The sequence below is a fragment of the Dermacentor silvarum genome, chromosome 3 (genome assembly GCF_013339745.2).
Source record: "Dermacentor silvarum isolate Dsil-2018 chromosome 3, BIME_Dsil_1.4, whole genome shotgun sequence".
Classification (NCBI taxonomy): domain Eukaryota; kingdom Metazoa; phylum Arthropoda; class Arachnida; order Ixodida; family Ixodidae; genus Dermacentor; species Dermacentor silvarum.
The window spans coordinates 79,058,073-79,130,161 of record NC_051156.1 but is presented as its reverse complement, the minus strand read 5'-3'; the positions used below and the strand labels follow the sequence as shown (position 1 = coordinate 79,130,161).

Sequence of the window (72,089 nt, the reverse complement as noted above, 5' to 3'; positions counted from 1 at the left end):
CAGCGAAGGCATGATCACAATTGCATGAAGGTGATCAAATGGCGAAGACGGCGGGTTGGCGTTAAAGCTCACATCCATGGTCGCGTGCATCGCTCGCTGCCGCCGGCCACCTTAATACTTGCTATATCCGGTGCTTGTCTGTACTACATCCGGTACCGGGCAATCGGGCCGCCCTAATTCTCACTATATCCTGTGTGTTGGTTTTTTTATGTTTTTTTTTTTTTATTGTGTCAGGTACCGTGCGGCCACCTGAAACGGCACTATATCCTTCGTTTGTCTACTGTTTGTCTGGTACAAGCTTTAATTTGTAGTATATTTGTTGTTTGTGTGCACTATACGTGGTAAAGAAATATCGTGCCACCTTAATTCCCACTATATCTCGTGTTTGCTTGCATTATGTCGGGTGCCGTGGGCCGCCTTAATTCGCATTATATCCGGTGTTCGTAGGCACTATGTCCGGTACCGGTTAACCGTGCCGCTCTAATGCGCACTATATGCGGTGTTTCTTTGCTCTATGTCCGCCACCGGCCAATCGTCAATGCATGGGGCCAGCAACCAACACAGATGACAATACGACGACGACTGCATCGCGACATTACTTTCAGTATGATCCACGTATTCGACAAGAGCTACTAGGCACGAAAGCGGCAGCAGCGGCGCGCAAGTCTACGGAAGAGGCCAAGGAAGCTTCAGTTTTAAAAAAACACGCAAACGATCCAGGATAGATGTATCGTCTGCGCGATCCAAGTCAGAGAATGTCGTAAGATGAAATTGTTGTCATATGGGCTGCGGTGAATCAAATAGATACATTTTAAGCACGTACCCGCAAATGACATACCTAAGCGGATGGGGAATAGAACGTGCTGAATCGGTTCACGGTGCGAACTCGCGTTTTAACAACGCTGGCGTGCACCCTGCACAGACTGTAAATGGAAATAGTCACAGCTTTTCCAGAAACACCACGGGTGTCGAATTCACTTTTCTTGAAACTAGGCGGGTTGGGTGAAATATGTGATTTTATCAGAAAATTGGGGTGAAGTCTCTGCTAGACTAGACGGTATCTGTTCCGTTTCGATTAAACACATGTTGCACCATATAAGTCTAGTGCTTGTACATATTATAAAATTGTCTCTTAGTACCGGTGTTTTTCTAGATGAGGTAAAAATAGTGCGCGTCACACCAATTCATAAACGGGGAAGTGTATACCTACTGTTGAATTACCGGCCTATTTCAGTTCGGTCTTTTCGAAATATTTGAAGCTGTTACCCATGAAAGACTTTCGTCTTTTATCGCAATACACGTCATTTCGCAATACCAATACGACTTTAAAAAATTTCAGGCAACTTGCGCGAGCTTTGCTGGATGATCAGGATCAATAATTGCAAACATCGAACAGAAAAATTTCACACTTTGCTTGTTTTAGCAAATGAGAAACGCGTTTGATCCCATTGACTATTATATATTAAAATAAAAGTTAGGAAGGTACGGTGCGCGTGGGGTTGCTGCCAATTTCTTGAAAAATTAATAATGTAATAGAAAACAGTTTGTTCAGGTACGAACTGTTGCATCTGACGTGCTAATTCTGCAGCGAGGTTTCCCGCAAGGTTCAAAGTTAGTTCCTTTAATATTTCTAATTTATGTAAACGATATTCCAGATTTTTCAGGTTCGCAAAATATTACAGCAAGAAAAGATTACAAAGGATTACAGCAACAAAAGTTTCTGGAAATACATTTTCATAGAGAGAGAGAAATGAATGTGATGCGAAAGGCAGGCAGGTTAACCGGGAGGTAGATATCCAGTTTGCTACCCTGCGCTGGGGAAGGGGAAAGGAGAGACCAAAAAACGAAGAAAAAAAATTACACCATCTTCCCGAGGGGAACCATGGGCTGATGCGGAGCATCGCGGTCGTTATAACGGCGTTAATTACGTTGCATCGGGAGCAGCCTCTCGTTGTTGACGTTTACACGCGGCTTAGCGTTCTCGAACTTCGGGTTCCGCCGCTCGCTTCGTACGTTTACGTTGAACTTCACGGTCCCGAACCTCAGGTTCTGCTGTTCGACGTTCTCGAACCGACGCTGCTTCATGTTGCCGAAGCTCAGGATCCGCTGCTCGACGTTCACGAACCAGCGCGGCTTCCCGTTCTCGAAGGTCGGTTTCCACCGCTCGCTTCGTACGTTTACGTTGAACTTCACGGTCCCGAACCTCAGGTTCTGCTGCTCGACGTTCACGAACCAACGCGGCTTCCCGTTCTCGAAGCTCAGGATCCGCTGCTCGACGTTGACGTTTCGAAGTGGCTTCGCGTTCTCGAAGTGTGGAATCCGCTGCTCGACGCTGACGTTTCGAAGCGGCTTCGCTTTGATGAACTGAATCTGGATCCGCTGCTCGTCGCCGACGTTTACGTTCTGCGTCGCGAGCTCTTCTCTGCGCAGCCTTGTCTTCAGAGGTGCTCGCGGTTCTGTTAATGAACTGACTGCTGATGTTTGAAGATGTGCCAGACAGTTTGTTGATAGATTCGTTGGCGTCCATTCAACGCATCGGACGGTGAAGCGTGACTAAACCGAAGCAGCAACTGAGGCAGCGGCGCATGCACCGGGTTTATATAAGCAGCTGGCGCGGAGAGGACGAGGAGAGAGAGAGGTGCGCATGCGCGCTATCGCACAGGTGGCGGATGAAGACACGGAGGCAGAAGCGCGTTATCGAACAGATGGCGTGGAGAGGAGGAGAGAGGCGTTATCGCACAGCTGGCGTGGAGAGAATGAGGAGAGGTGCGGACGGACGCCGACGCCGCGGGACAGGCCGCCGCTATAAGATGGGAGAGGGGGAGAGGAGGAGAGAGGCGTTATCGCACAGCTGGCGTGGAGAGAATGAGGAGAGGTGCGGACGGACGCCGACGCCAACGACGCCGCGGGACAGGCCGCCGCTATAAGATGCTCCGCATCTAAAATACACACATAGATAAAGCAAACAAAAAGCAAGAAGGGGGCCGACAGATGGAGGTTACATCGAAAACCATCGGTGTTATCGATATAATGGCACACCTGATCTCGTTCTACGTGAAACACCAACTGTAATGCGCGTGCACCCCCCCCCCCCCCCCAGATTTCTGTATTAGTATGTTAGCCGCCTCCGGTAAAGTCCACGCCTCCTCGCTCCTCCCCCCCCGCTGCCCTGGAAAAAAAGTATTCTGGCCACGCCACTGGCGCTTTATATGCGTGCAGGAGTAGCAGAATCGGTGTGCGACAGCGTGCGTTATTGTTGGAGATCGGAACAACAAACACAGCGTGTATTTAAAATCGCGTAATTTGCCTCTGCCTCCCGCGGTGCCATCCTTACTACTGCCGGTAGAAGATGGGCCATAAAACGAGTAATTAAAATGTATTGACCAGAGCGGACTACACCGCCGAGTAGCCCATTTAGTTTCAAAGGCGCTGGAAGGACGAATAATCAAGCAAGCATCCTTGCATCTCCTAAATCCTTGCTTTGAAAAAAATCTGTTAGCAACGTACCCTGTATATGTCTGGCAGTAAAATTCTGATCATTCCATTTTTGCTACTCGTATTGGTTTTCAGCATACACACTAAACAGAAAAACGACACCCAGATGGGTGTTTTTCGCTTGTCCTCTAGCGCATTCCCATTTGTACATGTTTTTGCTCCCATGGAATGGGCGTACGATAAAACTCCCATTTAGGTGGGCATTCCTTCGGCATACTACGGGCGTACCGTAATATGCCCAGTTGACCCCCCATTTGACTGGGAGGTTTTGCAGGCCACAATGGGAGTTTTATCATTTCCAAATGGGAGCATTTGCACTGAAATTAAGGCGGCATTTAGGGTGTTTTTGGTATTAATTATAGAGTTTATGGATGGAATTAAAGGCGTTTTAGTTAGCGTGGGGCGAGCACGAAGCGAAATGCTTGGTGGCGATGGATCACGCGCTTACACAGCACCCAACGGATCACCATAGGCCGAAATGTTGGACGCTGTCCACCAAGGCTCAAGGGAACGGGCCGTCCGAGGAGCTGCCGTCCGAGCATGCGTTTGGCCAGCACGAATACCGCCGCTTGTAGCTATCGCCGGCGTCCGACACTTTAGCCTGCTGTATTCCGTCTGCCACTGCATAAGCGCGGCGGCGTCCCGCCATGAAACATTTCGCCGCGTGCTCGCCACAAATGACACAATCGACGGCCCTGGGAATTGACGAAGTCACGCGCACACGTGGTTCAATGGCGAATGAACCCGTAGCTACACTTCGTCGACATCTTTTCCTTTCACTCATCGCAGAGCCCCTCTTTGCAAACGTTGTGCTGTCCTGCAGTCATCCTCGCGAAAATGCGAGTAATCGGCAGTGCCTCCGAGGTCAGCAGGGGCCTTCGAGAGCAGTTGCTACTCGCTGAAAGGAAAAATACACGACACACACACACTAAAGAGAACCAAATTAATTAGACACCAAATTAACAAATATAATAAAATATGTTCACTGTCTGCCAAAATGAAAGCATTTCTTGCACCATTAAAACTGTCTGGATTAAAAATAACTACATTGCAAACATGCCAGTCAATACTATTCTACATGTCCTAACAGGCGCTCCACATGGGCTCCTGCTTTCACGCTATTTTCCATGGTCCAAGGCTAGCAAAGTGCTTGGTTTTTGTGCTCGCCGATTCCGCAAGTCACAAGGAACGGACTGACACCTGCCACTAAGCAGTGAGTGGACATCTCCTACCGCAATCGAACTGTTGACTACTCGAGGCTGCAACCCTCCGTGCTAACCCTAACGCCGCGGTAGCCTGCCGAGTGCGTGGACACGCTCGGCTCGTGCCCGCGTGGCATGCGCACGGCGCCTGATTGAAAGCGTCGCGTGCCGCCTGCATCGACGAAGAAAGCGTCGAGGAAATCACCACCTGGTCTCCGCCGCCTACACTTTCGAGGAAAACAGATGGCTACCCAGCTAGAAGAGGAACCGACAAGAATGCAAATCGATGGGACGGACGCGAATTCCGCAACGACATCGGCACGGCCCTACGATGCTAACAGCGCGAAAACAGTCGAAAACCAACACATTGAATGGCTGCAAGTCGGACGCAAGAGAAAACAAGCATCGGAACCCATAAAACGCAAAACGAAATGCCGAAACAAGACCCTAAGCCCACACCGCAATCGTCAAAACAACGCAACCAGAAGATGCCACCTTTCCCAACCGACGACCTCAAGATTGTCTACAGGCCACAAGTGGGACTCGACTTATCGAAATGGAACCTAACCGCAGTTACCCACGCCATCGGAAGATCCAGTGGCCTCACGCAACAGGATTTCCACGATAACGTTCGAGTTCAGACGCAGAGGGTAGAAAACGTCATCATTGCGAGTACCGCCGACACTGAACGTGCAACCATGCTCAAAAGCATAACGACCATCCAGTTAGGCGGCACCTTCTTCAAAGTGAACCCCCACGTGAGACATCCCGACGACGTAAGCAGAGGCGTCATCTACGGTCTCCTGCCAGGTACCAGTAGTGCTGAAATCGTAGCTGGCCTCAGAGTCGATTCGAGATACACAGTTCTCGGTGCACGGATGCTCGGTCGATCTTCCACGGCCGTCATCACTTTCGATGGGCCACACGTCCCGTACTACATCACGTACCAAAGTGGGGACTATCGCTGTAAGCCCTATCGAAAGTCCGTGCAGTACTGCCGGACGTGTGGTGCCATTGGACATAGGCAGGACATCTGCCCCAGTCCCAGAAAACACTTCTGCTACAAGTGCGGACAAGACGCAGTACTCGAGGATCACGAATGCCTACCCAAGTGCAAAATATGCGAAGAAGCACACGAGACCGCTGGAAAGGAGTGCAAGAAGAAGATAAGACCCAACCCACCACCTTACCAAGTGAGACAACAACAACTTAACAAGGCAAAAGTCCGAGACAGCCATTGGAATTTAAGCAGCGATGCAGAATTTCCCAAGCTAGAGAACCCGTCCACAAGCTCGGGCAGTGCACCGCGACGCCATGCCGGCCGAAGCAAGTCTAGGTCTAGGTCTGTCGTACCATCGAGGTCCAAGTCTGGCACGAGATCCCGAACGCGCTCCGTTCAACGAGTCAACTATGCTGCTGCAGCACGGGGTTACTCTCACAACACGAGCACTTCGGTTTTCTCGACTGCAGACACCGCGGCGCTCAGGGCTCTGGAGAACATTGTTCGAAATCAGCAGAAGGCACTGCAAAGCCTTCGCGACCAGATCCAAAGCCAAGGCGCTATCATTGACAAGCTCACACAGCTATGCCAAGAACGAGAAGAAATTATACACAAGCAGAATCACAACATCGAGAAGCTCACTCAATTATGCCAAGAACAGCAACTAACTAAACAACAAGCCAAGATTCTCACGAAACAAGAAGTTGAAGCTGTCGTGGAGGAGAAGATTGTACACGTCATCGAAACGAAACTCGAGGCTCTAATTGAATCGAAGCTCACAGTGATAGTTGAGTCCAAGCTCGAAGCAATCTTACAACCGAAATTGCAGCCAATTCATACTCAAATCGGCAACAAGTTCACGACACTCAGCCACACCATGGACACACATACAGCCCAAATCAATGAGATGAAATCCCAGCTCACTAACTTCATAGCCCATGTCAAGAACAACTACATGAGCCACGTGGAACTTGAGGAAGGGCACGGAAGGAAGAAACGACGGCCACACAGCAAGACGCCTTTCCGTCCGTTCGAACTCTCTTGAACGGGAGCACGTTAACGCACCTGGGGCTCCTGTGGATGGCAAACTCTAACTGCAAAACTCCCATTTCGCAATCGACTTTCCGCATCTGGCACTGGAACTGTAGATCCTACAGACCACGCTTAGCAAATCTACAATGATATCTAAAGACAAATCAACCAGACATCATCGCCCTCCAAGAGACCAACACCAAAAAAGTTAGGCTTCCAGGATACAACACCCTTACCATAACCACAAGAACGGCCATACTTCTCAAGAAGACAATTACGGCCCAAGAACACAGGATAGAAGACACCACGATTGAGAACAACACTATAGTGGAAATCATACCCGAGCGCAAGTCGCACCAAAGCCTCTACGTGGCTAACGTATACAGCCCACCATGAGACCAGCTCGCGGACTACGATCACTTCATCCGCGAACTCCGAAAACGCACAAGAGGACACCGGCTCGTAGTCGTAGGGGACTTTAACGCCCCGCACACGGCCTGGGGCTATGCCACCACTACGAAGAAAGGCGCGAGAGTCCACGACGCCGCTCAGGAACACGGCCTCACGTTGTGGAACGATTCGCTCCAGCCTATGAGAGTCGGAAACAGCGTCTCAAGAGACACCAACCCCGACCTTACCTTTACGCGGGATGTGAAGAACGCGATCTGGACCTGTCTCCCAGACAGTCTTGGTAGTGACCACCACATCGTTCAACTGGACATCGAGCACGCACGTCGACCGGCCAGGACTGGCACGGCAAGAATAACGGAATGGAATGCCTTCAGAACCGAGCTCGACGATCAAACTACCATATCGGACATCGACGCCTGGCTCAAACAGATCTTGGATACCGCCGAACGGTTCACAAAAATCATCCAACTTGATGACGATCACCCCGCCATAGACACTCACCTACTCCACCTCTGGGAGGCCAGAAGGGCCCTACTCAAGAGATGGAAGAGGCAGAAACTCAACACGCAACTCAGGAAAAGAATCGGCCTATTGACAGAACAGTCGCAGGAATATGCTGAACAGCTAGCGAGACACAACTGGCGCGCCTTCTGCGATAAGCTTCAGGGCACGCTCAGTACCAAGAAAACGTGGCACCTGCTGCGCGCTCTCCTCGACGAAGGTCCCACTAAGACGCAGCAACGGCAACACATCCGTCGATTAGCACACAACTACGCCGGCTCGGAGGAAGACCTACTCCGCGAACTATGCAACAAGCTCCGCGGTCCCTCCCAACCAGCGACAACACCGCCACTCAAAGAATATGAAGGCAGACCCAACGCTGACTTGGACCGGCCCTTCACACCAGCAGAGCTCCAAGCAGCCATCTCCAAGCTCACGAGAAACACGAGTCCAGGCAAGGACAGAATAGTAAACAAGCACCTACGGCAGCTGCCCCAACAGGCCTTGACGGCTCTCCTCCGGTATTACAACGAGTGCTGGGACAAAGGAGAGCTGCCGGCCGCGTGGAAGCACTCGGAAGTGCTCATGATACCAAAGCCCAACAAGCCCACAGCTCTCGAGAACCTGAGACCAGTCTCTCTCACTTCGTGCGTTGGTAAGCTGTTTGAGCATATGGTCCACGACCGGCTCACATCGCACCTCGAAGACAATGGGCACTATCCAGACACTATGTTCGGCTTCCGCCCGCTTCTTTCTACGAAAGACGTCTTTCTTCTCATAAAGGATGACCTCATTGACCACCTCGGCAAGAATAACAAGTCGTGCGTCCTTGCCATCGACGTGAAGGGCGCATTTGACAATGTCAGCCACAAAGCGATACTACAAAACGTCGAGGAGACCGCCTGCGGTTCAAAGACCTACGGCTATGTCCGTAACTTCCTCACCGGCCGGACGGCCACGGTGGGGATATCCAACTTACGCAGTAAGGAAATCAAGCTGCCGAACAGGGGAACGCCGCAAGGCTCCATCGTGTCGCCCCTCCTATTCAACGTGGCACTCCTCAAGCTCCCCCGGCTTCTCGAAAACATCCCAGGCCTGCGTCACGCCTTCTACGCGGACGACATCACGCTCTGGACGCGAGGAACGAGCACCGGAGAGCAAGAACGTTGCCTTCAAGAAGCGGTTGATGTTATCGAGCACTACCTTGATAGCTGCGGCCTCCAATGCGCACCTGAGAAATCGGAGCTACTCGTACTCAAGGCACGCACGAGGGGTAGACCTCCCACCTACGAAGCTCCAGACCCATGCGTCACGCTCAACGGGATCCAAATACCGAAGGTCGCCTCGCTTCGAGTACTCGGCTTGCACCTGCACCGAGATGGATCAGGAGTCGCCACGCCCCCACGGCTCCAACGCACAATTTTCCAACTCACACACCTCGTAAGGAGAGTAGCTAATCGACGCAGTGGTCTCAAGGAGCAAGACACCCTGAGAGTCGTTCAAGCTCTACTAACCAGCAGAATAACGTACGCAACCCCGTACCTGGCTCTCAAGAATTGCGAAGTCGACAAGCTCAATGTCATCATCCGCAAAGCTACGAAGCTCGCCATGGGTCTACCACCTGTGGCATCTACCACCCGACTTCTCAAAATGGGTGCTCATAACACCTGGCAAGAGCTGGTGGAAGCCCAGAAAACCAACCAACTCGAGAGGCTGAAGCTCACGCGGACGGGCAGATCGGTCCTTGCGCGCCTCGGCTACGGAGAACGCTACATCTCCGACGCGGACCGCAAGGTCAAGATACCGCCATGCTTAAGAGAATCCCTGAGCATCGGCAAACTACCGCGCAACATGCATCCCGAGCATCATCGGGGACGCCGGCTCGCTCGAGTCGACGCCATCCGAAGACGCCACAAGCACGATCCAGATGTTCCCTACGTAGATGCGTCCAAATACCCGGGAAAAACCGCTTACGCCTTGAGCGTGGTTGACTCGAGAGGCAAAGAACTGGCATCCGCCACAGTCAGGGTGCGGAACTCGGAGACAGCGGAAGAAGCGGCGATCGCCCTCGCCACCACCACGAGCACGAACGCGGTCGCAGTCTTCACGGACTCCCAATCCGCAGTACGCAATTACACGAGAAGCCGAATATCGGTGGAAGCAGTCAAAATTCTGCAGAAAAGAAGCACTCCGCTCCCTTACACCTGCGTCACGTGGGTACCAGGGCACGAGGGGCTCGAGGGAAACGAAGCGGCACACGCCGCGGCCCGCGACCACGTCAACCGGGCCTCTTTCGACGCCTCGCGAGACCCCCGACCGCCTGGTGACGCAACGGAAACGGAGACAATAGCCCCCCCCCCCCCCCCCACGTATAACGCCATCCTCCAACACTACCTATTGGGACGCAGGGTGTACCCGCCACCTCATCTAAAACTGACGAAAGAGGAAAGCACCGCATTCCGAAGACTGCAGAGCAATACGTACACCCATGGGATCCTCATGCATCGCATCCACCCGACACTACACACATACAACTGCCCGATCTGCGCCGTGCCAGACACTCTGGCGCATTTGCTACTAGAGTGCCCGTGGCGCCCCGAAGACGCCGTTACCAAACATACAACGTCCGAAGACGTGAACCTCCTCGCCGAGACGTGGGAGGCCAAGATCTCCACCCCGGCCCTGGACGAACAACGACGTCTTGTCGCCAGAGCCCGGGATGCTATCGCGGCCAGAGGATTCCTGGAATGAGGGACCCTCCCACCTAGAGTGATCCACAGCTCAAACGCTCGGGAACACCGTCTCGAAAATTAAAGTTTATCATCATCATCATCATCATCATCATGTCCTAACACAATAAAATTAGTAAACGAAAGAAATGATAACTTAAAAAATCTTATCTCGTCCCATATTGAACTATAAATACAGAACCATGTGTTTGAACTGTTGCTTTGGGCAGACATTCCACAATTTTGCAGCCTATATGTTGAGCTTCCAAGACAAAGCCACCTAAAATTAACAGTGGACTGTAGAATGTGCCCGCCAATGGTATTTTGCATGGACTAGCAGAAAACCTACGATGATAAATACCGATGTACTAAATTAAGAAATTGGGACTCATCACGCAAACTAGCTAAATAATTTGGTCTAGTGATTGCGTTGCATTTTCGAGCAGGCTACTAAAGATTAAAAATTTTATTATAGTGCTTTATGAGCCAAAACCATCATCTGATTCTGAGACACGCCGTAGTGTGGGACTCTGGATTAAGTTGGACCACTTGGGATTCTTTAATGTACATCTAAATCTAAGTACACAGGTGTTCTTGTATTTCGCTCCCATCGAAATGCGGCCGCCGTGACCAGGATTTGATCCTTGGTCTTTTTGTTTATGGCTAGATTTGTGAAAGTTCCAAACAGGGTCCCCTATATGCAGGGTGATCATTTTTAAGTTTTAAAGAATTCTTAAAAATTGCCTTGCAGATATCATAATTCTAGATCATAGCTGTATTAGTCAGAGATGCGGACATTACTTTCACGACAAATCGTAGCACATATTCAGCTAATTAACAAAAATCCACGAACAACTTTCCATGTTTTACTTTACGGCCCATATTGCAATTTATGAATTGTAGCCGGTGAGTTTGCAAGGCATATCCACTTGGAATGAATTTCCAGAATGACGCCAGATGGGAGATATACGCCATCAAACTTTCCCTAAAAATGCACTCTTGTTCAAGTTACATTTTTAACAAAATGCTATCTCCTGCATTGAAGCACAAAAGTAACTGGAACACCCATGTATTTCGTCCCACACTTTGGGAAATATTATCTCGAAACTGGTGTCATCCTGGAAATCCATTTCAAGTGAATACGTCTTGCAAGCTCTCCGGCTACCATTCGTTAATTGCAATATGTGCTGTAAGCTAATCAGTTAAGAAGCTAATTACTGAAATTTTCGGTAACTAATTGAATATGTGTTCCGACTTCTTGTGCTAGTAATTCGCCTCTTCAAATAGTCCAGCTCAAGGACAAGAAGTATGCTGTCTACCACAGGCAATTTTTAAAAATTCCATAAAACTTAGAAACGATCATCCTGTGTATTTATTTTATAATAGTGCATGAGCTGTGTTCTGCATGGGCACTTTAGCATGGCTACCTTGTTTAGTTGAATATTCTGCAAGCAGTGGTTTTTTCATTCTACCCAGTGCAAAATATTAAGCCAGCATTCTAACATGTTGCAAATGGAGCCACGAACAAGTACCTTCCCTGATCATATCCAACAGTAGAAACTTTACATGAAATAAGTCATGCTTTCTCATGTTCAAGTGCCTTGTTCTCAGAAATCAAATCCTCCTCACATTGGCCTCCTATCGTGTGATCCCCCAAGCTGAGGTCTTTGAAATTGCACTTGAAACAGCATATCGTTCTTATTTAAAAAGCACATCCTATTGCATTCACCATCCAGATATAAAATACTTGTCTGCATCAAGCTGTGAAGCAACATCACATTTTCTGAGGAAAAAGCCTACTTTTTCTATTGAATTGGGCTGCGTACGTGGAACACCACTATGCAGTTGCAGACAGGACTGGTAGTGTAGCAACCGTAACAGTGTGAACTGACATAACGGAGCTAACTTCAAATCATTATTCTCTCTTAGGAACCATGCTTTCCAATTATAACATGGGGATAAAATAACTGGCAAGCAAGTCTGCATGCATTTCATTAAAGTAAATAACATACTATTCATGCTACCTTGCAGGGTGCACACTACATTCCTTTCGAACGTGAATTTACGACCTTGCCACGAGTTGCTAATTGTATTGGTGTATTGTTGATCGAGAGTGGTAGAACGGGATATGTACGCCTCAGGCTAGAGCACATGCTTTGACAAGGAGACTTGTCTGGTCGAACAAGGAATGTCTCTGGCTAAATCCATTTGTTCCGTTGTAAAGATGTTGGCTTCAGCTTGAGACCTTTGTTGGACCACTCTTGATCAGTAATGTCGCAACCTTCCTGTTTGCCCCGTCTTGTTCAGCCTATTGCTGCACACAGAAGCTGCATTTTCTTTTAAAAACGTTGATGAGGTCAAGGGCTTTGTGCGTGGCAGTGTCTGGAAGTACAAATTTTTTTCATTGAAAGATAGTTTTGGTGCCTTTCTTGAGCATTCAATAGGGAAGAACCAAAAATTAAGCTAACAGACTGGCTATGCCAACAAGTGGGCATGAAAAAGGGGAAATCAAGCTCTCTATGAATGCAGAGTGCCATTTCTTCATTTCACACCATGCTTGGGGTCAGCAGGACTTCTTCCTAAAATTGAGAAAGTTTTTGTAATGAAATACGCATTAAAAGTCTTCTGTTCATAATCTAAAAAAAGGCTATTTGGAAATTCCTATTTAGGTGGGACCTGCGCCAAGGACAGACAAAGTAAGGGCTTATAAAAAATGACCCGCCGTGCTGAATGACAACTGATTTAATTTTACAACAGACAAACAGCCAAGTACTCGGGAACGCTTGATAAAAGCCATAAAAAACCTAAGAAGGAGGGAGCAGTTACACACAATAATGAATGTGCATGAAAAATGCACCTGGTCATTGGTTTGCAAAAAAGTATGCCATTTCCTTATCAGTTCATAAACCAGGTCTTACACTGAAACATTTCTCCAAGTTGGGAATTCTGTGGGCCTTGTTTATTGCTCAGGTGAGTTGGTTGCTCTTCTTACTGCTATTAGAGTATGGTGAAGTGCAATAGATGGGACAAGGTGAGCCGAGACAGACGGGACAAGCGCAACTGACAGCTGAACGTTTATAGGAAAATTTTGCTGCAGCAGCACATGCACCCAAGACACCCGGAAACCAGCAACAAACAGAGCAGGTGCAAGAAAACAAAGAAATATGGCACATATTACTAGCAGTGCATGCGCAATCTCTTATGAATGTGGTGGTAGTTGGGAAGCATGTGTACGCTGTCAACTGCGCACAACTGGCCCAAGAGGAATAAACAAGAAAACAGAAATAGAAGAACTAGCTGAGCTGTAGCTACCTATGGATCGCACTTCTTTGGTTAAAGTGCCCCCAAAGCCACAATACCACACTTTTGCACTGCAAGGCAAGATCCCACATTTCTCCTTATTTCAAACACCCAAAGTACAGTCGCAGCCTGTCGCTCAGGCACTGGTCAGTCTGTCCCAAGTAAACACGACCACAGTTTAACAAATCCTGTACACGACAGAATTAGCGCATGGGGCACACTGATACTCACGTTTCGTCATTTGACTACCTGCGACACATTTGCACAGTTGTGCGAACTTTCACGGCGCAGAAAATACAAGATCCGACCATACTTCCCGCTCCTTTCCTTAAGTTGTGCGAAACCTCAGCAACACATCCACCCCCACAAGGTGGCAACGCTTATGTGCATAAGGTTTCACACAACTTGATGAAAGTCACAGGGAAGTATCGGGTGGTTCCTCTGTTTCCTGCGCCATGAAAGTTGGCACAACTGTGCAAAACCGTTACGGGTAGTCAAGTAAGGAAATACTTTACGACGAAACATGAGTATCAATATGTCCCATGCGCTACTTCTGTCACGTGCAGAATTCCTTTAAGCAGCGGTGTCGTGTTTACTCGGGGCAGACTGGCCAGTACCTGAATGACAGGCTGTGACAGCACTTCAGGTGTTTGAAATAAGGAGAAGGGTTCGGATCTTGCACTGGATTGCAAGAGTTGCGGTTGCTATATGTAGTTGAAGAATATGGAAGTTGTAGGCCGCGGCAAAACACAATTAGAATGCGAGATTTTCGAAGCAGTGTTAATTGAAAATTATTTTAAACTCTGGGTCTGATACGTATGTTAGCGTGGCTTTGGTGGCATTTTAAATAAAGATGCGCGATTCACAGGTAGCCACAGCTAAGCTAGTTCTTCTACTTCTGTTTCGTTTTTGATGTCTCTTGTGCCAGTTGTGCGCAGTTGACAGTGTACACATGCTTCCCAATTATCACGTTTGAAGAAGAGATCGTGCACACGTTAGCAATTTTTGCCGTATTTCCTTGTTTTTTTGTGCCTGCTCTGTTTGTTGCTGGTTTCGGGTGTCTCGGGCGCATGCACGCATTGTCCTGGTGCAGCAAAATTTTCCAATAAACGTTCACAGTTGTCAGTAGCGCTTGGCCCGTCAGTCTCACCTCACATTGTCCCATCTATTGCACTTCACCGTACTCTAATATGCATCACCAACTGGCCCAAAGCTCTACTCTTCTGAAGTATTTGCTGCTAGTTCGCACTTGTCACAGTCAGGCCAGCAGCCATACTGCATACAATCTATAGCTATATGGACTGGCAGGAAATGTCATGGATTTATTCTGGCTTAATGGCATCACAGAAAATAAATGAAGACAACGACAAGCAGGACACAAGCGCTTAATCTTAACTCAAGCTTTAATAAGAAAACAGAAATCGCACATAACACGCGGTGATATGAAGTGACGTCATTCATTTAAAAACAATTTCTTCATCCAATGTAAGTGAGAATGAGCGATGCATTTGTCCTTTGCGTTGTGAATCTGCCAAAGCTTAATTATCTTATGTACTCTCTGTTCATAATTTCTCTTCAACGCAGAAGTTTGTGCTAGTTCGTGATAACAGAACTTGGACATCATAACAAGTGCGAAGGAACGTGAACACGAAGAAGAGACAGATAGACTAGCGCCAGTCCAGTCTGTGTGTCTCTTTGGGTCCGCGTTCCTTTGTGCTTGTTATGATGTCCAAGTTCCATAATTTTGGGCTATAACGAGTTTTGTGACACACAGGAATGAACCCACATTTTTCACAGTATGTTGCAATGTGCGGATGACATTTGTTAGGCACAAAAAGCTCGATTCACCCCAATCTTAAATGATACAATGTCTGTCTACACAATGTAGGCATAACAAGTTGGCCATGGCCAACTGTACAAAACTTCCGTTGCACAGTGCACCACTTCCTTCAAATTGTGCCATACGTAACAACCAAATTGTTTTCCTGGCTGCAGTATTCTTTCTCACATCAGAGCAAATCTCTGTTCACAATCTTCCTACAGAAAAAAAACTTTTAGCCCATAGGGACCAATTGCGCTTTTGCCCATGAAAAAGCACAAAAGCATACGAAACAACTGCGACCATTTTTGACTTGGCTTATCTCATTCATTATATTCCATCGTCATGCCTAATTCAGTTGTGCAAATCATTTTTTCACAGGCCCTTGTCAGGACGGTTTTGAGCTGTGACAAAAAAAGGCAGAATTAAAAAAATGAAGAAGGTTGGTTGTGGCTTGCGGCATATTATGCATCTGGCAAACTAGGCCACAAGTGTTGTGTACAGTCTGGAGTCCTCAAAAGGTTGTGCCTACATTGGACAGATGGAATGTTGTAAAAATGCGTGATTGGGGGAGCATGACTCATCTGTGTGAAACAACCTGCTCTCATGCATTGTGAAACACTAACAAATGTGGCGGCAGTACTGTGTTCAACAAAACTCACACTGTATCCACGCATCATGACCAGACAACATGCGAGGCAATCGTAGCTTCTGAATTTTAAAAAGAATGACAAATGCATCAGTCATCTATCAGTTGCACTGCATGAAAAATTTGAATAGATAACATCGCATCTTGTCACCACTTGTTATTATATATTGTCTGTTTCTTGATTATAAAGCTTGATGTGAGAGCAGAGGACTTGTGTCATCTATACATATCTTCGTTCGTTCACTTTTTGTGGTGCCATTACACCAGAATAGGGATAACCAAATGGCCACACGCTGCTTTTGTCACGTTATAGTGGTGCTCGCAAAGCGGAAAGACAATGCACATAATGCCACGCTATGTCATCATGCCCACTCTTTGCACAAGCAGCAGATTACTTCTAGAACAAGGTGCGCAGGCTGCATATGTGCTCAGCTGCACCGACAGCCATGTGCCACGATGGCTGCACTAAAAAAAGAGGACGCGCACACCAACTGCCCCCACTGAGCCCCTTTTCAGGGCCCTCTTAAAAGCTAAGTTTGTCATTTCTTGTTTCTGTTATAGGCCAGTGAAAACAAATGAATTTGTCTCATTCCCATTAAGAAATTTTGTAGATTAGGTAGAAAATTTATGAAAGCATAGATTTATTACTTTTCACCTTTCTGTCCGAATATCGTACAAATGCATTAACAGTACTTATCACCTTGTTTCATGTAAGATTTTTTTCCATGCTGAAATAAAGCCATACATTTAAAAAATAAGCTTGGTTGCAACGTGTGAAGGAATTGTGTCATGTCACATAAAGAGTTGCCGAAATCAAAATATAGTCGCGAATTTCCTATGACTGACTTTAACTAACACACTGAAAATGAAAGCGACCTTTTAAACAACAGACTCAAAAAACAAGAAAAAACCACAGCACATTATTACGAGAACTGCAGCGCAATAAAACACAAGGACGATACAAAGGTTGTGCATCGACCAAAACGGTAGATTGACCAAGATAGTCCTGGTCGTTGCACAAAGGTGGTGCAATGATCAGGACGAGCGCTCAACTTACAACAGGTTTTATTGTAGCCAATTTCACATATAATTCACTCTACAAACGTCATTAGCTGCACATGCGTAGAAACACCATCTCTTTATCTGAGAGTTGTATCGATGGCACGCTAACACACTTTTACCCTAGCCGGGAAATAAATTCTGCTTTAACAGTTTCTCAAGTGAAGCGCGATTTGCTTTTCATAATGACAGACATGTTATGCGGGTTAGGTGCACAATCCTTAGATATTAAACAATGACAAGCCAGTAAACCTTGAAAGTCTTTCCCTTCATGCGCGTATTTTCACATAGTTTGCATGCCCCCTAACGCTTAACCTAACATTGACGCATCTCCCAGTTTGGCCAACATACACCTTTCCGCATCTTAGAGAGATTTCGTAGACTACACCTTCTGCACAATCAACAAAGGAGGGAGGGTGCCTATGTGTTATGGCGCAGGCTTGCTCCTTTCTTACCTCTGGGTCGGTCATTGTGCATAGCTTGGACAGCCTGTTAGGTGTGGGGAATACGACTTTTACGTCGTATCGCTGGGCCACCTTTTTCAGGTTGTGTGAAAGCTTGTGAACATACAGTATCCCTGCGCAGGCAGGATGTAGCTGCGATACCGTATATTCCGTGTGCTGTAAAGTCATCCAAATGTGCTTAAGGTTCTTAAAGGCACACTAAAGAGAAACCGGAAGTTGAGCTTAAATGGTAGATTATCCTTTCACGATCACAATCATATCAATCTTACTGCAAACAGGTGTTTAATAAGCAAGAAAATAGCGAAAAACTGAAGGATAGATGCTGACGCCCTTTCGAATTTCCCGCACGACACGTTCGTGACGTCGGACATTACAAACGCAGGCCGGTCGCGATTGGTCGAGAGCGATTTATCGCTGTTAATAAAAAGCAAAATGAAATACACCTTATACGTACATAAACAGCATTTGCCAACTTTTTAAACCGTTTCAAGCGAGGAAGTACAAGTTTCGCGCAAAATTAAATAAATAAAAAAAATGGCATGGCGCTACATCCGGTCGTGATAGTTTCGTAGTTTCGTTTTTGCTGCATGGATCATCGCGCGCGTCTGTTCCGCTCTAGTGTTTGGTTGCGTGTTGCGTGGCTCTTGATATATAATGTCTATTGGTGTTTTGTGGCTAAAGCGCCCTTAGGCGTTGATGCACCCACGCTGACGCCTGGTGGCACGTCTCCTCCATCACGACTACCAACGTCGATGACCATGAGCAACCGTCGTGCATATGGAAGCTGCACTACGCTGCACACGCTAGCACAACGCGAAAGACGAAGCACGTAACTGACACACTAATACAACGCGCAAGACAAAGCACGTAACTGAATCGTCACCGAGTCAAATCAGCGTGTACAGCGCGTCGTAATTGCAGCCTCCGCGATCAACTTCAGAAACATTTTCAGAGCTAATTGCGGAGGCCACGCTCCGCTGTGCTGAGTACGGTGAACGCCACCTAGGTGGCTTTGGTAGTGCTTCTTGATGCCAGCGTCCCTTCGAATGCTGGCATCGAGGCGTCGTAGTGCTGAGACCACCAAAGCGTTCACTGTCGGTGCGCGTTAGTGTCATAATGCAGTACTTCTCTTTTCTGCTCGTAGGCGGCGGCACCGGGCTCGAAAAACGTTGACTTCGTGGGAAACAGCCAGAAAATTCCTCGTGTGTGTAGTGTTGAGGGCTGTATAAATGGCCCAAGGCACATCTTGCTCAGGGGCAGCGGCAGTGTTGACCCGATTGTGTCCTTTCATGTGGTGCCGCGCGATGGGCCCCGGCTCCTAGGCGTTCGCAATGGCTCAGTGCTCTGCCGATGATAAAACGTCAGAAGAGCCAGAGAAACCATTGGTGTGCTCTCTGCATTTCTCGCCCTCGGATTATGTACATAATCCTGCCCTCAGAAAGTATCTTGGCGTGCCCCAGAGGCCAGTCCTTACTCGAGCAGCTGTTCCCTCAATGCGGCCTTCATCAAACCCCCTACCGGTGCCCCTGCAGCAGCAAACTGGCGGCTTGGTTAGTGCTGAATGTCATAAATAAAGCCACGAAATAACCATACCGAGTACGTGCGCAACTTTCTATGCTTGTTCTGTCGGGAACATCGTCGCCTGGCGGACCGGACGCTTCGCTTCCGTCGACGAAAACAAAGCTCTGCTTTCCGCCGGCGCGGCCGGCAGCTCACTGCCATCGCACGCGGAAACACCTACCGCTCGAGCACGGAGGATCATTTCGCGCTCCGTTTCACTGAATATCGCTGAAATGCAGTCCTGCTTCCCTGGCGAGCTCTTCGTTGCAAGGTTCAGCGGCAGCAACGCTATCCATCGCGGCGAACGCAAACGCAGCGGCCATGATGCAGCCAGCGCCTCGGCCGTTTGCGCAAGCGGTGACGTATCGTGGCGCATTCTGATTCGCTGAGAGCAATGAAATCTGTAATATGTGACGACACTGCTTCAGCACCAAATCTGGGGTGAGAGAAATTGAGGAAGAGATATTTGGTCTTTGTTTACGAATTTATCCGCTAATAACTCATATTTTTGCACCCAACAAAAACTACAAGCATTCCTGAAGGTTCCTCTTTTATTACAGCTGAACTTCCTGTTTCTCTATAGCGTCCCTTTAAGAGTAAACTTTAACCATTTTGTTTGAACAATATTTTTCTCTTTGTTTCAAACCTTAATGTACTGCTAAGAAATTCTAGACCACATCCACACAATCACACATCTGAAAAAACTTCACTGTCTACGACTTCAAGATGTGTACATACACACTTTATGCATGCCTACAATGAAAATATAAGTGACTGTTCTAATATGCACACTTAGCATACTGCATAACAGTCAACTGATTCCAAAATGTTTTTTGTTATCACACATACGACGGCTCCAATTACAAATTTAATTCTGGCAGTGACTCAAGACATTCCCAAAACCTTCCTAATGCAATCAACGAGAATTTTCAAATTTAGAGGAGTTGCACACGAATAAGGCAAATAGTTTTATAATGCTGGATAACGAGCTGTTATTGTATATGATGGTAAAAGGCCATGCTCCTGAAACATCGGCACTGTTTATCATATAAGCACGTTATTATATATTTACTTACTTTCCTAAGGATTGCGCCGAGTGATCTGCTCATGTGAAAATGTTTATACATAGCTGTGTCGTGTTATCACTTGTTTTTTCACATTTGTCTTAATGCTACTTTATGTGCATGCAAACGTGCCAATACTACCTTCAGCTGAAGGCCAAACACTATGGTTAAAAGGTACATGCATTTCACAATACCAAGCACTGGACTTGGAGAATGAGCAACTGTATTAAAAAGTGTGGTTCTTTGGACACACATCAAATGCCATTTGCCTGGAAAACAACATTTTGCTAAAATCATGACTTCACCCCAGTGGCGCACCGACGGGGGGGGGGGGATTTCGGGGGTTGTAACCCCCCCCTGAGGCCGACTTAACCCCCCCTCTTTTGTTTAACCCCTTTTCTTTCCTTGCGCATTTGAGTACTGCAACTAAGATATAAGACGCGTAATCGTCTGCACACTCACAAAAAGCGCATTTTTGACAAGTTCCCGTGAAGCAATTGAAATTAGTGCTATTTAGATGGTATTGGCAAACTGTCAACCCCCCCCCCCCCCCTGTCAGAGATCCTGGGTACGCTACTGCTTCACCCAATTGGTAATAAGCATAAAGCATCACTCAAGAAAGTTGCATTTATCAGACACCACTATAAACACTGGGACCTCTTTGGCTTCGCAACAATCTGGCACAATGTGCTCAAGCTGCCTGTAAATCCTGGAAAGTGTTCGTGATACTTTTTTTAAATAGATGGGAAAACTTGAGAAGGACCTAAAATTAAGGTCGGTGAAGCAAAGCAATTTTTTTAAAATTCCACTCTGTTTCTATGCATATGTTCTATGCATATGACGGTGGTGAAAATGATGTATTTGAACTGTGTTTTTAACCAAGCAATACTAGAGAGCACAGTTTTGCAATTATGTGATAGAGAACAATGATAATAATGCCACACAAAAGAAGCCAGTGAATGCTTTTTTAAACTTGCACAAGGTTTTCGTCGTTATTCTGATGCACACATCTGCACGCTGTGCATAAAGTCTTGTCGTTTTTTAATTTGTCATATACTAATTTACATGATACATTTGTCCTGAAATATGTCACGTTGGATTCCTTCAGTATTTTTATTTTCTTACTGGAACACACATGCCTATATATGTGTTCTGTCCCATGGAATAGGTGTCACAGCAATTCCTCTAACTGAAGCCACAAAACTACCCATTGCAGGTAAAAGAGACAGGGTAAAAAAAAAAACTTGGTAAGAGGATACCTAGGCCTCTGTTGCTGAAAAGGGGAACTGCTAGAAGGCGGCTGATGTCCGGCTATGAAGCTGCTTCATCCGCACAGCTGGCAATGAAACGGCTGCAGTCTTGAAACACAAGTGGAAAATTAGACATAGCGATGTCACATAGAGCATGCAACAGCTGGCCGCAAGTTAATATGGGATTACTCCCGCTGCTACGCTGTTTTGTATGTTGTTCAGCTTACATTATTGGTAAACTAAGCTTGCAAAAATTTTATATTTTAACAGGCTTTGCTCTTTACAACTAAAGGCGTTACCCAACTCATGCCCCTATGCACTTAAGCGATTTTGCTATTTGCAGGCCGCCATAGGATCGCTTCAATGTTTACTGATCACCTAAACTGAATGGCTTCTAAGACAAATTATTTCAGTCAAGAGGATGCATAATTAATGTGCGTCACTGACATAGAATACCAAGGTAGTATCTCTTTTTCCAATAGGCAATGGTGCACCTAAAGCACATTTTTATCAGATTTGGGTTGATCAGCCAGGCATTCTTTTTTTGACAAGCAGCAGGAATTGAGTTAATACTCGTGCAAGGTAGGATCACACTGTCAAGTGAGATAAGATCCTGAGTTTGGAAGGGCAACTTTGTATGAATTTGGTATCTAGAAATCAAAACTGAATATTTGCACGCAATGGCGCAGCAGCAAAACAAACATTAAACAAGTGGAGGCGTCCATTGCACAGAGCGGGCAGCCGAATAATAGTGTACAAGCGCCGACTATATAGATATTGCATAGTGCTTGCATTGGAGGCGTAGTCGCTGTCTCAGCAAATAACACAGCCACCGCGCTACGCTCCCGTGACCTATCACCGTCAACGCTATCGCGTAAATTTATGTTTCGTCAAGCCAACCGCATCGTTTTCTGCCCGCCAAGGGTCGAGTGAAGGCGTATCCGGTAATATGAACGGTAATCTAAAGAGTTTCTTAAAAGACAAAAGTCGACGGGTGCTGGCTCACCAAGCTGCGCAGTACGCGCAGCAATCTCGCACTGCCTGCACAATCAGCGGCGTACGTGGGCGCAAAGAGACAGACGCCGGCCCGGAGCGTACCGGCAAATCTGCACAGTGCGCGCTTAGTAAGCGACCTACTGCACACAACCGTACGAGGGGATTGGCGCCACGTACGCGGCAGCTAGCAGATACCGCGCACAAAGAAGCGCCGAAACCCGCACACACGCGCATCGCAGTAACGAGTTGACACATTTTAAGGCCGCGGTTAGGCGGCGAAGCTTGGCTGCTTAGCTCACCCCGCACTGCACCCCAGGTAGCACAAACCCATCTAGAAGACGTCTACATTTGGGCTTATTCAAGCCAAGAGGTTGTCTACAATCTGGCTTGTACAAGCGGAGCAATAGCCTTAGAACTCCACAAGCACTCCTGAAGCCAAGATAATGCTCCCTCCGTATTCGTCTTGGGGAAGTATTGGCAAGCTTTTAGTTAGACTACATGTAGAACTTACGTATGAAGGTTTATTTTGCTTTCCCAAGGAAATATCTGCAAAAACTTTTTAAATAATTTGCATGTTGTCTACTAATTCAGATTGCTGGTATATGTATGCTTTTCATGGAACCGGTGACTTGTCTTAGAATTTGTAGGAAATATGCAGCTGCCTTTTCAAAATACTGCGATGTTGCTCGTCCATAGGCAGCCTTTTATAAAAAAATGTCCAAGACACAGAAAAATCGGCAACATAAAAAATTTATTTTTGTCCAACTATGTAAAGTGACTAGAATATACGGTGACAGTCCCAGTGTCTTCTGAAGCCTGCTGACCTGTATCAGGAAAAAAGAAAAAAGAAGGCAGGCTCATCTAGAGCACTCAAAACCAGTAAAGAGAGACTAAATACTTTATGTACAAATGCAACTGGCATTTGACATGCTGCAGAAAAATGTGCAATGACGCTAGATAAACAGAAAAAGGCCTTACCCCATTGTCAGCTTTCAAGGGTATAGAACAGTATAGCTTCTCTAATGCACACACCACTTTAACCACCACAAGGGTGATGTTGTGCATGTTAACCATAGCAGTTGTGAAACTGAAATTTTTTTATGAACTCAGTTAGCACTAAGGATGCACAGCAGCTTGTTTTCCGCCAGGTTTCAAGTGGCTGTCACAAGACTGCATGCACAATGGCATAAGAAAAAATAGACAACAAAACAAGCACCATAACTTAGGGGTGAAAAAAATATATATGAGACGTGGAGAAAGACCATCAATAAATTGGTGGCATAAGAATGGTGGAACAATACTCGTATAACTCACTTTATAATTTGAAACGTTTATGCATGTTCCACCAAAGCATGCGCTACCTCCTTTTGGTGCCTGGAAATGAACCATAATTATTGTAGCTTACCACTACGTTGCATCCCGTAAACAAGCAGTCGTGAACGTCAATTGTAACTGCAATAATTGCATTCTAGTCTCTACTTCAGGTTCCCAAAATTTACTGGTCTAAATTAGAACCCATCAGAAAGTATACTTCCCTATGACCACAGTAATGCATGGTGTTGAAACAGCATGCATATATGGTCCTTGGAAATTACATCGCTGATGACAGTTGGCAGAAACACATTTTAGAAAGACAAAGCATTAATCTTATATTGTGCACTGCAATGACTCCTATATAGAACCAACAGCCAAGTTTAACGGGATGTAAATGGCTACATTACCTAGGTAATAACATAAGAATATTTCTGTATAAACATTAACTGAATAGCGAGCTCAATGTAACATGCTGACCTCTTCGCCGCTCGCAGACTGCAATTTTTCAGCCTGGGCAGCTGCTGCTTGACGAATGGCATGGGTTGTTGCATTTGCACACATAGGATCACTTCGAATCGCCTCTGAAATACCAAAACACCTAGTCAGACAATGCGAATAGCACACAATATCAGCTTTCCAACTGACATTCAAACCATTATCTGATACTGACAGTTCTGCAATTACATAATGTTATGTAAGACATGCATGCATGTAGCAGCTGAAGGGAAAACTACTCCAATCCAATCAGCCACTAAGGCCATGCACCCACTCCACTTCTTTCGTTGGTACCACCGCACACTGCTGCGAAATTTTCTTCGGGGCAGACAAAGCTCACCTTGCAAGCTAAAGGCGGTTTACTCGACATACACTAAATAAAATTTTGTGACAAATCTGTTCTGCAGAAGACTGCAAGGTGAAGGAAGGCTCATGAAAGAGAATTGTCATTCACCCGGCTATAGTTATAGTCTCACGGACTTTTTTTTTCTATGAATAAAATTTGTCCAAAATTTTCAAAAAATTCCAAACACCGCATTTTTGAGAGTAAGTCGCCACACTGACGCAGACAAAGTGCAGCTCTGTAACCTTACCTTCAATGACACTGTACTCGTGCAAGTCTCTTAGGCTCTTTTTTTTGCCGCTGGCCTAGTGTGCTGAACTTTGCTCCCAAGTCGTCTGTGAAGATAGCGCGCAGAATGCCTGCAGTAAATCCCGACCCCCAATGAGTGAGAGTCGTCGTATCTGGACTAAAAAAAAGCAGCCATACATGGAACATGACTATTCAATGAATGAACTAAGGCAGGAATGAAAGCCCCCATAAACCGTAAGGCTGAACAGCAAGTCACACTAAACAAGTATGCTTTCAAGTTAAAATTGTAATTACAGGAATTTGCACACACTAAATCAGCAAAAAATGTAAACAGCCATAGTATAAAAAGAACTAGAGACTATTGCGCATACAACAAAAAACGTGAAGCCAGAAATAGTAGATATAATAATGCGGACACTTCACCATGCATAGAAAAGCATTAGCTTTACCCAACACAAGTTATTTATAGAAATTACCACGTACTGTAATTTTATAAACCTTACAACATGAGTTCAAAAGGCAGGATCAGAGCTCAGCCTGGACTCCAAGGTAGCCAGATTTTCCATGTCCCCCAAGGGCAGGTTGCAATTGGCCACTCCCATTTCACCATTTTTATTTGGAATACTAAGAGCTGCTAGCAACCTTTCATTTTGATGTTTTACAGTCTTCACGCCTCTCATTATTACGTAAATGTCTGAAAGCACTGAAATAAAACAAGACAGGAGTCATGAACATTTTGACAGCTAGGACAGATGCTAACATGCTGCACGATTCATCTTCAGCATGCATAACTGAGCAAACCTTTTTTTAAAGTTGGTACTGCTCCTAGCAGTGATTGTTCGATCCTGTACCACTTGATTTGACGCAAGGTTCCATCCCAGCTCCTGGGAAATGGAGTTGTCATTCCCTATTTCAGGTCCAAAATGACTTGAGATTATGTTACTGCTATTGGCAATTGCTGAAATGCTGGCCTCGCTGCACCGGGTAGCATTAATCTGGGAAGTGCTTGCACTAGGCAGACTGTCATGTTTTTCCTTTGCATTTTCTCCAGGATGAAAAAGAACTGCATGGTTTCCTTGGGTAGACTTCCTTGCACTTGAAATAGAAAGGCAGAATGCAATATGCAAGGCAGTCAGGAAAAGTACAACGAACAAAATACCAAAATAATGAAGCCCAACAGAACTTGTTGCTGGGCGAGTTGACAACAGGCAGAACATGTGTGCATGTGTTCGCACCTTTTTTCCTATTACCAAGGCAATGTTTTTGCATTGCTCATACACATGTACTACTTTAATTAGTAGTGATATTTACTGCGAAATTATTTAAAGCCTTGGGGGAAGACATATCTAATAAACCTGAATCCACAAACATAGGAATATAAAAAGGATGCAGCTGATATGCTGCCTACTAACCACTATACTGTGCTAACCTGTCGAATAGCATTATGCTCTATGTCCCAGCGGATAAATCTGCACCTTTTATATATGACATGCTATAGCAGACAGTTCGAGAATAATTTTAACCCTCGAGTTATTTAAGCATGAAATAAGTTTAAGTACACTGGTGCTTTAAAGTTCTGTTTACAAAGAAATGTGGCCCATTAAAAATCTGCGGTTTTACATGTCAAAACCATGATATGCTTATGATGTACGCTATAGTGCGGGACTCTGGATTGATTGTGACCACCTGTGGTTCTTTAACATGCACCTACATATATGTACACGTGTTCGTGAATTTCGCCCCCATCGAAATGCCGCCACTATGTCCACGACCTTGTGCTTAGCAGCTCAACACCATAGGCGCTAAGCCATCGTAGCGGGTTTGGCCAACAAGTCAATGACCAAACCGCAACCTGGAAACCAGCAGCACAGCACCCTATTTACAGAGCTACCACAGCGGGTAATGTATTTGAAGTAGTAGCACAAAATGTCAAAAGCCTAAAGGAATCAGCTTTAAGCAAAATAAGTTGCCAGACTCTTAGCATGTTGCTATTATAAATCATAGAAAGTATTTGTAATCTTAAATGCATCACCTTTTCATAAATGCACGTCTGCATGCCCAAGTACGCCATACTAGAAGTTCTATGCCAAGTTAGTACAAAGCAGGCTGACACAACGTTACCTACCTTTGCGATTTGCAAGGTATGTCTTCTAGACCGCTCTCATCACTTGTGTCACTCCAATATATTCTGCAAAATTTCTTTCGCTTCCCACGACCTCTTTCTGCAAAAAAGTACCTTTATGTGTGACATAGGTGAACTGCTAACATATTTAATATCAACTCCGCTAAAAAGAAAGAGGCAGCTCAAACTTCAAGACAATTTTACCATACAACTTTTTTATATGCAGCATAAGAATAATCTGGTGTTAAACATAACAAATGTGACTTGATAAATTTAACGAGTCATGCAAGCATAAGTACTTAGGATTGCAGGTTTTTTATTAGCCTTGAAATGGTTGTAAGTACTAACCAGGCCCGTAGCCAGGAAGTTTTTTTTTGGGGGGGGGGGGAGGGGCACTTGCTGATGGCCTTGACTATGTGAGGAAAGCACCCATTTTTCAGCAATTATTTTCGGTAAAGATCACAACTTCGCCCCCCCCCCCCGGCTACGGGCCTGGTATTAACAACCTATTTCAAATGCGTACTCCTGCATTTCTGAGACAAACCACTTGACTACATTTGCCCGTGTCAAAGCACGAAACACAGGACACATTAAGTTACCTTGCATTAATTTTTAACTAGCGTAATCTTATGAACTTCATTGGGAGCTTGTGGTAAACAAATTGCTTGCTTGTCATTCACCTCAGTAGGTAGCATTTTTCAATTAAAGAGGATTATGAAAACGCATGGTGCTGCAGTGTTAGCTTCATCGCCAGACGAACGAACGTTGTCAGTGTCCTCTGCCTGTGGCAGCCAACTACGTGCCTTCTTGTGCGAGGCTGCAAAATAGCTCACAAGAAAGTCGGAATGAGGAGCAGCAAACTTTTGGGTGCATTCCTTGTAGCAAAAACATTAGTCGCTCCAGATGGCAAGCGTAATATTGCATTCAGTATAACCTGCAACGCGTGAGCGGGTGGCAAAGCACTCTTTTAAGTTGTACAGTGGTGCCACTAGCACCGTGTTCCCAGTTTAAAGGGTGAGTGTGCAGCTGTTCTTGTTTCGTACATAACCCTTTCTTTGTCGTGAGAAAAAGATAAGGAATAAACCAAGCACAAGCTTTCGAGTAGAGGGCAGCTATAATTTTCCGAAGCACAAGCGAGACAATGCTTGCGTCTAATGTGGCGACTGTCTGTCTGTCATTTTTGTGAGACCAAGATTTTGCGCACTAAACTGGGAGAGAGGGCAAAAAAGGCATCAAGGGTCATGTTCCAAACAAGAACAGCTGCACACTCTCCCTTAAAGTTTATAACACAGCGCAATTAGCTCTACTATCCAACCTGGGAGAGCACTTTTCCTCACGTGTTGTGGGTCGTATTAGAGCACATCTATTTGGATATCCCTGTGTTGCAGACTTCTCAAATGAATTTATACAGGGAACTTCTTTTCTCACTCAACTACTTTTAGTTATGCTATGTGATGTCAATAATTCACACTCACTACCAATAATTCATACATTCATAAAAAGAAGGTAGTACTTACATTCCAGCCTAAAGAGGACTATTTTGTAACGAGTGAAAGATCCATTTGGAGGGTCTGCACGCATCGCATCTCGCACAATGCTTTTAGGATGTTAATTGCCTGGCCACTTACAATGATCACCATCCACCCATCCAGTTGGCAAAATAGCGGCCGTGTTGTCCACTTCAATGCGGACTACTGCAAACATATGTAACGAATGAAATATGCCCTGATGTTACGTTTCCGTAAATAATTTCCAGGAGCAGTACAACAAACATTAGACATTGAGGCCTGCCAAGTTTGCAACTGCAATATAGTGCAAATTACATATGCACACTATGTAAAATATGAGAAAATTTAAAAGATGAGCAATGTTTTGTACAAAACAGAATTGTAAAAAAGCAAGAATCGTACTCCCATATTGCAGAACCTTTGTCCGTAGGACAAATTTTTATTAACTAATAAGACAATAAATGTGCACATATGCATCAATAGCGATAAACATAAATTGAGAGAATTTTGTTCCATGCATTACATATGCTAATCAAAGCAGTATTTTGGAATATGTACCTAGTGTTCTATCATAACAGCCATTGAAACCCTACAAGCACCATACAGGATGCTCATTAACATAGTAAAAGTGAAACCAGTGATGAAAGAAAACACAAAATTTAACGATAAATAGTTTCCAGGCTTTTCTTTGATAATTCAGCATGAAAGCACTGTTCAGCACTACACAGCAAACAGACAGGAGCAGTTACCAGAAGCTTCTGGGCACAGACTTGCTTCATTAAACCAAGTGCAAGAGTCCTGAGAAGGGATATTTACATGCAACAAAAATTCACTGCTAAGAAAGAGTTCAACAAGTCTTTCAGTCATTTTCATCGGAGCTTTACAAATCATTTAAACTAAAGTAAGTCATTGTGAGGCAGGCAGTTCAAAAACATTTGGTGCTATTACTAATGGGTAGTGCCTGGATGAACCAAACACAACACAATGTGTGCATTTGGAACTTTGCCATGTGGAAACAGTATGCATTTGGATTGTATTTCACTTAATGGCTGTGCTGTGAGCTTTGAAAGCCCATAAGCTACCACAACACCCAGTTCTGATGACTTCATAGGTTTATCAAAAAGGTTATCCAATGTTTCAAGCTTTCTACCTATCAAAACTTCATTTTCATCTTCGTCAAATGCAAAGTTTGCAACAAGCACTACACTAGAGTCGGACAGCATATTACAGTTGTCAGCCATGGTGCTACTGAGTGTGAAGTTTGGAAAAACTGCAACACTATGCTCAGGACCCTTGCAAAACGGTAGAAGAGGACCGTCTGCATGAGGCTGCTTTAGCACAACAGCTCTTGTGTGCTGAACTCCCTTTAGGCTACACAGTTCTCCCTGGGCCATCAGCTCACAAATTCGTCTACACACTTCTTCCAGTGGTCTCTTTCCACTCCGGACCAGTCTTTTCAATCTCTGCAGGAAGCTTTCTCCAGCAAAAGCAATGAAGTTGTCCAAGCAGCCATACATTAACACATCATTTGGGAGATGGATTAAACCGTGAACAATGCTCGTTGATGATGACCATAGAGCCTGCCGAAATGATTGACAAAATAGCGAAGTAACTGTTCAGCATACCCATTCAAGGACATGCAAAGAGAAGGTGATGTAAGGATACGGATCGCAGTGTGTAAAACGAGGAAGTGCTCATAATTCTTGCGAGGCAAGACAGCCTTCAAAACAATAGGACCCGCATAAAGAAGGAAAGCACGCAATTCAGTTGCCTTCCACCGATCAATGTATTTCAAAGCTCGCAGTGGGCGAACAAACCCTGAACACCAATGGCTTTTCAAATCAAGAAGAGACTTTGAAATTAAGTTAAGACCTGAAGAAGGTAGTCGATAGGGCACATCAGCCTTCGTCCAGAGAAGAAGCATCTTTTTCATTACTCCAATGCATACCAGGTCCATGTAATCTAGTGCAAATTTATAAACGAGTGCTATTGGAAGCTGCTCAAGGACAGTGCTATTCACATGGTGGTCTGAATGCGTGCGACGTGAGAAATCATCATCTGTGCGAAGTGGAGCATCTAAACCATTGTACACAACCCTACGTTCAATGAACTCTCCTTTTTCTGTACACTTAGTACAGCTGAAGTATCCAGAGTGGGTTTTTACTCCGAGCACGAACGCACGTGCGGGGGCATCGCAAATAAATGCCTTGACCTCTAAACTAAACATCTTGCCCTTTACACGCAACGCATCCTGCAAAAGATCGCACAATTCATTGACAAAAGGCGAAAGAAATACATCTGCACAATCTGGCTTAGTGTCACCGTGGTAGCAGCCTATAACAAACACGCCAGTGTTTGGGATGTTTTCTGCTTTGCCTAAAATAGACCATAACTGGCTTGTGGAGCTCTTTGTTAAAGGCAGACCATCAACAAAAACATAAGCTTAACACACGATGGAATAGCTGAAATATTATGGCCAGACAAAAGCAGATTGTTCAGACAGGTGCTTATTCCTATATGCACATATCTTCCAGGAGGTACAGTGACAATGTCAAGAGTTCTCGGTGTAGACAATAGTGTTCTTGCATCAGAAGGCGTATCAACAAAACAACTGTAGCAATTATGCGTCTTCAACTTGTTCAAAAGTTGGCTCAAAGCTGTATGTGTCACGTTGTTTTGACATGCCCAACGAGCCAAGAAATGTTTGATGCTTTCGCCACTGTCATTCTAACGGTGAAGCGATATGCACCGTGCTGATATTTTCACCACTGTCATCATTGTGCTGGTTACCTACACAAACTGGATCACTAGAACCAGCTTCATCACCAAATGTTTCGGATGATGAAGAGACATGCACCATGCTGGGCGATGAACAGTCAGCACCACTGTTGCAATTTATCGTGCAGACTGGCAAGACGTGAGCTGGATGCAATACGTTCAGTGAGCTACTACGACTTACTTCTGAAGTAGGCCACTTTGAGCATCTTGGCTGTGGATTAACAGACACGAAGCCCGATGTCTCCCGACTGCACGTTTGCTGATCTGTCTCTCCAGCAAACGCAAGGCTCACAGCCTCAAGCTGCTCCTTATCAGCTAGTTCTTCACACGCCGCCGTTTCTGCCAGCGTGAAAGTTCATGAAAATACTTTTTCGCCGACCACTCATTTTTGAAATGCCGAACACGTACGATCACTAGGCCAAGTTGCTGTGGCGCTCCAGGCTAGTTCCAAAGCCAGGTGTCCTTCAAGAAAACAAAATGATATCAAAGAGTATTTCATGCAACGGTACCAATTCACACAGTAATTTCGTTTTATTTTCATGCAGGTTTGCTTCTTATTTTTGCTTTACAAAGTGGCATATAAGTGTCCATGCAATGGGTCAGATAGACGTGCATATACATTCACATGCAGTTCCTAGCTAGACCATCGGCTAACATGACCTGGCTGATACGTTACATATATGGAAAAATAATGACAGTGAACGGCATAGTTCGTGTTTATATAATCACAGCACCAGCTTAATTTTCTAGCAGTCTTCGACCATGAGAAACAACGCAGTTACTCAGCCAGTGGCGCACCGACGGGGGGGGGGTTTCGGGTGTTGTAACCCCCCCCCCCCCCTGAGCCCGAGTTAAACCCCCCCTACGCGTCTAGCCCCACCAGTCCAACGTATACCTTCAGTGCTCTGTTCACATTGTCCTTACAGTTCAGGACGTGGCTTGAGGTCGAATTTTCCTGATTGACACAAACATTCTATCACTGTCTTGTATTTACTCATTCAATCTTAAATTACTTTGCGTAAAACACAGAAGATATTTATTTATTTATTTATTTCAAAATACCTTACAGGCTCCATGAGGAGCATTGGGTAAGGGGGCATCACTGCAAGACAGTTTTACACGTGAATTCCGAAACTCGAGGACCACAAAAATGAGCAGAAATCATCGTCGCAAAACAGGGTTACAAATGAAAAGAAGCGTTAGCGTACAAAACATCACCCAAATGTTATCACGCATATTGCTCGCGCACATATCGAACATCATGTAAAAATGTGTAGGTTAAAGTATGAAAGGAAAAAAACACAATACAAACAATACTTAGATAAACAGAAAGAACAGTTCAAGGTAGTGTACAAAATACCAGATAAATTTTACCCTAGCACATTGTTCACGCATATAATCAAACATTGCGTAAGAAAAGTTTACTTTAAAGGATGAATAGGAAACAATAGTCAGCGTGACGTTACATACAAATAGAGAACATGGCATACAGAATGACACATTTTTAGGACATAAACTGCAAGTTCAGGAGTTTCCTAAATTTATCTCTGTCCGTTTGCATCACAGCGCTGTCAGGGAGGGAATTCCACAAGCGGATGGCTCGTGGCAAAGCCGACATATTAAATGCATCAGTGTTTCCGTAGATGCGAGTGAAACTTAAATCAATATTCAGTCGTCGTGATACGCAACTTGCACGTTCCAGCAGCAAAGACGATGACTTCAATTGATGAACATATTTATGGAACAAGGACAGCAATGCCACGTCACGACGACTACTTAGTGCAGGAAGCGAAAGGTCAAGTTTGATTCGAGTTATGCTTGACTGCCTATTGTAATTGCGGGAAATAAAACGACTAGCTCGGTTTTGGATGGCTTCTAACATGCAGATTAGGTACTCGTCATGAGGAGACCAAATCGGGGACGCGAACTCGAGCTGTGGACGGACGAACGTCAGGAAGGCTAATTTTCGGATGTCAGATGGAGAATTTCGTAGGTTGCGACGAATGTACCCTAGTGTTTTTGAACCATTAGCGCATATGTTTGTTATATGAGAGGCCCAGGAAAGATTTGGTGCATATAAACATCATACTTGGTATCATTATATTGTAATTATTAGGCACTTTATTTGCTGTTGGATTTCCATTGCTAAATAAAGGAAATTGCATATTATGCAAAGTGCTTGCTTCCCCCCACCCCCCATTACAAAATTTCACCCCCCCCCTGGAAGAGATCCTGGGTGCGCTACTGAACTCGGCGAAAAGCGATTCCAGATGTATTCATTGCAGAATGAACAGCCGATGGCATTGAATGATCCTGCATAAGTCAACAACGTTATCTGAACGTCAAGAGCTTAATTATTACGTTAATTGTGTTTGCGCAAAGTCGGACGCGCCGCAAGAAAACCTGAAACTACCGACATGCACAAATAATCAACTAGCACGGCCTTTCGCACACGCGCGGACGTGCGAAAGACCGCACATAAAGCACACAGGTACGAAATTCCGGTTTAGGTTGGGTCGCGCACCCAGTGTAAAGCCAAATTTGTCCACATATCTGCGCGTTTTTTACACGTCCGCACATATGTGGAAGGCTGTGCGAACTGGGCGTAATCGGGTGCCTAATTAAGAGGAAGCTTTAGCTCGGGGGCTCTCATCTAAATACATGTAAAAAGAGAATTCGTTTTTCTCGGCAACCAGTGCACCACATTTGACGAGGTTTGTTGCATTTAAAAAACTTAAAATCTTGTGACTATTGGTTCCGAATTTTTTCTTTAGATGGTCAATTTTTTATTAAAAATGGGAAAAAATCGTAAATTTTTATAAAACGAAACTATATCAATTTTACAACTCTGTAACTCAGCAATGCAAAATGATATCACAATTATGTGCATTGCATCTAAAAGTACATCTAAAGCGGACAAAATTGGTATATTACATGAATCTAAAAAAATTATTTGGAAATGCAGCTTTTGCAGAACCCTTTACACAACATGTAGAATTCATGTAAGATAGCAATTGGCATATCAAATTTATCCACTTTGAGTGATCTAATGGATACGGTTTACAGAACCACGATAGCTGTTCTTGATGCAGAGCTATTAATTTGTAAACTTCGTACTTCTATTTTTCGAACTTTCGAATTTCTGCAAATTCTTTAAAACAAATACGGTCCTAAATCGAAATTCCGCGTCCAACAGTCGCTATAATTTACCTTCCTTTCTCAAGTGCAAGAAATTTTATTAAAATCGGTCCATAGGTTATCTCAGAAAAGCTTTCTTGCGTTTTACATGTATTTGAATAGGTCGCATCGGAGTTGGGCCCGAGCTAAAGCTTCCTCTTAACCAAGATTGTTATTGTTTTGAAATCTTCCAAAAACTTTCAAAAGAAGTATATTTTGAACACTTACCCAACTGAAGCTGCGCTCCAACGCTGATGGATGGACGCACAGCATGCATAAAAGTTTCAATCTCGGAGGTGCATACACGGACACGCGCGCAAAAGTGACCCGTTACAGAAAGTATTCTTCTGGTGGCTAGTATGGTACAGAAAGCGCGCGAAAGCTAGTGCTGGAAGTGGCCAAGCCACAGTAGCGCACTGACCATTGCATCTGGTATCAGTGCACATGGTTATCACGCCATGCAAACTTAGCCAGTAAATTTTATTTTTAAAATATTAAAATATACGTAGTGGACAATAATTGCTCATTTTAAACGAAATGTTGCGATTTAGACTGTAATGCTAATTAACGTATGAAACTATGGCGCGGCCTAAACGTGGAAGTGGCCAAGCCACAGTAGCGCACCGACCGTTGCATCTGCATATCAGTGGTTATCACGCTACGAGAGATGAGCCTGTAAATTTAAAAAAAATATTTAAATGTACGTATTGCACAATAATTGCACATTTTAGGGGGAAATTTTGCGACTTCAACTGTAATGCCAATTAGCGTACAAAGCTATGGCGCAGCCGAAACAATGTGAGTTTACGCGACAGATTTAGCGGATATCAGCACACGCTAGCGAAAGCTTTGTACGCGTCTTGTCATCGTCTGCTCACAGCTGTTGATGAAAAATGATCTCGTATTTTAACCTTGTATATGAGATTGTATATTGCATTTTGCAGAGCGCTGATATATGACAATGAAATGAAGATATGTGATTATATTCCACTGATGTTGTCGATGGAATCGAAGCAAATATATCCCAAAATGAAATAACCCGCACATTTTGCTTGTTTAACTTCGAGACCGGTCGAGTTTAATAATGTGTACGCATCCAATACGTCTCCGCGGGTCTTACAGCAGATGCCTTCAAGGCATTTAATAGAAGCTGTATACAAGACGTCTAATTCAGAGCTTGACTTAGCACTAGCTGGGTCAAGCTGGTTCAAGCCGAGTCAAGAACACTTGTAGCCGACTTCTGCTACCTGGGACGTAACTTTTCAGGTAGTGGCTTGCGCTTGAGGAAACATCAAGAACGCTCACAACCATCCAATTAACAGACCTCAAAGACATGACAAAGTTCCTCATCATCTAAAATCATGTTTTCTAAGTACTCTCACTCCACTCTAAGCACTCGCCTCGAATACGACAAAGCTCGCACAAACACGGCGATCGTGCAAGGCAAAGTTTGCAAAATGGTTCGGGACGGCCAACTGTTGCACTGAGGCCTTCAATAACTCGTATCAGCGCCTCTGCTCACTCACAGAACGAGCAGTGGTCGTTGGAAATCACTTACCGTGGAGTCTTGGCTGTTCAAAACTGCGAGAGACACCAACGACGGCAGAAAAATGCGCCGACGTTGGTAGTAATGGCTGCCGCTTGGCCGCTTCGAGCGCGCGCACTCCGAAGACCCGCCGGCGCGGCGTTTCGATGGTTTCGGGTTTGGCGCGGCATTCCCTGCCGCCTGCAGCGCTAGCGCGGCTACTCCAAACAGAAAAACAGCGCGGACGCACATTGCGCGGGATATTTCAAATCAGAGTGCAGAAATGCTACTGAAGTTGTCGCTCGGGGTGACAGCCATGTTGGTCATGGCAGGCGGCTGAGTTGTTCTTTTAGCTGTTTGGCTCGGGTCAGATATGGGCGTATTTCAGTACTCCCTGTCTACCCAACGCCAGTTATTTTTTGAAAACCCCCATTTTACTACCGCAACGTCCCCTTAATGTTCATCTGAATGAGGTCGGGGGTAAAATAAAGGTTCTAGCTTGTTTTACTCCATCTCGTGGGAGTACCTGTTTTGAGCGTGGGAGGAAAACGGGCATGTCAGCTGTTAAAACGCCCATATGGGCTAATTTGTGTTTACAGTGCATCAAGTATGTCGGTGATTTCACCCACGTACTCTTCCCGACATACTTTCACCCCTAGTTAGATGCAACGACCTAGGGGTTTTGGTCTGCAATAAATGCATTGTGTTTCAGATATCTGATAACTGCAGCGCTCCATCACCAGCTGTCAGGCACTTTATTTTCCTTCACACGTACGACGCAGCATTTGAATTCGGCTGTGCCAATGGTAATCACAAGGCCTCTAGACGTCGGCGCAAGGGGCTAAAAAACGTTACACACGAAACACATAAACTAAACACCCTAAAAATTGTGTTAGAGTAGAAGCCAAGTCAATTACACTGACGTTTTACGTATATGAAGCACGGACTCTGAATCGTACTTGTGCTTATTTTCATAACCCAGGAGGTTGACAGAACGTGTGCCGCATTTCGGCTGTGCTATGCTGTTTTGGATGAAAACACAAATGTAAGTACGAACAGCCCATTCTTAGAAAAAGATGCGCTGCCTGATCAAATTATTCACACTTTTTATTTGTCATAATTAAAACAGAACGTCAACGCGCTTTGAAATGGAGACTGTGTAGTAAAATTATTACGTCAAAGTGTAAACAAACAGTAATGAGGAAGGAACACTAAAGGGAAACACTAAGGCAGTTCAGACTGGTAAAGTTTCTTTTCGAAACCACACTCTCGTTAATTTAGCGGCAAGAAGTTCGATATTAGGATAGAAAAATTTAGACGGAAGTTCACTTTGTTAAATTTACCTTGAAACATCAGCGCCAGAAACTCAGGTTTTCTTAATGCGATCGGCATCCTTTGGGGACATGCCAGCAGATAAACCTATCTAGGATCCATTAAATCTCCCTCTCACCCATTTATTGGTCCGTATCTAACCTTTTTGACGCGAACATGGGTCTCTGGGCAATCCGCGGTCTAATGGGTCGGGCTACTGTGCTGAGTGAACTGGGCGAGTTTGTTGGATAGATAGAAAGATAGATAGATAGATAAATACCCAAAGCGCGAGAAGTATCCTAAGAATTGGGCAATTTGGGCTTGTTGGTTGAACATCGGAAACGTTTTGCAGCGCTTGAGCAACACGGACACAAAAGAACACATGGGACGACAGACTAGCTCAGAGTTTGCGCTTGTCTGTCGTGCTATGTGTTCTTTTATGTCCGTGTTCTCTTGCGCTGCAAAACGTTTCCGATATCCTAAGAATGTTAATCGCATTACAACGCTCGTGCACGTAGATTTTGGTGATTGACCCCAGGTGGGGAATATTAATCCGAAGCTCCCTACTACAGCGTGCCTCATATAGTCCATTTAATGACTCTTGATCTCTCTCGATCATCAATGTAATCGGAAGCCTTCTTCACCGCGCCAAAGAAGGACGGCAACGTGAGGCCCTCGAGGCAGCGGAAATGATTAGGCACGGTGGACGGATGGCAGCTAATAGTAGGCCATGTCTGTCGTTAACTGAAAAGCAAGGGGTTGGTAACCAGGGGTTGCTCGCAAAAAAAGGTAATCGTTCTGTGATATTCACGGATCTTTGTATCTTTATATTAGTTTGTGTTTTGTTACCTTTATGTAAGTTTAGGGTCGTGGTTTAAAGCGATGCTTTATATGGCTAGGTGGAAGGAAGAAGCATCCGTCCGTCACCTGTGTACAGAACACGATCATCATCAGCATTGGCTCGAGCGTTGTCGTCTTCTTCCGCAGCTGGCTCGTTGGCGCCTCCCCCCCCCCCCCCCCCCCTTCGGGTGGCGCTCGTGCCACTCCTCCAGCGTTCGTCGTCTTCCGCAGTTGGCTGCGTTGCATCTCATCATTCCAGCGTAGAATTTCACTTCTCTTCTGTCTTCCTAATAGAGAGGTCGCGTTTACGGGAATGTGAGCCATTGCTTAAGTGGGTATGAGCCATTCATTGCCTTACCTGACGGATAGATTGAATTTCATTATCATGATCAGCCTATATTTTATGTCCACTGCAGGACGAAGGCCTCTCCCTGCGATCTCCAATTACCCCTGTCTTGCGCTAGCGTATTCCAACTTGCGCCTGCAAATTTACTAACTTCATCATCTCGTCTGGTTTTCTTCTGACCTCGACTGCGCTGCCCTTCTCTTGGTATCCATTCTGTAACCCTAATGGTCCACCGGTTATCCATCCTACGCATTACATGGCCTGCCCAGCTCCATTTCTTCCGCTTTGAATTTAAGATTGAATTTAACAGCAATTTAATTTGAAAGAATCGCAAGCAGCAATGGCGTGCGAATGCTGCCAACCACGCCGCCGAGCAAATTCGAGACATCGAACGCAAGCGACAACGGCGGACTGCGGGCATACCGTCAGTGAGGTCGTTCTCTCCGTCGCAGCCAAGGAGGTTGAAAAAAAAAATTTTTTTTCATCCTCCTTGGTCGCAGCAGAACGTGTGTGTAATCTCATTAAGAAACACAAAGACTTAATCATTATCTGAGACATACTTTAATGAACCGTCGGGATTAACGCAGCCATAAACACCGGGGCCACATGTTTCAGTTTCGCTGGTTAACCACCTGTACGTAATGCTTGGGCGGTGACCTTTTTATCAGCATCTATCGTCAAAATTTTAGTGATTGTGGCTCCTTTTTGCGCCTGCGACACGTTGCGCCAGGGGGTAGAGGGCATCCTTGTAATTTCATTTGTAAGCTTGCGCTAGTGTTGCCTATGTTTTTCTTTCCCTCCTGTATGTGTCGCGCTAGTTTAGCCTTATTAAGCATCTATCATATCGTTTTTTAATCATCCGTCATATATCCCCTTGAGAGAAAACGGGCGGTGAATCCGACGACCAACCAGCGATTGACCATTCGATGCGCGGTGGAGACGCTCAGTATATGATGTAGAGATATCTGGTCTGCTTGCCACCTCAAGGGTAACTGATGCGCTTCAGTGAGTAATTCGCGAAAATTGTTTAACTGCGCGAAAAAACGGACCAAAGAGACAGCATGGAACAACATTAGAGTTGTTCCATGCTGTCCACACTACTCCAACACTGCCCACATAGAGTGCAGTATTGGAGTAGTGTCTCAGATACCTCTATCATGCGGCAAACTCTCCGTCGGCCAAACAGGAAGGTGCGTGAATGTACGCTTGCGTGAGCATGAATTTTCAATTATGAACAAAGCGAATGGGCACCTTCCTGTCCACTGCTTGGCGTGCCCGTGTAAGCCGATCATGAAAAAAGTAAAGATTTTGTGTCGCTGCCGAGATAGCCGAGCGAGAGGGCTACTCGAGCCGTAGATGTAAGAAAGGTACGCGTTTGTGTCAGCGACACCTCAGTTTATCTACACAACAGTGAGATGACGTTTATTGACGAGCGTAGGTAGGTTGCGTTTGGCATAAACAAGTCTTTATTTATTTATTTATTTATTTATTTATTTATTCGCGCACGCGCTGTGGTGTATGCCTAGGTTGTACTTATAGGTGGTCTTTGTGGAATAAACTTTAGTTACAAGTCTGCGCCCGTCCTTGTTCCATGCTGTCTCTGTGGTCCGTTTTTTCGCGCAGTTAAAGTTAGCTAAAATGTACCAACTCGCCCAACAAGTTCTTCTAAACTCTAGGTGAGTAATTCATCAGATTGTGCTGCACGAGTAAGTCGAAGGGTAACGCGATGATGTCGTTGCAGATGGGCCATCACACTAGACGGCACGTTCAGGACTGGTAACTCATACATCATAGGCGGAAAGTTTTCATGTTGCCCGGACGGGGTTGGGGCCCGACCAGCTTTCCGACACCTACCCATATATATATATATATATATATATATATATATATATATATATATATATATATATATATATTACCCTTTCCCGCAGGGGCGTCTGCGCAAGCAGGCGTTTGGTGAGTTGCGCCACCACGTACCCGAGCACACGAGGGTTGGACCCTCCCGCGTCTAACCGTGCTCGGCTTAGCCGTGTCCGGGGAAAAGGGGATCCTGGGGGTTGAGCCGACGCCGAGTGTTTGGACCTTTAAGGCCCCTCAGCGGAGGCAACACACCCCTTTGGCCTCGGCTTCATGTAGACGGCACCCCCGGACTGACCCACCCGGGGGAAATCGGTAGTTGCCTTTTCCTGTCTCTCTCTCTCCATCCTTCGTCTTTCTCTCTCTCTTTCCATCTCTCCTGTCTTCTCCTCTCTTCCTCTCATTTCCGACTTCGCAGGCAGCAAGGGTTAACCTGGTGTATTCTATCCAACCTAGGATATTTATATTAGGTTATAGTAGCTACGTACAGCTGGCGTCTGCGTCTCCTTCGGGTGTCGTAGCGTCCCCTTGTTGGGCTCGGTGGTGGGCGGCTGGCGTAGCTGCCGAAAACAAAAAGTATTTATGGCTTTAAGTACCTTTCCCCGACTACCTGATCGCCCTCTTTCGAAAAGAGGACGCACCGAAGAAACTCAATTTTTTGTCCAACGCAAGGAATCCTTCCCACGCTACCATGTTATACATAGCAAATGCGCCGAAAAGACAGTCAGAAGCCTTTCACCTTTTACCGTTGCAAAAGTTCTCACAGACGTGCTGGGTCCCGAATACAAAATCACTAAAATGGCCAGCGGCGACCTACTGCTTGAAGTACGCGACAAACTACAACATGAAAAGATTTCAAATCTCCTTGCTTTTGGTGAGGTTGAAATCACGGGAACCCCATATCGCTCAATGAACACATGCAGAGGTGTGGTATCCGATGATGATCTCATGAATCTGAGCGAAGAAGAACTAGTTGAAGGATGGAAGGAACAGGATGTTATCAAAGTGCAAAGAATAATGATCAAACGTGACAACAAAGAAATCCGTACAAAACATCTCATTCTCACCTTTGCGACGAGTGTACTGCCCGACTCTCTCGAAACTGGTTACACAAAGACACGAGTAAGACCCTACATCCACGCAGAGGTTTCAAATGTCAGAGATTTGGCCATGGCTCGCAAAGCTGCCGCGGCCGGCTTACTTGCGCAAAATGTGGCAAACAAGAACACGCTTCCGACAACTGCACTGACACGCTCCACTGCGCAAACTGCGACGGTGAGCATGCCTCATATTCCCGATCATGCCCTACGTGGAAGAAGGAAAAAGATATCATTACCTTGAAAGTGAAAGAGAATATCTCATTTCAAGAAGCACGGAAACGCGTTTCCTTCCTGCATACCGCAGGGTATGCTGGTGCAGCGCGAAAGGGGGCAACGCTGCAGCAGACTCCGGCATCGGCCCGGTCCACAAAGAGTGTGACCGTGGCTGTGCCACAAGCCCCCCAGGCGACAGCAGCCAGCGCTGCTGCGCCGTCTCTGAAGGAGGGCCCATCGACCTCTGGGTTGGTGGCCTCCAAAGCCCTGCTTTTCGAGGCAAGGCCCACCCCGAAAACACCCCGCTCGCTTGAGCGGAAGTCCAGCGGCTCTCTGGAGTCGATGGACACAACCCCAAGCCAGGCGGCGCATCCAGCGCCTCCGGAGCGACGCGATTCTCGCGACCGCTCCAAAAAAGACAAACTCCGGATTACGGGGCCTGGAAAGGCTCCATAAGCCAACTAGACTCGTCTCTTGACACACAGCCCAAAAACACAAACAATATGGATACACAAATATTACACTGGAACGTGAGAGGCCTAATGCACAACCTCGATGATATTAAAGAACTTTTACACCAATACAATCCAAAGGTGCTGTGTGTTCAGGAGACACATCTTAAACCTACACAAACAAACTTTCTCCAGCAATACGCTATTTTCCGGAAAGACCGGGAAGAGGCTGTTGCAGCCTCAAGCGGTGTAGCTATAATAGCTGACAGAGGTGTTGCATGTCGGAAATTGCAACTCCAAACCCCTCTTGAAGCAGTTGCTGTCCAAGCAGTGCTATTCAATAAACTAGGCACCATTTCGTCTATATATATCCCCCCAACTTATCAACTGTCTAGAACAACATTTCAAAGCTTTATTGATGAACTCCATCACCCTTACATAGTCGTTGGTGATCTAAACGCACGTAGTACACTGTGGGGCGACTCTCGCTGTGACGCGAGAGGACGACTAATAGAAAACTTTCTACTCTCTTCAAATGCCTGCTTGCTTAACAAAAAAGAACCAACATTCTACAGCCCTACACACAAAACATTTTCTTCCATAGACATAAGCATAGCGTCCAGTACAATTGTGCCATATCTGAAGTGGGATGCTATTAATAACCCTTATGGAAGTGATCACTTCCCCATCGTACTAAGCCTTACAAAACAAGCTGAGTGCTCTACACATGTTCCTAGATGGAAAGTCGACTCAGCCGACTGGACGCGGTTTCGTGAAGCAACACATTTGCCCTGGGACGATGTCCGTGCACTTGGTATTGACGATGCAGTAGCATATTTTACAGCGTTTATTATTGATGCTGCATCAGTATGTATACCCCAAACAAATGGGTCGCCATCGAAACGACGTATTCCATGGTGGAATGAGGAGTGTAGGGAAGCCCGGAAAAAGCAAAACAAGGCCTGGAATCTCCTTCGTAACTCCCCAACCGCAGAAAACCTAATTAACTTCAAGGCGATTAAGTCACAAGGTAGAAGAACACGCCGACGTGCTAAACGGGAAAGTTGGGAAAAATACATAAGCAACATCAATTCTTATACAGACGAACGCAAAGCCTGGAACAGGGTAAACAAAATAAAAGGCCGCGAAACTCATCCTCTACCTTTAGTAGACACACAATGAGACACTCTTGAGGACCAGGCTAATTGTCTAGGAGCACATTTCGAGCATATTTCCAGTACATCCCATTACACAGACACATTTGTAAAATACCAGCGACAAGCAGAGCGACAGCCGCTGAGTCGGAAAGACACAGCCAATGCAGCATACAATCGTCCATTTAGCATGGCGGAGTTCCAGGCTTCACTGAATTGTTGTAACGATTCTGCTCCAGGAAGTGACAGAATACTATATAAAATGATAAAACACTTACACCCTGAAACCCACAAAACACTATTGTCACTCTTTAACACCATGTTCTCTGCCGGCTACATTCCGACTGCATGGAAAGAAGCAATCGTAATTCCTATCCTCAAAGATGGCAAGGAACCTTCTTCGGCCAGTAGCTATAGGCCTATAGCTCTGACAAGTTGTATATGCAAGCTCTTCGAGAAAATGATTAATCGGCGCCTCATCCATTTTCTTGAAAGGAACAAAATACTCGATCCCTTACAGTGCGGTTTCAGAGAAGGTGTGTCCACAACAGACCACCTTGTTTGCATTGAGTCTTATATTAGGGATGCCTTTATACATAAGCAGTTCTGCCTCTCAGTGTTCCTCGACCTAGAAAAAGCTTACGACACGACATGGCGCTACGGCATTCTCAGAGATCTTTCCACGATGGGTGTCCGTGGCAACATGTTAAATACAATCGAAAGTTACCTATCTAACCGCACATTCCGTGTAAGAGTGGGTAACGCTCTTTCTAGGCCCTTCACCCAAGAGACCGGTGTGCCGCAAGGGGGTGTGCTTAGTTGCACGCTATTTATTGTAAAAATGAACGGCCTGCATACAGCCATCCCACGCACTATGTTTTATTCCGTTTATGTCGATGATGTGCAGATAGCCTTTAAGTCATGTAATATTGCCATCTGTGAACGAAAAATACAGCTGGGAATAAACAGATTGTCTAAATGGGCAGATGAAAATGGTTTCAAAGTTAATTCACAGAAGAGTACTTGCGTACTCTTTACAAACAAGAGAGGTGTAACGCCAGACCCAACTATTGGAATAAAAGGAGATACGCTCTCTGTGAGGAGCGAGCATAAGTTTCTAGGAATCATTTTAGATTCCAAGCTAACGTTTATCCTTCATCTTAAGTACTTGAGGACAAAGTGCCTGAAGACAATGAACCTCCTAAAGCTTCTATCGCGCACAACATGGGGCAGTGATCCAAAGTGTCTCTTAAACTTGTATAACAGTCTTGTCCTTTCACGCCTTGATTACGGGTCTATAATTTATAATTCCGCAACGCCAAGTGCATTAAAAATCCTAGACCCCGTTCACCACTTGGGCATCCGTCTCGCGACTGGTGCTTTCAGGACAAGTCCAATCCAGAGCCTCTACGTAGAGTCGAATAAGTGGTCGCTTCATCTGCAGCGGTCATACAGCAGTTTTACATATTTTCTGAAAGTACAAGCAAATATTGAACATCCGTCTTATTCAACAATAAACGATGTGACTGCTGCCACACTCTTCCACAATCGACCTGCAGCGAGAAAGCCGTTCTCTTTGCGTGTGAGGAATCTTAGTGAGGAAATGGGTGTTCCGCTGCTTGATCATCGTCCTATGGCGCCAGCGGAACTGTTACCTCCGTGGCAGTGGCAGCTCATAGATTGTGACATATCATTTATAGAAGTTACGAAACACGTGCCAGAGGCGCACATTAAAATGCATTTCCGAGAACTCCAATCTAAATACTCATGTACAGAGTTTTATACAGACGCTTCCAAGTCACATGCCGGGGTATCTTATGCAGCCATCGGTCCATCCTTTTCGGAATCCGGTGTACTGCACCCGGAGACAAGTATCTTTACGGCTGAGGCCTATGCACTATTATCGGCTGTAAAGTATATAATGAGATCAAAACTTCAAAAAACTATCATATTTACAGACTCCCAAAGTGTCGTGAAAGCATTGAAGTCACTCTGTAAACACAAAAACCCTGTACTTAATGAGCTCTATTCCGTCCTGTGTAAAGCATATATCTCTAACCAGCATGTGATTATATGCTGGGTTCCGGGCCACAGAGGCATTGAGGGTAATGTTCGAGCAGACCAAATGGCCACATCAGTTACATCTCAGGCGTTACATCTCCCTACAGCTGCTGTTCCCGCAACAGATTTGAAGCCTTTCCTGCGAATGAAACTGCGAAGCCACTGGCAACGCTTATGGGACGCGGAAAGAAATAATAAGCTTCACTTGATAAAACCACAGTTAGGCTTCTGGCCCCCCATAACGAAAACACGACGAACTGATGTCCTGTTCTGTCGCCTAAGAATAGGACATACATATGGCACCCACAATTTTTTGCTTACTTGTGATGAACCACCAACCTGTGGTAGATGTGGTGAGAGGCTGACTGTCCTCCACGTCCTCGTGGAGTGTCGGGAAGCTGAAACGGAGAGAAAGAAATATTTTCCTCAAGCGTACCGATATCATCTGCCTCTTCATCCCATCATGTTTCTTGGTGAAGAACCGCTTTTTAACGACAAAGCAGTCGTCGATTTCTTGAACGATGTGGTCCTTCATGTTATTAGCCCAATGAGTTTGTAGCGCATCCTCTCTCCAGAGGATGCCGCTGTGATGGTAGTTTTTATAGCACATGCCTCCAGGCCCTTGTGATTCAAGAGCTCTGTATAGGCAGTAGTGCTTCTTACCAATTACTGCATCTTAAATATTTTAAATGTCGTGTCATTCTTTCTCAACGCATTCTTCCCTTCATAGCACACCTCATTAGTCATTTCCATGATTTTAGTACCTGTATATTTTACGCACTTTACAGCGATTATTTTTAGGCCCCTTTACAGCCACGCTTCATCTACTTCTCAGAATTCATCGCTCCACTGCACACTCACAAACACTGACATGGCGCTCTTTGGCCATAACTGGCCCTTGCGCCATAAAACACCACACATCATCATATTACCCTTTGCTAACAATTTTATATTTATCGCTTTATGGCGAAAGCACTTAGATCGACACTCCAGGCACCTTTTCGCTGTTGTCGTCGCCGTGATGTTCCGTATTAAATCCAAAAGCCATATAAGTGAGTGACCCATACACTGTGGCTGCGGGAAAATTCACGTAACAGTGAGCCGAAAAGCATGGCGACTTGGTGGGCATTATCTTCCCACGCGCTCAATATTCGGGTTAGTTGTAGGTCACGTAATCAAACGTGAATGGGAAGGAGAGCACGCGTCTTCTCCTCTAGCCCTGCCGTAGCTGTGAATGACTGTGCGCGGCTGACGCTTATCCGGCCCGCGTGCCATATCGAATTGTTGGTAATCATTGGTGGGTGCAATGTTGAAGGGCGAGCAGGGATGGCTCCTAACTTCATGCGCGCTGTGTTCCTTGCCGGGCTGTCTTTCCGCGCCCCTATGTTGCAAAGTTAAGAGAAAGGTCGTTGCAGATCACTGATAGAGGCTGACTGTAGTGGACATAAAAATAGGCAGATATTGCTGATGAATCAGGAAAAGAGCGGTGTGGATCAGAGAACAAACGGGGATAGCCGATATTCTAGTTGACATTAAGCGGAAGAAATGGAGCTGGGCAGGCCATGTAATGCGAAGGATGGATAACCGGTGGACCATTAGAGTTACAGAATGGATACCAAGAGAAGGAAAGCGCAGTCGAGGACGGCAGAAAACTAGGTGGGGCGATGAAGTTAGGAAATTTGCAGACGCAAGTTGGAATCAGTTAACGCAAGACAGGGGTACTTGGAGATCGCAGAGAGAGGCCTTCGTCCTGCAGTGGACATGAATATAGGCTGCTGCTGCTGATGATGATTAATCTAATTTTCGGAGTTGCGGTGAATCGCGCGGCTGTACGAACCGTTCACCTCCACTGTCGGCGTTCTTCGTAATGCTTGCGTTGTGAAGGAGTTCTCGAGGTCCTCCAGTGAGGTATTTACAGGTTTACATGATCCATGCATTGCACTATGCTTGCTATTTTAATTTTAGGTGAATTTTTACTACACTTTATGTTGCTACTATAACTAACGTATATACTCGTGCAAGGGCCGCACTTTTCTGCCGCGATTTTGACGAGCCTCTTATGGGACCGGGCCATTTGACCTCATTTTTCCAACTACGAGTATGAAATCCGCCGTAAAGCTCCGCAATCGCCTCCTCTCGACATCCAGCAAGCGACGCGCGAAAATTCGCTGCGCGCGACAATTCGCTGTTGAGCCTGATCAGAATCAGCGCACGGAATGCGATTGCTTCTCGGTTGGCTGTTTTTTTTAATATTGGCTGTCAAGTTGGGGGTGCTAGATCACTACACGGGCTCGGGCTTACCCGAAAGCCCAGGCCCGGTCCGGCCCGTTAGCCGGGCCGGGTAGAGCAGTTTTTAGATGCGGAGCATCTTATGCTCGGGGCTATGTCACTCCCTCCCTCCCTACCTCCCTCCATCCATCCAACCGCCGTGCGTCCACGCCCCTACTGCGCATGCGCATCCTCCTCCTCTCCTCTCCTTGTCTCATCTCCTCTCTTCTCGGCATTCATGCGCATCCTCCTCCCCCTCCTCTCCTTGTATCATCTCCTCTCCTCTCGGCATTCCTTCTCTCCTCTCCAACGCTCCTCTCCGGATTGCGCAACGAATGGCAACACCTGCGGCTCGGCGCGCATGCGAAGCAGCTTATGTTAGAGGCGCGACGGTAGGCGCCCCAAAGGCACCAGCAACAGTCACCAACGCCGCGCGCGTACAGAACGCGCTGTGTTGTCGACGCCGTCGGCGTCGACAACAATTCTGCGCGTTGCTGGTGCTGGTGCATGTCCAAGTTTATACAGCTGATAAAAACTACCTTGAGTCGACCCCATGGCTGCTTCGCATACTACTCAGGGTTCCCCTACGGGAAGATGGTGTAATTTTTTTCACAGGCTCGGGCCGGGCTTGGGCACGGCATGTCCTTCTTGACCTGGGCCCGGCCCGGGTTCTGTTTTTTTGACGCGGGCCCGGGCTGGGCTCGGACTTTCTGGTGCTGTGCATGTAACGTGAAGCTAGTTATACTCGCACGTCTCGACCCTGAAAAACGTGTTTTTCCGTTTCGAGCCGCGTAAAGTCTCGGGCCTAACGTGAAGGGGTGGCGGGCCGGGCGGGTAACGTAGATTATTTCCGGGCACCGGCCGGGCCCGGGTCTCGCCATAAAACATTTGGTCGGGCTCGGGCGGGCAGGCCAACGTAAAAACGGGCGCGGGCCGGGCCCGGGCTGGAAAAATCGGCCCGTGCAGTGCTCTAGGGGGTGCGGCCCTTACACGGATGCAATATTTACAAGGGTTTACACGGTGAGAATCTTTCTTCGTGTAATTGCCTTCTACTTCGCCATCACTAATACTGCTTCGCCTTCCCGGCCAAACTGCACTCTCTTTTTTTAGTACTTTAAGTCCGAGTATAAGTGCTGCTACGCATGGCTTCTAGACTTTTATTTGTTCTGATTTCGAGTGAATCCGGCTTGGCATCATTTCGGTTACTAAGTGAATTCTTTATACAAGGTGTTTCAGCGAATGCTTTCAAACATTTCTAAAGGTTGCCTGTGGCAGATAGTACAATTCTAGTTCATGAGCTCGTCTACTCGAAGAGACAAAAAATTGAAATGCATATTCGACTAATAACAAAATTAACCAATCAAGTTTTCAGCTAATTACCTTATGGCCCATGTTGCAATTTACAAATTCTAGCCGTGGAGTTCGGATCTACTTGGAACTAATTCTCAGGCTAACACCAGTGTCGAGATATTATTTCTCTATCTTTGCGGAGAAATGCATTGGCGTGCCGGTCACTTTCTTAACAAAACGTCGTTTTATGCAACGAAGCACGAAAATATGAATTGATGTATAAATTATGGGAGTTTACATGCCAAAACCACGATCTCACTATGAGGCACACCGTAGTGGAGGACTCTGGAATAATTTAGACCAACTGGCGTTCCTTAAGGTGCACCTAAATCTAAGTATGCGGGTGTTCTAGAACTTTGCCCCATCGAAATGCAGCCGCCATAGCCGTGATTTGCTCCCGCGACCTCATGCTTAGCAGTCCAACAGCATAGCCACTAAGCAACCACGGCAGCTAAGCATAAAAATAACTGGAACGCCAATGCATTTCTCCGCAATGTTCGGGAAATAATATCTCGAAACTGGTGCCATCCTGCGAATTAGTTCCTAGTGCATCCGCCTTACGAACTCCACGGCTAGAATTCGTAAATTGCAACTTGGGCCATAAGTTAATATGCTAAAAACCTAACTGGTGAATATTTGTTAATTAGTCGATTATGCATTTCAATTTTTTGGGAAAGTAATGTCTGCCTCTTCGAGTAGACCAGCTCATCAAATAGAATTGTGCTGTCTGCCACAGGCAACCTTTAAAATTTTTTTGAAAGTGTTTGCTGAAACATCCCGTGTTTATGGCCTCTGCATGCAAGAGACGATGTTTCCATCCCTAATGCGTAAATGTTGTAAATAATTAGAAGAGCTTTTTTTCCATTATTTTTTTGTCACCAGTCGTTAGCATTGCCTACTCGAAAGAGAATCAATATTGAAACACACATCACTCACTGGCTTTTCACACACCGCTGATAGAAGACGCTGCCGAAGGGGTCATGAAGTCTGCAGGTTTTTTTTTTTTTCAGGGTAAAAAAAAAAGCACGCACAGTAATTTAAAGTGATGTGAACATACATCAACATATTAATTCTCTAGGCATAGGCTATCCATTTAGTCGGCAACCGCCTTCTCTTTAAAAATTATAATAAACTTTTTCCTGTATACAGAGTGTCCCAGCCATCACGCAGCACGATTTTTAAAAAAAGAGGAGCAGCGTTACGCGAAGCCAACATAGTGCGTATTGTTTCCAGTATAGTGGAGTAGCCGCCAGTAATTTTTCCGTTACTGAGATAATAATTATTTGTAATTAATTATCTAACTCGAGAAGTACTGTCCTAATTATCAAAGTGTCAATGAGAAAGTTGTAGAGCAACATGGAAGACTCCCGATACAGTTTTCTGTTGCTCAATACATGTTACATAAATGTGTTTTTTCGAGTGGGAAAGAAGCCCACGAATACACGCAGAATTGCAGCACGACTGGCTGCTCGAGGCACTTAGCGTTTATTCGCGGGCTTCATTCAGGCTTGGAAAAACACTCGGCGTCAGCTGCTGCTGACGCCGATCGCGTTTCCCCGCGTTCACGCCGAACGCGACTGGTGTCTGTGACTGCAGCCGATGACTCTGGCGGCGGCTCGGCAGGTTTCCACCAGACAACAGGGGCCGTATTCTGTAACGCTTCGGTTTTCGAAGGCTTCGGTTTGCGTGCAGCGATTGGTCGCCGCCTGGGTGACGCCATCGCCTCAGGGCGCCAACGCATTTTTTGCTGACGTCACGCACATGTCAATCACGCGGAAACCGAATTTGTCGTCTGCTACGAAGCGAAGCCGCGCGCGCTGCTTCGATCTGATCCGAAGCGCGGTGTGCCGTGTGCAGAGCCTGTGCGTGCCGTGTGCACGGGCGAGATCGCGGCACTCCGAGCAAAATGACGGCGTGTGCGGTGCCTGTGGCGCCTGTTATCGTGCTTTTAGCGAGCCTCCGTGATAGACAGCGACAACCTCGACGTCGACAAGACGCCTTTGAGATGACAGATGAGAGATTCAGGCGACAATTCAGATTCTCAAAAGAGACAGCGCTCCGACTGTGCGAGGAACTTGAGTGTGTATTTTGGCCGCAACGCGAAGTTGGCGTACGACGTCCCACCTAGCGGCATAAATGGGTCAACCGAAGTAAACAAAATTCGTTAAGTCACTCACCGCCAGTACAACTCACACGCGTTTCATGATGAAAAACGTAAACCTCATCAATACCATGAACGAATTATTTTTATTTACCAAGAAGCGCTCGTAAATTGCTATATTTTTACTCGGTTTGTGACGTTCACTGCCACAAAAAGAAACCTTCGCGCCGATTGGTCTCTGTCCTTTCACTTGTTTTCATTACGTCAACGGACCGCCCCAATGTGACGCCACCGCCAAACCGAATCCTTCGAAAACCGAAGCGTTACAGAATACGGCCCCAGGACACTAGTTGCTTCCGAAAGACCGAAGCGAGAGCTAGGGAAGCTGAAACCAAGCGTCGCAGAAGCGAACATCCAGAGTTTAGATTGAGGGAAGCCGAGAGTTCGCGTAGACGAGAAATGAAGATCCGGAGGCTTGTTAACGTGGCCGGTTGAATTCATCGCGATACTACGCAGAACATCGTGAAGAAATCCTGAGCGCCAGGAAACTAAGTGTGTCGTTTGCCACTACTTTACTAGGCTTTCCCCAGCTCCGCTGGTCTCTGGTGTGTGCGGTAGTAGAGCCACGCATAATTTTTACAGCGAAGCTGTATGCCTCTCATTGGTCGGAAAATTATCATCAGCATCATGATCAGCCTATATTTTATGTCCACTGCAGGACGAAGACATCTCTCTGCGATCTCCAATTACTCCTGTCTTGCGCTAGCGTATTCCAACTTGCGCTTGTAAATTTCCTAACTTCATCAACCCATCTGGTTTTCTGTTGACGTCGACTGCGCTTCCCTTCTCTTGGTATCCATTCTGTAACCCTAGTGGTCCACCGGTTATCCATCCTACGCATTACATGGCCTTCCCAGCTCCATTTCTTCCTCTTAATGTCAACTAGAATATCGGCTATCCCCGTTTGTTCTCTGATCCATACCGCTCTCTTCCTGTCTCTTAACGTTAGTCCTAAGATCTTTCGTTCCATCGCTCTTTGTGCGGTCCTTAACTGCTTCTTAAGCTTCTTTGTTAACCTCCAAGTTTGTGCCCCATATGTTAGCACCGGTAGAATGCAATGATTGTACACATTTCTTTTCACTGACAGTGGTAAGCTCCCAGTCAGGATTTGGCAATGCCTGCCGTACGCACTCCAACCCAATTTTATTCTTTTGTAAATTTCTTTCTCGTGATCAGGGTCCCCTGTGAGTAATTGACCTAGATAAACGTACTCCTTTACACACTCTAGAGGCTGACTGGCGATCTTGAATTCTTGTTCCCTTGCCACGCTATTGATCATTATCTTTGTCTTCTGCATATTCATCTTCAACCGAATTCTTACACTTTCTCGATTAAGGTCCTCAATCATTTGCTGTAATTCGTCTCCATTGTTGCTGAATATACAATGTCATCTGCAAACCGAAGGTTGCTGAGATATTCGCCGTTGATCCTCACTCCTAAGCCTTCCCAGTCTAAGAGCTTGAATACTTCTTCTAAGCATGCAGTGAATAGCATTGGAGAGATTGTGTCTCCTTGCCTGACCCCTTTCTTGATAGGTAACTTTCTACATTTCTTGTGGAGAATCGAGGTAGCTGTGGAATCCTTGTAGATGTTTGCTAATATATTCACGTATGCGTCTTGTACTCCTTGATTACGCAATACCTCTATGACTGCTGGTATCTCTACTGAATCAAGTGCCTTTTTCATAATCTATGAAAGCCATATAGAGAGGTTGATTGTACTCCGCAGACTTTGCGATTACCTGATTGATGACATGGATATGATCCATCGTAGAATATCCCTTCCTGAAGCCAGCCTGTTCTCTTGGTTGGCTGAAGTCAAGTGTTGCCCTGATTCTATTGGAAATTATCTTGGTGAATATTTTATACCATACTGAAAGCAAGCTAATGGGTCTATAATTCTTCAATTCTTTAACGTCTCCCTTCTTATGGATTAGTATAATGTTGGCTTTATTCCAGCTCTCTCGTACACTTGAAGTTGTGAGGCATTGTGTATAAAGGGCCGCAAGCTTTTCAAGCATGATATCTCCTCCATCTTTGATTAAATCTACTGTTATTCCATCTTCTCCAGCAGCTTTTCCCCTGGTCGTGTCTTTCAAGACCCTTCTAACTTCATCGCTAGTTATAGGAAGAGCCTCTGTATCCGGTTCATCAGTATTTCGAATGAAAGTAGCTTGGCTAGCTTGAGCACTGCACAGGTCAGTATAGAATTCTTCCGCTGCCTTTACCATGTCATCGAAATTGCTGATGACATTTCCATGCTTATCTTTCAGTGCATACATCTTGCCTTGTCCTATGCCAAGCTTTCTTCTTACTGATTTAATGCTGCGTCCATATTTTACGGCTTCCTCCATCTTTCCCACGTTATAATTTCGAATATCTCTTACTTTCCTTTTGTTGATAAGTTTTGACAGTCGGAAAATGTCGTGGCGTAAACACAAAACGCCACGGTTAACAATTGAAGGCAAACGACACATCTTTCTTTTCAATGAGCCGTACAGCATGTATATATATATATGTATATATATATATATATATATATATATATATATATATATATATATATAGTGACGCGCCACCACGCTTTTATATGTAAGAGGGAGACCCGTCTAGCAACTCATTCAGTTCATTCTAAAACTGCCATGGGTAGACCACGGAAATGAAAGACACCAGGCGAACAGCGTGAATACAATGCTCGACTATGTGTGGTGTTTGATACAGCTTCGCTGGACATTCACGTTCGCAGGGCGGGATGGCGGCCAATTTTCTTGCGATAGCAATTATATGGAGACTCCAAAGCAGATTTCTGCCGTCGGCGTCGCCGTTGCCGTGAGGTTCCGTATGACGTCAATGGAGATGAAATCGTCGCCGCGTGCCGCCGAACGCTGTATGTCCGAGTGAAAGGGCGCGAGGGACGCGCTCTTTCACGGGGAGTGAACCCACGGCGGAGAACAAACGCGCGCTCTGCGCCGTGCTTCCTTAAGTAGTAGTAGAGGTTGAGGAAAAGAGAAAAGATGCATGTTTCTGCAGCCCTTATAGGGAGCACGGCTCAGCATCTGAGGGGCGGGGAAGGGGGGATAGAAAGTAGGAAAAGTGGAATAAAGGGAGGGAGAGGGTAGTCGTCATTGTCTCGGGCAGGGTGCCCTCACAGTCGGTCAGCCAGCATCGAATCGGCAAGGTAACAGAGTACGACCTTGAATACCCTGCTGGAACTGCGGGCTGGGAAGAGCAGTTCCGTGCTGGAGGCTGACGGCAGGCCCATGCGGCGTAGGTGAGCCACCATGGTGGCTCGGTGTTGGTTGAGTGCGGGGCAGAAACATAGGAGGTGCTCCAGTGTTTCGTCTTCCCCGCACTGTGTGCAGGCTGGCGAGTCAGTTATACCCAGGCGAAAGCTCCGGGCGGCTGTCCAGCAGCAGCCAATCCGTAGGCGTAGCAGGAGGGATCTCTCCCTCCTTGTCAGTCCCCGGTCCGAGAGCCGTGTCGGGGGATTCCGCCTCGCCACGCGTGCGTCGGGGTGACAGCTCAGCAGCAGTCGCCTCAAGGTGCTCCTGGAGCAGTCTGAGGCAATGACTGCCGGGCTGATCGCCGTGTCCATGCCGTGTGCCTCTTTTGCCAAGGCATCTGCCTCTTCATTGTCCGGGATTCCCACGTGTGCAGGGATCCAGTGCAACGAGACATCGGTGCCACTGGTGCGGAGGGCGTAAAGCTTGGTTACCAAGAGGGCTGCACTAAGGCCAGCCCTCTCCGGGAGACACACGGCCTGGAGAGCTGCTCTTGAGTCGCTGGCCACCGCCACAGGTACTCCAGGAGGGTCTGCTGCCAGCAGGTCTGCGGCCAGGTGAAGGCCTGCCATCTCAGCAGCGGTGGAGCTGGCCGAGAAGGAGAGTCGGCAAGTCGATGCCCTGCCGAGCGCGAGGGCCACACAGGCTGCAGTGGCGGAGCCGGTGTCGGGGAGGACGGAGCCGTCCGTGAAGACGAGTAGTCTTCCCGCCAGCTCTTCCTCCAGCTTGGAGGTGGCCACCTGCAGGAGTGTGCAGCTGTAAGAACGGCGCTTGGAGTGTCCCTCCAGCGAGGTGCAGATGACCAAGGGCATCTCGTGTGGTGGTGGGAGTCGCACCGCTGGAGGTACCTGACCGACCACTGTCTGGTAGGTCTCGACCAGGCTCCCCGTTCTGGAAGAGGGTCGGCTGGCCAGGCGGTTGAGCAGGGGTTCTCCGTCAGGGGCGTGGGCCAGCCTGTCAATGTGCAGCAAGCCACGCTGCTGCAGCAAGAGAGACAAAGGTCACGCTCCTGCCTCTGCAAGCGTTGCCGCTATCTGTGAGGACCGGGGTAGCCCCAGCACGCTCCTGGTGAAGCCCCAGTGGAGTTGTTCCAGACGTTTCAGCCGGGTTGGTGAAAGGGTGAGCAGTGGCAGGGCATAGAGCAGCCTGGAGGTGGCGGCTGCTGAATGCAGTCGCAGCGCCCAGGATGGCGAGCATCACCGCCCCCTCAGGAAAATGCCTCTCACCGCTCTCTGGACCCTCTGGACCTGCGCCACCACAGCCTTCACAGCGGGAGTCCAAGTCAGCAGATGGTCAATCTGCAACCCGAGGTATGTGACTGTCCTTTGCCATGGTATCCCGGTGCCACCTATGATGAGACAGGCAGCGCTCCGTCGGGTGGCCGAGCGGGGGTGTACTAGGAGGGCCTTGGTCTTAGCGGGGGATACCGAGAGGCCCACAGAAGCAAGGTGGCCCACCGAGGCGTCCAGGGCTTCCTGGAGGCAGGTTCGGACTGCGGCGAGGTTGCGTCGTGGACCGCTGGTCCACAGAGCAATGTCGTCAGCATACACAGAGCAATGCACAGGGAAGCGCTGGCCCTTAGGGATGGTTGAAGGCAGGTGCGCCAGGGCCACGTTGAATAGAAAAGGACTCAACACGGATCCCTGAGGCACGCCTGCTGTGACCAGTTGCGGGGAGCTCTGTGCATTGCCCACACGTACGCGGAAAGAGCGGCCAGATAGGAAGGCACGCACGAAGTGCTCCATGCGTCCAGACACCCCCAGTGAATCGAGGGCGTGCATCACCACCAGATGGGGCAGTCCGTCGAAGGCACTCTGCACATCCAGAAGAACCAACAGAGCTGTCTCTCCCTCGCTCCTGGCCTGCTCCAGTGTTGACACGACATCGCCGATGGAATCAGCTGTACAGCGGCGGCTCCGGAAACCAGTCTGCTGCTCCGGGAAGAAGTCCAGCACCCTGGAGATCCATACCAGACGGGCCAGGGCCATGGATTCCATGAGTTTGCAGGCAGCGGATGTTAAAGAGACAGGCCTGTAGGACGATGGAGCGGTGGCTGGCTTTCGTGCCTTTAGTACAGGGACGACAATGGCGGTGAGCCATGAGTCGGGGAGCTTTCCACTCATCCAGACGGCGTTGAGGTAGTCCAGGAGCCGAGCCCTCTCTGCGTCTGCCAGGTTGCGGAGCATCTGGAAGGTTATCCCGTCTGCTCCCGGGGCGCTGCGCCGCCTGGAACGGTCGAGGGCCTTGGTCAGCTCGTGGGGTTGGAATGGCTTGTTGCACAGTGCCGCCACTTGCTCCAGTGTCCAGTCCTGGTGGTGGACGATGTGCGGGGCTGCTCCTCTCACCATGCTGGCAGGATCGGGGAGCGGGACAGGTGGCCGGGAGGTAAAGTGGTTGGCCATGAGGTTTGCCAGGGCCGTTTCTGTCAGCCCCATGGAGACAGCAACAGCCATAATTGGCTGTCGGAGGCTTGGGCCCTGCTGGAGTGATCGCAGCAAGCGCCACACCGTTGAGCTGGTCGTGGCAGAGGAGATAGAGCTGCAGACCCCCTCCCAGCTCCGCCGACGGCGCTGGTTTGCGTGTCGTCTGCATATTGCGTCCAGCCTCCGGTAGATGGTCCAGTCCTCCTGGTCAGCCGTGCGGATGGCCCGACGTTCTGCCCTCCTCCTTGAAGCCCGGAGATTCAACTGCCGGAGGTCAGGAACAGGGCGTCCTGGCTGCACTTGCGTCACTATGGTGGCTGCCGAGGCACTGTTCTTTATGTGCTGGAGGAAGTCGCCATCTGCTGGATCACCCATGCAGTGTCTCCTGAAGAGGGTCCAGTTCACCATAGAACAGACCCTGCTCCGGGGGGCCCGACCAGCGTCATGAGAGACGATGACAGGGAAATGATCGGACCCCCAGGTGTCTGGACAAACTCTCCAGGTGTACGCACAGCGTTCAGTCGCAAGACTGAGGTCTATTGCCGTGCGCACACCTCGTCGGACGTAGGTGACCTCTCCGGTGTTGAGTATCAGGAGACCTGCACGTAGGCTGATGTCCGCGATGGCACGACCACGAGTGCAGCAGCGTTTTCAACCCCAGGCTGTGTGGTGGGCATTCATGTCCCCACACAGGAGGAAGTCTTTCGCGAGGCGGCTTGCCGGAGGCAGGAAGCTGGAGGCATCCCAGGCGAGACGGGGGCGGATGTATACGCTGGCCACTGTGGTGTCGCACGAGCCTATGCGGACAGTGACCGCACAGCACTCCATCGCGCCGCCGGCCAGATCGTCCACAGGGACCACAGCATGGGGGATACTCGCCCGAACGTAGACGGCACATCGGGCAGCTCCCTGGACATGGCCGGCCGTCCGGCAGGGTGCCTCGGTGCACGTGTCCAGCGTGCAGGATGTGGTACTTAGGTGACCCACATACCCTGGCAAGCGTAGAGCTCCAGCCGTTACGTACACCTCCTGCAGGGCGAGCACGTCGTAGTCCTCCTGCAGGAGGTGTAAACACAGCTCCGCCTGCCGTCGCCGCAGTGAATTCGCGTTCCACTGCAGCACTCGAGGGCGTCGGCTGTTCCCTCGGCCACTAGCCATGGTGGTTCTTGTCTCCCTGCAGTCCCCCAGCCTGGAGGCAGAGGGTTTTCAGCGGGCTGTCCGCTGGGAGGAGCTCACCCACTGCTCGGAGAGTGAGCTGCAAGGAGGCGATGATGGCGTCCCTCGGGTCAGCGGCAGGAGTCGCCAAGGGCTGTGCTGCATTGGCTGTTGGTCGAGCAGCAGGGGTGGAAGGCTGCTTAGAGGGGGCCGCGGCAGACTGGAGTGCCGGGGGGGCTGGTCTCCGGGGGCCAGCAGCTACTTGAGCATAGGTGCTGGCAGGCTTGGCTGCAGGGGTGCCCTCCCGTACCATCGTCCGGACTGCGTGCCTGGACAGTGGGACTGAGGAAGTCGCCAGAATGGTCGCCACCTTGCGTTCCTCCTGCCATCTGGGGCAGGCGGGAGTACAGGCAGGGTGGTTACCTCCACAGTTGGTGCAGCGGGCCTGGTTGCTGCAGAATTCTGTAGCCGGGTGTGTGCGGCTGCAGTTCTTGCAGCTGTTGGGCCATTTGCATGTGGCTGCCACGTGGCCGAGGCGTCCACACTGCTGGCACTGGAGCGGACGGGGGCGGGCAGGCCGCACAGCAAAGCGGAGCTTGAAAATGCTGACGGTTTCAGGAGGCAGCGGGCCGGCGAACCGGAGGACTACCGTGCTCTCCCGTCGGGTGGCAGCAAGGACGGGAATGCTGCTCCGGATGCCCTCCAGTAGCTCAGCCTCGCTGTGCGTTCCATCGACTCCGTGAACAAACCCTGTGCTCCGCGTGCGATCCGCGGGTAAGCAGGCCGCAACGGGGATGCCACGGAGTTCGGTGATAGCGAGCAGCACATCGAGGCAGCTCTGCATCGCTGCGTCCGCGGCAACCACATTTCTTTTCGCGTTTACGCGCACCGCACTCACTCCCTGGAGAGACGATAGTGCACTAGCCAGTGCAAGGCGCGATTCCTTCGCGAAGGAGCCGCGCTTCTCGGAGGGCCGGAACAAGACCGTTCCTGCCACGGAAGGATCTGAGGCCAGGGCCACGGTGGCTCTGGTGCGACGGCGGGCGGCGCGCGACATCACCAGGCTGAAGTCATCAGTAACCTCAGGGGTGCTGCCAGCAGGCTCGTGGGCCCTCGCCCGGCTAGTCATGGCCTGAGGCGTCGGCTGTCTGGGGTCAGCCTGCTGTGGGGGGGATGTTGGTGTAGACGGAGAGGCGTCCTGCAAGGAGCTGGAACCAGCAAGGGGTGCGCCAGCCGGTGGGGGATGCTTGGCCCTTGCTGTTTTCTTTTTCTTCTGCTTTTTCGTTGCAACGTTTGTGGCTGGCCGCCGATTCCTTTTCAGGAAGTCAGATGCAGTATGTTGCGGCACCTTTCGGTGAGGCTCAAGCTGGCGAGGTTCTGCCGTCTCCAGGGAAGCAGTAACTCCAGTGGGGGTAGTAGCCGGCTTCCCAGGAACAGCAGTTGATGCGGTTTTTTCTGCAGTAGGGGTGGAAGCTGCAGGCCCCACTGCGCCGGTCGCCGCCGTCGCTGCATCTGAAGCTCGTTCGCCAGCAGCAGAGCCGGATGGAGGAGTCAAAGGCTTCCTCTTTGAGTCCGGAAGGGCACCGAGGCCCTTCGACTGCTTGAAAACCTCCTCCTCGTCCTCGCTGTCTCGGCCACGCTTCCGAGAGGTTGACTCGTCCATGACCTCCTCGTCGGAGGTCACAGGGAGCTCCACCGCGACTGGCTCGAAGGTATCCGTGGGCTGCAGTGCCACGGGAGCTGGAGTTGTCAGGGGGAGATCATTTGGGACCTCTCCCAAAGAGACCGGAACATCGGCGACAGACGCAGCCGGGGCAGATGGGCGCCGGGTGGCCGGGCCGCGCCTCGCCAACCACTGGTCGACGATGTCCGCAGCCCTTGCCCGTGCGGCATCGCGATGCCGAAGCTCAAGGCCCAAGGACTGCGGCATGTCCACCGTCGCACTTGCCGAACGCCGATGTCCCTTGCGGGGAGGTCCGCAGGAGGGAGCCGTGAAATCCGCCATGTCGCGTGGGCCTCACGGGACACGGGAACGGGCTACCGCACGCAGCACAAACACCGCGCGAGCACGTGCACGGAACAAGGCCGACGCTCACGGAGTGCAGAAAAAGCACGTGGTACAGCACGGGTTGCAAGTACGACAGGCACCCGCGGAGCGCGGACACCTGACACACGAGGCACACGTACAGCGGCGAACACGTGGCACGTGTAAATCGCAAAACACTCGGGCATGTGCAAGTCCAGCAGGCCGGGGAGCGGGTTGCTCGCGGAGAATCCAAGCGCAAGCTTGGAGGTGATGGCCGAAGTCCTCGTGCCACGGCCGCTCGATGAACGCGAGGCCTAACGGTCCGCGTTGGGCTCGAAGCAGGAAGAGTTCTGGACTTGAAGATCGGGCCAGAATTGGCCGTGAAATGATGGAAACGGGTGTAGAACACCTTCACTGACCGATTGCAGCTGGAGTCACATTCTGGGTCAAAAAACCGCCTTTACGAGTCGAAATTTGCGGGGCCGATGTTGAGTGCGTCCGCTAGCCCAACTCGTAGTAGAAAGAGGGTAGCGTTGCATGAGACGCCACAGCGTCTCCCGCAGACGGCAAAGCTCCGAAAGACACGTCCGATCTCCTTGAACGCTCAAGCGAAACTCCCCGTGCTTCCTTAAGGGCTGCAGAAGTAGGCGTCTCTTTCCTCCTTTACAATAACCATATATGTAGAGCAAACGCGCCTTCTTCCGACGCGCGAAAGGCGTGGGGGGGGGGGAGGGGGAGGGAAGGGAGGTGACGTTTAGGTGTGGCACCAAGTGCCTATTTTATCAGAGGCTCCTGCAACAGTCGGCAACGCCGCACGCATTTTGTGCGAACGCGGGCAAAACGCCGACGGCGTCGACATTAGTTCTGCGTGTTGCCGGTGCTGCTGCATGTCCAAGTTTATACAGCTGATAAAGCTACTATCATTACTCCGTATAGCTCTCTACAAATTTGCTATCGCAATTGGTGCTTCGCCTTTCAGGTGAAACTGCGACCACTTTTTTTTTTAAATAACCGCTTGTGTGATATTAAACTTACTTACATTTGCGAGAGAAAGCTGAATTGTAGTGTCAATTGAAGCGGAATTTTAAGACCCGAATTGTTTTACAAAAATTGCAGGAAATTGTCAATTCTGAAAGCAAAAAATTATCAGCACGAAATTTAAAATGCGTAACTCTGCACCACAGATATCTAGTTATGTAAAATAAATCCGTTAGAACAGAATTTGATATATCACTTTGTATCTTGCATAAATGTTTTACAGTGTTTACGAGGGTTTTGAAAATGCCCTACTCAGATATTAGTGCCGTATTTGTGACCCATCTATAATGCGTCAATTTTGGGCACTTTAAATGAACTAGTATAGGCAATTAAGAGAATTGTGATATAGGTTCTCATTGCTTATTACAGAGTTGTGAACTAGTTAGTAGCAAATTTTTATGGCGCAAGGGACACTGTGGCCAAAGAGCGCCAAACACAGGATTAGTGGTCGACTCAGGTTAGTAAGCAGTACTCGAGAAGGATAAGAAAGAGTGATGCATAGGGCTTAAAATTAATTGAGTAATGATTATATTTAATGATTATGGGCAAAGCATATGACTTTTACAAAGTCACGCAGCCTCAGCAGCAATCCTTGTCAGAGCAAGGAATGCAGAGCGCCTGACATGTGGTATAAAAAAGCTCAGTTATCTCCTCGGGAATGAGACAAGGCTGAGATCAATGTAATTATGAAATTGCATCTAGGAAGGCTACACTCGCTAAAAACTTGAAAACTCCTTTTAGTGAAAACATTTGGTAGTCGCGGAGAAAGAAGGACGGGTGCGGAGGTACTTGGTTTCTGTACAGCCCTGAAAAGTGACGTTGCCTTTCCGGTTCTAGCCTCTTGCACATGATTAGAACATGAAGGACGGACAGTCAATCACCACATTTTGGACAGTGCGGTGCTGGAGAACTGTTTAACAGATGTGAATGTGTCCCATGTGTGTGTCCTATTCTAAGCCTGCATAGTGCAACCTCTTTATATCTGTCATGTTTCTCGGTAGCATATCTTCCTATTATGGGCTTTATTGTGTGCAGTTTGTTATCAATTGCTGCATTCCATTCTTCTTGCGATTGCCTACGGATTCTGTTTCTAATGTGTGGCCTGAGGTCCTCGTAGCGTGCATTATCTATGTCAAGAGAATTACGGGGAGCAGCTGACTCCGCAAATCTGTCAGCTACCTTATTACCAGCTATGTTGCAGTGCCCCGCTACCCAGAACAGTGTGATTTTAAGTTTGGGTTTGTGAGCCGACATGAGAATTTTAGAACGAAATTAGTTACTGGACCTTTATGCTTTTTACCGGATGACAATGTAGTCACCGCACTGAGAGAGTCTGTGTACATGATGGAGGCTGGTTGTTTCTTCTGTAGGATGTACCTTACGGCCAGGAGTATGCCACAGCATTCTGCAGTGAATAGGCTTGTATGTTCGTTCATTGTTTTCGATTTGGAGAATAGAGGGCCATGTGCGGCACATGCGACAGCTGAGGACTTAGAGGCGTTAGTGTAATATTCGGCGCACCTGCATTTTGGCTAGAAGTACATAAAATGCTGATTTATTGCGAGCGGATGCCCATGGTTGCCCACCTCAAGAAATGACATACCACAGTTAAAGGGCCCCTAAACCACCCGAGAGGTCGAAATTTAGTTGTGGTGTTGCAGTTGTGCACGAGTCTACAACGAACACGTAGCCGCGAGAATCTTTCGACATGGCGCCGTAATAGCGGAGTTACACGGGTTTGATAATCGAAATACGGCCCTCGCTCGTTTCGCTCTTTCCTTTGCTACTCTCCTCGTCGGCTGGTCTCTCCTGCTCACCGAGTGCTCCTCCAAATGTCACGTGACATGCGTCATCGCCAACGCGCTTCTCGAAACCTATCCACTTGCGGTTAAGGCTCTTCCAGGCTAGCGGCAAATACACCGACGGAGAACAGGCCTGCAGTGCCGCGAGAGGTCTCCAAAGTAGACGGCAGTTTGGCCGGCACACCGTCCACCGCACAACCGACGGGCCAATCGACAACCGCGAAGCTGCGCGCCTCCGCCACCGGCGACGAAAACATCGGCTGCAGCTTCTGTTCCTAGCAAAATAATTTCCGCTAGATAAAGCGATGCATAAATTGTACGTTTTATGAAAAATTATATCCACTGTCAAACGTTTAACACGAACGAGAGCTCCGATACTTGTCCAGCTCAGCTGCAGCGCACGGCTACCGACGGGAGACGACCGGCTCGGCTGTGCTTGCATCGCAGCAGACGGCGTCGCTAATATCAGCGTATTTTCTTCTTTGTGTACAATTGTTGCCAAGAGCGACAACAACGTTAAGAAAATATTGCGGCTTGTGAGCGTCGGCGATTCATTCCGAAGCACCGTTCGCTTTAGCTTTGAAGTGAACCGGAGAAGGCCTAGCGACGATATCGGCGCCGTCGAGCCATCGGCGGCAGTGAGGCTGCTGCGCAAATGAGTCCCTGTCTCATCCTTTCCACGGCAAGGAAATCTCGCCGTTCGCGAGGGAAACCGCCGTCGAACGGCGGCCCGGGAATGGCGAACGGCGTGCGGCGAGTTACCGTGCCGGTAATGTGGACGGGCCTTATTAGCCGCGACTTGGCGCTTCTCGGCTACCCGTTGATGCTAGGGTGCCGGCCCATGCGCATGCGAAGCGTGCCGCCATAGACCCTGTGTAGCGCGCACGTCTGGAAAGGCCAACACTGTCGTACTCTGTTCGCGCAGATAATCAGACCGCTAAGCACGACTGCGTTGGAACGTGACTGATTTGGCACTTGCGTTGCGGGCTGCCGCCTTTTGCATGTCCGGAGTGCGCATGCGCTGTATCCAGCGGCGAGCGCCGAAAACGTTTTGTACGGCGTCGGTAGTTTGTGCAGCTGACCACGCACGCGGATGCAGCATATAGCCGTCGAGCACGTGAACTCTTTATTGTAGCAGCTGTGCCGATCGACGACGCGGTATTTGCGCTGTGTCTCGGTAGAAACTTTAGCTGTTCACAGCGATATTCGGTTAACATCCGGTACATCACAATATATGCTGACACATCACCGATGTCGGTCAGAAGTCGGCCTCACGCCGGCACCAACGCTCGGCCGGCTGTAGTTGTGATACTGTGCCAGTGGGAGACCTATATTTTCATACAAGTACAGTCAACCACAAAAGTTTGCGGACCACGCGAGCGCGTGGCCAAGAGCCTCTTCGCGACACTTCCGCTACGTCACCAGCGATCGACAGCAGCGCTACGTTGAAGACGCATCCCTCCTTAAATCTATGGCCTGTCTATTTTCGCACTGTGCGCAAATATTTGCTACCTATCTCTTTCAACGTGACGCGCTCTTTGTTAGCCAGGGCTACTTGCTTATATTTTGAGAGCAGAATATCAGTACAAGTAATGAGACAGCGTATTCTTCGGCTGTTATCAGGTCTATGTTCGCGTAGCCACGCTGTTTTTTTTTTTTTTTCGTGAGTGCGTGAGTGAGCGGTGAGGCAGCCATGGGACACAGATGCTTAGTCAGTAGGCAGAATTTTTCCGTTCCTCCCCCATCGCTAAGTGACAGTAGCGGCTGGGATTTGATCGCCTGCGCCCAGGTTTTGCTGCGCAAAGCCCGAACCACCGCGCTGCTATAGTGGTTACATTTAGAAAAATAAGAAATAATCGGGTGCGATGACTCTTTTTATAACCCTTTGCGACACGGCGTCCTCGTTTGGGGACTCGAACTTCGGAGGCGCGTCCCACGCCACGTGTTTCTTCAAATGACCTAAAACTCAGTGTGCACATTCGTGTCCGCTTCCTGATGGGACAACTAGCGGTCAGTTAACTTCATTGTCCTGCGTATTGCTGCAGATGATCACTTTGCTGGAGACACTACCATGTTAGACAATCGTTCGACGTGCCGCGTTCCAAGACCAACGTCAAGAGTATTTTTTTTCTCCGGTCGACACGAATACAACCGAAAAAGCAAGTGTGCATGCGTTTCGGGCCTAATAGTTGATTCTTTTTATGCAAGGATTGAAGCTGACGGATTTCAGAATAATTAGATAATGAGTTATACGCTAATTAATTTTTTTTTACTGAAACTCGCCCAAAACAGCACATTGCTTCGTCTTCTTTCTTGGAATGTAATAGTGAGCGTCTTGAAATGATGCCATGCGCATTTGACGCATTTGCAGACAGTGCATCATAATTCGTGTCTGAAGGGGATGAATTTATTCACAAGACATTTACAGAAGTGTCATGAAACATAGGTCTCTCAATGATCTAGTAGGAAGTGAAATGTCCGCCGTTTTCTAGCACCTTATTGATGCGTGTGGGCATCGACTCGTACAAAGATTCAGTAATCTCCGGTCGACCGCGCAGGCTTTCCCATTCTTGTGCGATCGCTTGCCACAGCGTATCGGCCGTGCGGCCGCGGTTGGCTCGTGTGGACAGCCGTTTCTTCAACATGCCCCAGACATTTTCTATGGGATTCAAGTCGGCGCCACACGGAGGCCACTCAAGCTGGCAAACAGCATGTTCTTCTAGCAATGACTGGACGATACGTGCTTTATGGATCGGGCTGCGGTCGTGTTGAAAAAAATAGCAGCCGTCGCTGAAGGGACCGTCCAGCGCATACGGAACGAGGTGTCTAGTGATGACGTCGCAGTACCGTGACGCAGTGAAGGGCCCTTCCAGACGCACAAGGGGACCGAGGCCATCTTTGCTGATTGCTCCCCACACGCTCACGGAACACCGTCCACTGGATAGAACACTCTGTGTGTAATTAGGCAGATATCTGCAAGAAATAGCATACAATTGGGTTCCAGCGGCGCGTCTAAAAATGTTGTGATTCCTCTTGCGTATGAACTTTATAATGCTGTTATAGAGTTGCAATAGAAAACGTGCAAACATCATTAGATAGTACTGAAAGACTCACTGGCAGCTTTTAATTAGCTTCAGAGTAAGTAGTACTATGAAACAATCGTTAATGTTTTCAACATAATACCACTACAGAAAAATCTCGTAATGTCCAAAAGCTCATTTTACGTGAAACATGTTGTGATGCAGAATTAGCTTCGTGAATTAACTGCCAATACACTGTAAACACACCTGCAGTTTAGTGGACGCAAAACCCGCTTCCGTTGGTCCCAGCGCGTGGAAAAAGTTGACTCATCGCTAAAGATGACATCGCCCCATTTCTCCGTTGTCCAATCTTTCATTGCTGTAGCGAACATGAGTCGTTCTTGTAGCTGGCTGTCTGAGAGGCAGGGCTTCTGTGCTGCTACGAAAGACTGCAGGCCAAGCTCACTCAGCCTTCTTCTTACAGTCTCAGACGATACCGTGAGCGAGAGCGCTTCTCGGATATCCTCTGCACTTTGAAAAGGATCAGCCACGATGGCGGCCGTAATCAGGCGGTCCTCTTCCTCAGTCGTGGCCCTTGGACGCCCACTGCGCTCCATATCTGTGAATCTGTCATCGTCGCGGAAAGCTTGAATAATCCTATTCACGGCAGTCCGGCTCCTGTTGGTTCGGCGGCAGATTTCGCGCTGAGGTATTCCCTCTATAAATAAACGCACAATGTGCCTTCTTTCGTCAAGTGGAACACGCAGCGGCATCTTTCCAAATAGGCAATCACCACGTGGCCTGAAGCAAGTCTACTACGTTTTCAGCGACTGATGCGAAGATGCGCCTATGTGTGAAAGAAAATTTTCTATGCATCCGCTTTTTCTTTATTTTTGATGACAGTGAAACACCTCCCTACCCTTTCTCCCAAGACGCAGAAGCAGCAACACTCATTGGACCAAGATGCTGCCAACCAAAGTGCGCCAGTAAACGTCGCGTAAAAAAATCGTCGCAGCTCTTCGTGAAACTTATCTACCCACTGGCACACCAGTCGACAAAGGTTGCAGTGATTGCTCCGATACTGCTATCAAGCCAGATATGTGGCGGTCTTATCGCAGACAGCGCTCTGCGTCAACACAACGAACTAACAATGTCATGCACGGGAATAAAAAATTAACAGGCAGGCGAGTACCAAGAGGGCTCATATCCGGGAGAGCGCCCCTGTCGCCGCTAGGTGGCGTACCGCTAGGTGGCGCGGATAGGCAGTCTGGCACGCGCGCTCGCGTGGTCCGCAAACTTTTGTGGTTGACTGTACATGACGAAGAAGCGATCGACGGCAGCGAGTGATCGTAGTGTGATAAGCTTTCGTGCCGACGACGCCGACAAAACCAGTGTGCTGATCGCCGTGCGAGCGGCCGCCGAGTGAGAACATCGCACCGACAACGTGAATATCGCCGCAAATGCGCTCGTGTATGTATTTATTGACGCTCAAATTGAGTCGAAACGTGCTTCCGACGCAAATATGCACGATTTACAGCCCTTTACAGCCCTCCACATTAAGTTTGAGGCGGTGTCAATCTCGTTGAAGCAGCTTCTAATATTAGGCCTAACACAGCCTACTAGTTTGTCCGCTACCGGCGGACCTGAAATATAGAATAAGCAAGTACGACGAAGGAAACTGCTTATATAGTTCGGTACTGACCTTACCGACTTGAAGTGAACCGCTCTTAGCATAGCACGATGCACACACAGAGCGCGAAACGGCGCAGTGCTAATACAGCGGTGCAGGCACCGTTCTTGAACGAAGGCTGTCGGTCGCAGTCGCCGGCGCTTCCATGAACGAAGTGCAACTACGGAGAGTATTTTAATGCTGCCAGATTTAGTAGTTACCGAAAAGAAAACACAGTTTGCCTCTTATGCTAAACAGGCAACAAGTGATGGCCCTTCGACACTGCATCGTAAGCAACAACACCGCTCGTTGCCACGCGAGTGCAGCGGGCATCGGCATTTTCGCGTGCCAGTGCGGCTAGGTGGTCGTTGTCGCCGTTTTCGATGTGCCCGGGACGTTCATGCCTTCTCGTCTCAGTGTGATCGCTTCTGATATGTGCATGAGAAATGTTCATATATGCTTTTAACATTTACTCATTATTTCGTGTGAACGGTACACGGTTTCTACCGTACTTGAAGCGAACAGCGAGCGGTGGCCGTACGCGTGCCGACGTAAACAAATCGCCGTTCTTGCACTGCATAAATACTCTGGGCGCAGTGTCGCCCCTTGAAAGAGCTATGGCCACTGTGGTCAAGACGCAGCTATAAAAGCAATTTTTATCATCCTATTAGTGTACGTTCAGTGGTCTAACAGTGGCAATGCATGAACTCGGCTGCTATATACGGTACGGCTAACCTCCGCTGAGCGGAATCGACCCCAGCTTAAACTTGATGTGGGCGGCTGGCGAGTGCTCACGTTCATGCATTTCAACTTCCGAAGCACGTTCAGACTCATATTCGGTACGAATAAATATGAGTAACAGGAATACAAGCGTAGGCGGTGTGTCAATCGCGTTACGGTGCGATGTATTCATTCAGAGGCACATCGCACGGTGACTGGTTTTGTCGGCATAGCTGCACGAAATCCCGTAATCATATTTCGACGACTTGTGGTTCTAAGTCGCACCAGAGTTATTGCCGGCCTAGGCATCCTGTCCAACAAGCGGCCACTCACACAAAACGAAAATTACGACTGACAAATGCGCTAACTCATTTCAGCTTGCTTCTTGCAGTGTGCCTGTGCGGCCCGCGGGGCCCCGACGCCGTACATATTGTTTTTTTTGCGGAGCCCGCTAAGGTAGCGCCACAGCGTAATGCAAAAGGCGGATTGCCAATTCGCAAGGGCGCACAAGCGAGCAACACGAAGAGGAAGAGCAGGGAGATCGCGTACTTGCTGGCAGACAAACCGGAAGTTGTAGGTTCTTGTTCGACCAATGGGCATCGTCACCGACACTGACATCACCAGATTCACCCTGCTGACATCGTGACGACCGCTGGGGATACCGGAAAGGCCAGGAGAGGAGGATGGTGTATTTTTTGTTCTTTTTCTTTTCTTTTTTTTTTTTTTTTTTGTGGCGCGCCCGCGGCGCGTAGCGCTGCAGCGTTTGGCATCGTTGATCGTGACGGCATTCTGAACTAGATGCGCGCGCGCTTACTTGCAATGTTCAAAAAATATCTGAGGTGGTTTAACGGCCCTTTAACAGCGTGTATTTCCCCACGGCGCAATGGTGTCTTTATGGGAGACCACCTGGAGATGTGCAGGCTTTCAAGGTGTGACTCTGACGGGATATGGTGGCATTGCTGATGGTCGCCAGAGTTGTAAACTAGATAGTTTCATTTTCTCACAAAGTTTGCAAGTTTTCACAATTTTTATTAAAAATATCGACGGCCTAAATCAAACACCCGCTTTTAGCAATTGCTAGATTTAAAGTTTTCTTTTATATGAATCAAACGTCATCAAATTGGTGCAGTGGTTACCGCGATAAGCAATTTCTCCTTTCCCTTGCATTTTGATAGGAGCCCCCGAGCTGAAGCTTCCAGTTAAACGATTTTCCCTTCCTTAAAGCTATTATTGCCTTAGTGAAGCAATTTTGATAAGGGAAAATATTTACGTCACACCTATGCCGGAAATTGTTGATGCTAAAACACTTTGGTGCAAAATCATGACAGATAAATCCTTCCTCTATTTCGGCTCCATGTACCGGTCCCCTAATACTTCCCATGATATGTTACACGTGCTAGCAACTTATATAAAAAATCTTTTTACACATACTACAAAGGTAATCATTACGGGGATATTAACCTTGCTAGTATAGCATGGGACTCCCTTGATAGCATTGCTGATACAACTCATGTAGAGGCACTGCTTGATCTATGTTTTAATTTTGGCCTTATACAGCTCATACGGGAGCAAACACGTGTTACTGAAAAAAGCAGGAATGCACTCGATTTGACGTTTGTGAGCGATGCTATCGCAGAAGACAGTGTTTCATGGGAAGTTGTCGACGGCATATCGGATGGCAGAGCTGCTAAATATTCGTTATTGTCAGGCGCACGTCCGCCTACCCAAGAAGGGAGTACACGAATTTTCGACTGGGCGAATGCCGACGACGTCAGCGTTCTTGATTATCTATATCACTTTTACTCCACTTTTAGATCGTTCTCGAATGATCGTACATTTTCAGTAGATGGATTATAGTAAACATTTGAAAGAATCATTCAACACTGCTTATCAAAATATATTTCCACGGTGATCAAACCATTTTCATTAAAACTGAAAATGCCTCTCTCCTGATGCGTCTCGGTGATCTAGAATATCGCTCCCGTCGTGATATCTTAATATTTTATGGTATTTCCGACAATCCACCAGAAACGTGGGCGCAGTCCGAAAAATTGGTATGTTACCTTTTATCCCATCATCATAAGTTTGAGGTCCCCGAGAATATGGTATGCAGAGCCTACCGACTTGGCTCGTACACTGCTAATAAGAGTCGCCCAATTATAATTACATTTTCTGGCTCTTTAATAAACGATAAAATTCTGGCACTAAAATCTAATCTGATATCCACCAGGGTATCCGTGGGCGAAGATTTTTGCCGATGAACGCGCCAGTCTAGGAAAAAGCTACTAGATTTTGCTAAGGCAGCAGGGCAACCATACTCGTTACGGCTAAACAAACTATTTTTGAACAAGAAATACTACGTTTACTGCTCTACCACTGACGATGTACGCGAAGTTGACATGCCACGTGCAGCATGCTCTTCGGTTCGATTGCGTCAAGCTTTTGAAGGAAATAGTTCGACATAACTAGCACATGCGCAAAGAAATAGCAGCATATCAGCGTTTTTTTTTTAAATTACGTGCGAAGCCTACTAAATAAACGTGCTGCAATGTCATCACTGATTGATTCATGCGCTGCTGACATTGTATGTCTCACCGAAACATGGCTCTCTGCTAAGATAAAGGCTAGCGAAATTTTTTATTGTGAGAAAGTGTTCACGTTATCGCTGCGATCGTGGTGTGCGATCAGGTGGAGGTGTCTTGATTGCTGTTAGAGAAACGCTCACTTCGAACTCCGTTTCAATAATAATACCACTAGAACTTGTTTGCGTGCGGATTGCACTCGACAACAGAGATGTCATCGTTTGTACGTGCTATCAGCCTCCAACTGCTTCAACATCATTTTGCGATGACCTTGACGACGTATTAAACAAATTAGTTGTCAGACACCCTAACGCGCCTTTTTTTTCTTGAAGTCCAACTTTCCCGATATCGCTTGGAATAACGACAGTGCAATGTCCTAGTCTTCTCAGAGTACCCAGTTTATGAACACTTGTTTGGACTTCCACTTCACCCATCTTGTATTGAAACCTACGCGCGTGTCTGCCTCTTCATTTAGCATACTACACCCGATTCTCACTACGAACCCTGATGTAGTTTCCCCAATTCTTTACTTAAGAGGCTTAAGTGATCACCTTGCAATCACTATTCGTATCAACACTCGGGCTCTTGCTAAGAAAATTATGAAGGTCATCCGCGATTACAGCAAGGCCGACTTGGCTTCGATTACCGCTGAAATGGAAATTTCGCTGCTTCTTACATCGCTAATTGTGATCAGCGCTCTGTTGAAGATAATTTGTGTATTTTGAAAAATAAACTATTGTTACTTATCGAACGTTTCGTGGCGCAAAGAACGGTCATTTGCAAACCACGGTCCTCTTGGTTCAACCAGTTTTTGAAGTGACTTCGTAAAAAAAAAAAAAAAGCGGTTGCTTCGTCGCACTAAAGCTTCAAGCGGTGACGTTACTTGGGCGGCTTACTACGGCGCTGAAAGTGACTACAACGCAGCCGCCGCTAGTGCGATTCATTTTCATACTGTTAAGACTGCCGCCCCTCTTGCAAACCAATCCTCGCGCATTCTGAACCATAGTCAACGGTACTTAAAAATTTAATTATGAGGTTTTACGTGCCAAAACCACGACCTGATTATGAGGCACGCCGTATATTGAGGGACTCCGGAAATTTGGACCACCTGGGGTTCTTTAACGTGCACCAAAATCTAAGTACACGGGCGTTTTCGCATTTCGCCCCCATCGAAATGCGGCCGCCGTGGCCGTGATTCGATCCCGCGACCAGCAGCCCA

General features: G+C 47.5%; 1 protein-coding gene across 1 annotated transcript; it reads right to left on the bottom strand.

Moving 5' to 3' along the window:
- Nucleotides 1-27,752: 27,752 nt before the first annotated feature.
- Nucleotides 27,753-28,758, bottom strand: LOC125944277 (uncharacterized). Its single transcript, XM_049664622.1, has 2 exons — nt 28,671-28,758; nt 27,753-27,871 (listed from the first exon to the last, which is right to left on the bottom strand). The coding sequence occupies exons 1-2, from the start codon at nt 28,756-28,758 to the stop codon at nt 27,753-27,755; spliced, it is 207 nt and encodes a 68-aa protein (XP_049520579.1).
- Between the last annotated feature and the right edge of the window lie 43,331 nt (nt 28,759-72,089).

Excerpts from the sequence above, each read along its gene's own strand:
- LOC125944277 (XM_049664622.1), bottom strand. The coding sequence starts at position 28,758 with ATGTTTGCAGTAGTCCGCATTGAAGTGGACAACACGGCCGCTATTTTG. Across the intron at positions 27,872-28,670 it reads TGATCATTGTAAGTGGCCAG|CCTCGCACAAGAAGGCACGT; the intron begins GCAATTAACATC and ends GCTATTTTGCAG.